Here is a 54528-nt window from a genome sequence, read left to right as displayed (position 1 = left end):
ACACTATTGGGTTTTGTGTGAGACTTTATTACATAACCTAACTTTACGTCTTTTGAGTGGGTTTCTCCCAATAATGAGGTGTGTTCAATCGGTTGTATTCATAAATTAAGAAAAAAAAGGTAAATTCAAGAAATTTGTCGTGTTACTAAATTTGCAATCACATAAAAGGGTAATGACACATGGTGTAATAAACCAATCAAAAGTGAGACCATGACACATATGGTGCCAAGTAAGATGAGATTTATAGTACGCGAACTATGGTGAATGGTCGATTATACTACATTGCCATAGCCATATGGCGTAAACGTATACTTTTTCCTACTTCAGGTGATTCCGTTTTAAAGCTGAAGCAATAGTTCAATTGTTGTTGGTGGTTTAAGGCCAAATCAAACATAATAGGCCCAAATTTGGGTGGGCCTGCATCTTGGTTTGCATACGGGGTCCAGCTTCCACATTCAATTTTCATTTAGAAACCTAAACTCCGTTCATGTCAGTGGGCCCGTTCTGCTTATCTTGGCCCATTTGGGGCAACATTTTATGAAATAATGATATAATATGCTCTACTAGAGGTGATTGGTTTCAAGGCCAGAAATTGGAACCAACCCATAAGTCTTGATTTTGAAAAATTGGAATCATGTACTGAACAAGGCGTTCTTGGAATCGACATAGAATTGATTCAATCAGTTCTCGGTCGGTTTCGGCTTTTGCGCAAAAACTAGGTTAGAGATATCATATACTATTACTTATATGTCATGTTAAGTGAACTCTTGAATGTTGAGTGGCCATGTTGCATATCTCGCGTTTGAGGTCACAAGTTCCAAATCTCTTGGGTACAACTCTCTATAATACATATAAAGCTAGTTCGACACTATGTGGCAATCCAAATGGCACAATATGTATGTAGAACAAATATGAATCCAACATTATGCGAACGCTAATTTCAAATTCTTCAAACATAAATCCAACTTTGAACCCATTTACCTAGTTACTAGATAGGCTCTATGTGTATATACACACATACATACGCACACTATAGAAATGACTCATTTCTTTATGTTTGAATGAGCCAAGAAAATGTTCAATTTTATATTTGTTGGGAGCGCGTAACATAAGTTTGATACTTCACCCGGGCAGATCGCTAAGGGAGAGCCCAAGTCCGAGCCCGTTAACATATCAAGTTGGACCCACCTTTACTTAAAAGTTGCTAATGAGTTATGAACTAACTAAGATATATTAACTACTTCAAACCACACCAATTTTTTGATATTGAACTTCTCTAACACAACTCACACGTGTATTCTAACAGGATTCATCAGTCGGGGAAGCTTGTCGTCATCCAAGTCGATGTCCACCATCACAGATCATCCATCGAGTTCGGTCATCAAAAGTAAATATGATTTTTTGCACGCTTATCTGTTTGAATATTAAGTTGGAGAAAGAGTTGACTTCAGATGACCCGTGGACTGTATTTTGATCAAATCAACAACATTTGTGCTTAGTTTGGTAATACGAAAGTCAATGGCCCATTCAATGGGTTAATTGCCCGAATTTTCAACGAACTTCGATTTGATGGAGCGCTTAATATTCCAAACAAATTGTAATAAAGCGTACCAATCCATTGAAATATTGATATTTATTTCATACGTATCATTTGCACTTGACCGGTCAAGTCTAACATTAAAAACAATCTCAACAAATTCCACAAGCAATTCACTCCACTTGCGTAGTCATCACGGGGAGATGAATTCAATGTTGGAATGTAGAAAATCAAAGCCAATGACTGGGATGACACCCTAAATTCCACAAAGTCATTTTCTCTTTATTGAGGCTGAAGAATCTCGCTACATTATTTATTCAAGTCGTCCAGTCCTTTCACTTTTGGACTTCGCCTATGATCCTTTGGTCATCGTCGATGCTCTTGTAGTGTGATTGCACTGCAATTTCACATGGTCTGAGAGCAATGATGGTGAAGAACGGCGTCGAGAGAAAGTGGCTGGCGATAGCAGCGGCAGCATATCTGCTCATCATGGTGGATCTATTGCCTTCACCAACGAATGCATCTTTGCTTCCAGCTCAACATGTTCCTGATGCCCCTGGTAATACATATCACCATCATCATCATCATCAGCATTCTTCTTCTTCTTCTTCTTCTTGTGGCGAGAAAGTTTGCCTTATTAGATTATGAACATATGATTCTTTCTCTAGTTTGACAGACTCGCTCTAGGTTTTCTCTAAATTGTGTAATCAAGGTGGAAGCGAAGAAGGCAAGACGGGATTGCCAAGACAAGCAATAGGTGGTGGGTTCAAACTCAAAGGGGCAATTAGTCTTGATTCCTATGTTGATTTTGGGAAGAAGAAGAAGAAGAAAGCAGTGGAATCGCGGAGCCTGAGGGAGAGTCCCATCGTGTCTCCGCCCTCGCCGCATCCTAATATTCGACACTCCCACGATGTTCTGGCCCCTCCTGGTGTCCCCATCTAATAACTTAGAAATCCATATCGACCATGTAATTTTCCTTTCTTTTCCCATGAAATGTCTATGCCAAGTCATTATCAACGCTTGTTGATCTCTCTAAGGTATATTGTGTTCCGCTACTTCCAGAAGTAAAGGCTAAACCTTTTTGAAAATTTGTCAATGTAGTCATTCCCAGTAAAATGACTTTTTTTTGGACAATCTATCCCATTTCCTGACATAACAATATAATCTCTTCTACTAGAAGTGATAGTTTCCAAGTCTGGAACTTGGAACCAATCCTGTAAGTCTTAGTTCTAAATAATTGGAACCATGTACTGAAGAGGGTGATCTTGGAATCGACACAAAACCGACTTAGTTGGTTCTAGGCCGGTTCATGATTAAGCGCAAGAGCTATTATATTCTGTTACTTATACCTCATGTTAAGTAAACTCTTTTGAGTTGAATGGTCATGTTGTATCCCTCATTTTTGAGGTCGCAAGTTCCAATCCTCATGGTTACAGCTCTCTATAACACATATAAAACCTGTTTGACACTACATAGCAATCCAAATTGACACGGTATGTATGTAGAACAAATATCAATCCGTATATCTTATCGAATTTTCGACAAACTTCGATTTGATGGGACGCTTGATGTCCCACACACTTCGTTTCGCACGCATCATCTGCACTTTGACCCGTGAAGTTTAACATTGTAAACAATTTCAACACATTCCACAAGTGATGACAATTACAGGGTTATGATCACTGTTGCGATCATGAGACTTTCACAATTACAACGACAATCAGCTTGCGTGGTCATCACGAAGGAGATGAACTCAATGGTGGAATACAGAAAATCAAAGTCCACGAATGGTTGCTCGAATCCAGAGACGACTAGAATTTCGAGGGCAAGGACGAGGAATCCTCCTAAGGTTCGGATGGGCCACAACACGGCGTAGCTATGTGTCAGCGTAGACTCAGAGTCGAGAGGACAACGACAGTGATCCTGCTCTGAATTCCACAAAGTCATCTTTCTCAGCGAGGCTGAAGAATCACGCCATCTTATCTTATTCAAGTCGTCCAGTCCTTTTACTTTCGGAATTTGCCTATAGCCAAAGCTCATCGTCGACGCTCTCGTGGTGTGACTGCATTGCGATTTTGCATGGTCCAAGAGCGATGATGAAGAAGAAGAGCGTTGAGAGAAAGTGGGTGTTGATGGCAGTGGCAGTATATTTGGTCATTGTGGTGGATTTAGTGCCATCCCCAACGAATACCTCTTTGCTTCCTGCTCAACATCTTCCCGATGCCCCTGGTAATACATACTGCCATATACTGCCATACTTCTTCTTCTTCCTCTTCTTCATTCTTCTTCTTCTTCTTCTCTTATGGCAAGAAAGTTCGCCTTCAGTATATAACAAACATAGGAATCTTCCTCCAGCCAAATTCCAAGGAAAGCACTAGGTGGTGGGGTTCAAAGTCAAGGGGGCAATTAGTCTTGATTCCTACATTGATTTTGGGAAGAACGAGAAGAGGAAAGCAGTGGAGTCGCGGAACCTGAGGGCGAGCCCCATCGTGTCTACAGCCTAGCCGCATTGCAATTTTGGCCGCACCCAAGTCGTTCCGCCTCCTCATCCAATGACTTAAGACATCCATATCGACCATATCATTTTCCGTTCTTTGCCCATGAAATGTCTATGCTTGTTGATCTCTCTTAGGTATATTGTGTTCCACTACTTCCATGATTAAGAGGTTGGCCTCGAGAACAAATACGTATAAAACCGGTTTGACACGACGTAGCAATCCAAATTGGCACGATATGTATTTAGAACAAATATGAATTCAACATTATGCGAACACTAATTTCAAATTCTTCAAACATGAATCTAACTTTGAACCCATTTACCTAGATAGGCTCCATATGTATACACACATACATACACACATTATAGAAATGGCTCATTTCTTTAGTTCGAATGAGCCAAAGAAAACGTCTGATTTATGATTCATCAGTCGGGGAAGCTTGTCGTCATCCAAGTCGATGGCCACCATCACATATCATCCACCAAGTTCGGTCATCAAAGGTAAAAATGATTTTTTGCACGCTCGTCTTTTTGAACATTAAGTTGGAGAAAGAGTTGACTTCAGATGACCTGTGGACTATATTTTGATCAAATCGGCAATATTTGTGCTTAGTTTGGTTATATGAAAGTTGATGGCCCATTTTTTAATGGGTTAATTGTCAGAATTTTCGATGAACTTCGGTTTGATGGAACGCTTGATGTTCCAGACCCATTATAATAAAGGGTACCTGTCCATTGAAATATTGATATTCATTTCATATCCGCACTTGACCCGTGAGTCTAACCTTATAAACAAACTCAACACATTCTACAAGCAATTCACTCAACTCGTGTGGTCTTCACGAGGGAGATGGATCACACCATGAATTCCGCAAGGTCTTTTTCTCTTAGTGAGGCTGAAGAATCTCGCTACATTATTTATTCGAGTCGTCTGGTCCTTTCACTTTTGGACTTTGCCTATGATCCTTTTGCTCATTTCATAGTGTCGCGACCTAAATTTCTCAGGCTAATGGATTATTAAGACTAAATCTAACTCAGGCCCTCCCAAGCCCTACCAATTTGCAACTTAGAGTTTAAGTTTTTAACATACAAAAGTTTTCATGCTTAGAGTCGCCACTAATCTATTTGTGGTAGGTCGATTAGAAACCTAAATAAAACATAGGGAGATATGTTTTATTCCTACGAATAAGAGATTCTAAGCTCGAGGACTTGATTACGCTAGATCTAATCTAACGCCCTTTCAGTACCTTTTCTTTTCAAAAAATATTTATGCAGGCAGTCTGGATCCATTTTATTATTTAATCACTAACATGTGAGGTGTTTATGTGGGTGCGCAAACCACCAATTTAACACCAAGAAAGCAATAAATAGATTGCAAGATTAGGAAAATGACGTACCTTAATGTAACGCAAGCATCTGCATTGTTAGTAGAAAATCACACAGACATTCCTAATATGATTTCTAATTAACAAAACAAGGTACTCGAGGTGTTTTTTAGGGTTTGCGCTTTATTAAAATGCAAACTAACCTATATGCAATGACGTGCAAAAAATGACACGCGATTAATGCAACCTAGCATGCGAACTATATGTCATGCGACGACGTGACCTAATTCTAATGACGGACAAATGATTTATTTTTTGTATTTTTCCATTGAAATTCGGAATAAAAAAATGCCTAAAATAACATGCAATTCAACAACTTCTTTTTTTAAAATATTTTTTATTAAAATTCGAAATTAAAAGTTACTCAAGTTAAGAATGCAATCTATCCTCAAGTAACTCATTTTTTTTGGGATTTTCATAGAAATTCGGAATCTTAAAATAACCTAAATAATCTATTAGGATTAGAATAACACCTAATTTAAACTAGGAAATAAATTATCTCAAGCCCTAATTTAAATTAAATAATTATCCTATCTTCTAGATACATTTAGGGTTCCCTAAACATGCAAAACTTCTAATTTAAATCCTAACTAACATATTTTTTAATTTTCTTTATTTAAAAAAAAATAATCAAACAAAAATAACAACCGCATTCAAACAATCCACGCAATCCGCAAGATATTTCTTATCAAATTTGAATTAGGAAAAGAAATCAAATTAACAGTCATATCTATAGGGTTATAGATATCGACGGAAAGCTGATTGTTCGAGTTTGGAAAGCGAATAAAATCTATTATCATATCCGAGTAATTATGGATAAGATAACGATTTTCCGTATCGCCGCGTATCGTACCTTAGGGATAAAGTCGGATAGTCGTCCAGATATGTTGCCAATTAGAAATAATTCCTAGTTTTGAGTATTTTAGAACATTGCGGACAAAGCAAGCATTATCCTAAGGTATCTAGTCAATCACGTAATATTCACGGAATATTCAAACTAAGAATTTAAATATTTTGAAAATATACCGGATAGAGATTTTTACCTGATTTGCGGATTTCTTTCCAAATTTGAATTTGCGGCAGATCGAAATCGCGGATCAGGACGGTGGCCGACGGATCGACGGTGGCGGCGACAGCGATGGCGGGCGTGACGGCGGTCAGGAGTGGCTCGGCTAGGCTCCGGGCTCACGGGGGTATCTTGGAATCGGACTCCCTGACTTTAGTGGTCAGCAAAGCAAAGGAGTGGTGGAACGTGGATAACCTGCAAGAAAGAAAAAAAACAATATTTTTCTTCTGTCTTTTATTGCTTCTTTATGCCCCTCCCTCTCTTCGTATCTTGCATGGACTAATGGCCGGACTACACGCCAAAGGAACTTCAAGGACGCTTGTGGAATTTTGGGCACGTTACAACAAAACAAGCACACCAGGAGGAACGTAGGGATTGGACTGGAAACTCGTTGGCTTGACTAGTGCAGGGCTGGATTGGATACTTGACGACAAAGAAGAGTCCAGCTACAGCGGCACGGGACCGTCAAGGGCAGTAGCTCAGCTACTTCGTCGATGGCATCAAAGGATCCCAGCCTCGGGGGCAGCAGATCGTGTGGAGCTTCGCGGCTTCGTCGTCGATGAGAAGGCGCTGAGTTGGGTCACTGTTTTATGGCAGGAGCAGCAGCAGGGATCGTCGTTGGGCAACGGCGGCAGCAAGCTACTCACAGCCACAGGTCTGGCTATGAGCAGGCGGCGCGGGCGCGACGGTGAGGCGACACGGGCACAACGCAGCTTGGCGATGAGGCGGCGCTTTCTCACTCTTGCTCTTTAGTCTCGCTATTTCCTCACGTGTATTTCGTGCTCTTCGGAATTGTCTTCCGGGAATTATCAGAGCTCCCTTTGACTGAGGGGTATAATCACGTATTTATATCGCAACCCTAAGTTAATTGGCCGGGCTTCCTAGTCCTAATGGGTTTAGGCTTAGGCTTTTATCTTTTAATTTTTATTTAATTCCAAATGGGCCGAATTAATTGGGTTTTTCTCTAATTAAGCTTGATGGGCTGATTTAAGCTCAAATTAAGACAACCAAGGCCTTTTAGACTTGTGATTTTCGGCCCCCGTCTTCTGAGCGAGACGAGCTTTGCTCGGTACTCGAGCTTGATTTATGCAATGGATTTTCAACTTACTCACTGCCGCCGGTCCGATATTGAATGCAATTAAACTATATGATCCTAAATTATATGCTATGCGATTTTGATATTTTTGTTTAGGGGTTAAAATTTAATTCCTAATTTTTTATGCAATTAATCACTAAATGGTTAGTCAAAATTTAGGTGTTAACGCATAGTGTGATTGCATTGTGATTTTGCATGGTCCGAAAGCGATGATGGTGAAGAAGGGCGTCCAGAGAAAGTGGGTGGTGATAGCAGTGGCAGTGTATCTACTCATCATGTGGTGAAGAAGGGCGTCCAGAGAAAGTGGGTGGTGATAGCAGTGGTAGCGTATATGCTCATCATGCCTCTTTGCTTCCTGCTCAACATGTTCCCGATGCCCCTGGTAATACATATCGCCATTCTTCTTCTTCTTCTTCTTTCCTTACGGCGAGAAAGTTCACCTTAACAGATAATAAACATAGGATCATTCACCAGCTGGATAAACTCACTTTAGGCTTTCTCTAAATTGTGCAATCAAGGTGGAAGCGAAGAAGGCAAGATGGGATCCCCAAGAAAAGCGTTAGGTGGTCGTGGTGGGTTCAAACTCAAGGGGACAATTACTCTTGATTCCTACGTTGATTTAGGGAAGAAGAAGAAGAGGAAAACAGTGGAGTCGCGGAGCCTAAGGGCAAGTGCCATCGGGTCTCTACCATCGCCGCTTTGCAATTATGGCTGCAGCCAAGCCATTATGGCCCCTCTTTATCCAATAACTTAGACATCCATATCAATTTCGACCAAAAAAAAAAGGACATCCATATCAATAACTTAGTATCATTTTCCTTTCTTTGCCCATGAAATGTCTATACCAAGTCATTATCAACGCTTGTTGATCTCTCTAATGTATATTGTGTTCCATTACTGCCAGAAGTAATGGAATTGGCCTTGAGAAGCCGATGACCAGTTGGCCCATAATAGATGTATAACAGTTGGGCCTGTGGGTCAATCTTAGTCTAAATGGTATTGATCCAAGGATTTGTGAGAGAGCATAACTTTTTTTTTAATTACTTGAGTGCCACTTTGGTAAAAAAATTATCACTTTAATCGGCGATTTGTATGATTGAAAAATCTGACTTGACAATATTTTAATGTAAACAGTCTGATGTGACTCGCTGGCAAAGCGAAGTCAGCAAAATTATTCCTAAATGATATCGTCTATCATGTCAATTGCCCCATTTGAGCAAAATTTCTTATGTTCTTCAAAAAAACCCCAACCCCAATTCCTCAAATTGGGGTAAAATTACTTTCCAAAATTTGCAATGGAGAGTAAAGATACGATGGCAGAGTGAGCAAGAGACGAAGTTTTCATGGTAAAGCCGTAGTGCTGAAGTTTCCCTCACAAAGTTTTCCTAGTAAAGCAAACGAACTTCCTATTACGCATTCTTGACTCTGATGCCAATGAAACCTATGTGTTTTCTTTCTTTCCTTCTTCCCTTTTGTTGGCCATTGCCTCCTGTATCAATTCATAAAGATATTTGCTAGCAAATCATGCTGAAAATTTGCTTTATTGTGGAAACCTATCGAGTTGCGAAAGTTCTGAGGTTTGCTGAAGATGAGAGAGGATCGCCCTTGTTGTGGAGAGAGAGAGTAAAGGAGAAGACAAAGCAAGAGAGTATCGGTTTTCCACAATGAAATGACGTCGTTTTAGCCACATGAGGAATAACTTGAACGCTAATTTCAAGTTCTTTGAAGGGAGGTCTCGCTGACATATGTTTAGTCTTTTAACCCTTATACTGAGTTGCTACATATACTCTATGAGAGAGAGAGAGAGAGAGAGAGAGAGAGAGAGAGAGAGATGATGCCAACTTGATATATATATACCATAGAAATGACTCGTTTGTGTTATGAAATACATGAATGAATATTCATTATATTCAATGTACCTATTATGGCACATTCGTAACCTACATTCTACGTATGAATGCCCATCTCCCTATTCAATGTATATATTCAATACATTGACATTAATGATATGTGCATCCTTGTTTTCTTATAAATAGGAGCTTAGTTTTGGTCATTGTGTAAGAAATCAGAACAGAAGAAGAGAATGAAAGAGGAAAATATACAGTGAAAATAAAATTTCTCCTCTGACTTTCTCTACCATCTTTGGTGTTTATCTACTTTCTCTACTTAATCTCTCTGTATTCTCTCTATTATATTCTTGCAACACAATATTTTACAACACGTTATCAGCACGAAGATCTACCAATTGAGTAAATAATTTTTGCAAGGTAAGTATTCTCTTTTTTTTATTAATCAACTTATACTTCATCTTCTTCTATCAATTCTTCTTTTTTTTCTTTTTCTTGGCCTGAAGCCAAATTTCCAACCTAAAAGTATCCTTCTACTCCTGAAGTGGCGGTGGATATTTGGAAATCTTTCTAATTAATTTAAGGATTCATTTGTTTTGCAAGAACTATGGCAAATATTGAAAAGCCCAAATTCCACATCCTCGAAGTGAGTGGAAATAATTATCTATCCTGGTGCCTTGACATGGAAATGCACCTCCAAGGGCAAGATCTTGCTAACGCAATTACAGAAGACGGAACCTCAAATGCAAAAGATAAAGCAAATGCACTGATTTTTATTCGTCGTCATTTGCATGAGAGCCTGCAGACTCAATATTTATCCGTTCGAGACCCTCAGACCTTGTGGAAGAGGTTGAAGGATAGGTATGATCATACCAAGACTGTTATCCTTCCTCAAGCACAATATGACTGGCAAAATCTCAGACTACAAGATTTTAAATCAATGTCTGACTATAACTCCGCTTTATTTGATATTGTTTCTCGGCTTGAGTTATGCGGTATCAAGCTCACTGATGCGGAACTGTTAGAGAAAACTTTCTCTACCTTCCATGCTTCGAATATTGTATTGCAACAGCAATACCGGCAGCGTCAATTTGCCACATACTCTGAATTAATTTCGGTGCTCCTCACTGCTGAGCAAACTAATGAATTGCTGCTCAAAAATCATGATCTTAGACCTGCTGGCTCAAAAGCATTGCCTGAAGCACATGCTAACTCTGAGAAAATTACTGGCCATTTTAAGGGCTACAAGCGCATGCAAGAATATAATCCTCGAAGGGGTGGCAGAAAATTTAACCGCCCTAGGAAATCTAACTTTGGCCCGAATCATGACAAAGAAAAGAAGCCAAAGAAGGTGACTAATGAAAGTATTTGCCATCATTGTGGCATGACTGGGCACTGGTCACGTACTTGTCGTACGCCAAAACACTTTGTTGATCTATGCCAGGCATCTTTAAAAAATACGGGCAAACGTGGTGAATCTCACGCCATTGAAATTAATTCTACTGCCATAACCACTGTTGAGGCCAACAATATCTCTGTTGGTGGGACTCATCTTGCTCCTGAAGTAGCAAATGCATCCCTGGATGTCTCTGATTTCTTTGAGGACCTCTGATTACTTTGATGAAGCATCAGACTGGTGGATGACATCTTAGACTTCGAATTTTATGATTCTAATAATTTCTTTTCTAGTTGTTTTTCTTTAAATGTATTACCTTTTATTGTTCTTTAATATGGTTATGCAATGAAATGCTTATGAACTTGATATAATATTTATTATTTTGAAATTTTATTTGACCCTATAACTAATATGAAAATTTTATGATACTTGACACCTGAAGTTGTCAACATTAATGCAAATGGAAAACACCGAGAAAAAGGAAGATGTTTGTTTGCTTGATAGTGCATCAACGCATACCATATTTCGTAGTAGACACTTTTTCTCGAGTATGACATTGCGTAAGACACATGTCCATACAATATCTGGTCCTATTCCGATTATTGATGGTTTCGGGAATGCCACAATTGTTTTACCAAAAGGCGCCATCCTGCATATTGAGAATGCATTTCTAAGCAGTAGATCAAAAAGGAATCTGCTTAGCTTCAAAGATGTACGCCGTAATGGGTACTATGTTGAGACTATTTATGAACAAAATAAAGAATATATTGGCATTACCTCTTATAAGATGGGCCTGAAGACCATCCATGAGAAGCTAGAAGCTTCTTCTATGGGTTTGTATTGTGTCATGATTAAGGCCGTTGAAACCTACTCCACCATATCCTGGAGATTGGTAAACCCTGATCAGTTTGGATTATGGCATGATCGCCTTGGTCACCCTGGCGCTTCAATGATGCGTAGAATAATCCAGAATACAAAAGGGCACCCTTTAAAGAATACAAAAGTATTGTTGTCCAAAGATTATAATTGTGAAGCTTGTTCACAAGGAAAACTCATTATCAAACCTTCTATAACAAAGGTTGATCTTGAATCCCCTTTATTTCTGCAAAGAATTCAGGGTGATATTTATGGACCAATATAACCACCAAGTGGACCATTTCGATATTTTATGGTACTAGTGGACGCATCCTGTAGATGGTCCCATGTTTGCCTATTATCTACGCGCAATGTCACCTTTGCACGTTTACTTGCGCAGATGATAAAGCTCCGGGCACAATTCCCTGATTATCCAATTAAAAGCATAAGGATGGATAATGCTGGTGAATTTACATCAAAGAGTTTTGATACGTATTGTACTTCACTCAGAATCGAGGTCGAGCACCCGGTCGCATATGTTCATATTCAAAATGGATCGGCAGAATCATTGATTAAACATATCCAAATCATTGCCCGCACTCTATTATTGAGAACGAATCTCAACGATACAGCATGGGGTCATGCAGTTTTGCATGCGGCAGCCCTAATAAGATTGCGCCCCACTACTAGTCTCTTACAATCTCCCCTTCAAATGGTTCTTGGTTATGAACATGATATTTCACATTTACGCACCTTTGGTTGTGCAGTGCAGGTGCCTGTAGCACCACCAAAAAGAATGAAAATGGGTCCCCAACACCGTTTGGGCATTTATGTTGGGTTTAATTCACCATCCATCATTAGGTTCTTGGAACCAACTACTGGTGATCTTTTTACTGCCAAATTTGCAGATTGTCATTTCAATGAGACTATGTTTTCATCAATTGGGACACCTAAAACTGACATGGCTGCAAAGCAAAAACCCGGTTAAGGTTTTCTCCTGGAATGAGAAAAATTTATCTCAATTAGACCCAAAAACTCCTGAGTGTGAAAACGAGGTGCAGCGCATAATCCATTTACAGGCTATAGCCAATAGACTTCCTGACGCATTTAATGATGCTACTAAGGTAACGAAGTCTCATATTCCAGCTGCAAATGCTCCAGCTAGGATAGCTGTTCTCGAAGGACAAGCTAAAATGGATCAAAATCCCCCACATTTGAAGCGTGGTAGACCGATAGGATCAAAAGACACTGTTCCTCGAAAACGAAGGGGAAAGAATCAGGAATCCGCTCCAGAAGAGCCTGGTGTTGTGCTTACTCCTAAAGAGCTTAATGCCCCTGAAGAGGCACAAACCCATGAAAAGATCACCAACCCTAGAAATACTAAGAATTCCATTATATATTGTAATGAGATTTGAGATCGGAATGAAATCATCATTGATGATGTTTTTGCATTCTCAGTTGTTCATAAAATTATGGATGATGATTGTGAGCCGCAATCTATTATTGAATGCCGTCAAAGGCAAGATTGGTCTAAGTGGGAGGAAGCAATTAAGGCTGAATTAGCTTCCCTAGCTAAACGAGAGGTTTTTGGACCCATAACTCGCATCCCCGATAATGTAAAGCCCGTTGGATATAAATGGGTATTTGTCCGGAAACGAAATGAGAAAAACGAGGTTGACAGGTATAAAGCCCGACTCGTTGCCCAAGGATTCTCTCAAAGACCTGGGATTGATTATGATGAGACATATTCACCTGTGATGGATATGATTACATTTCGTTTTCTCATTAGTCTGGTACTCTCTGAAAGATTGGAAATGCGTCTTATGGACGTTGTGACGGCATATATATATGGCTCATTAGACTCGGATATTTATATGAAAATTCTCGAGGGATTCAAAATGCCTGATGCATGCACTCCCCGCAACTTATTCTCAATAAAATTGCAAAGATCTTTGTACGGGTTAAAGCAATCTGGTCGCATGTGATATCAACGCCTAAGTGAGTACCTAATTAAGGAAAGGTACAAGAATGATCCTATCTGCTCATGCGTGTTTATTAAGAAATCAGAAATCGGATTTGCTATTGTAGCAGTTTATGTCGACGATATAAATTTAATTGGAACTCCAGAAGAGTTAACTAAAACTGCTGAGTATTTGAAAAAGGAATTTGAAGTTAAAGATTTGGGTAAAACCAAACTTTGTCTTGGTCTAGAGCTTGAGCATAAAGCAAATGGAATAATCGTCCATCAATCAGCATACATTGAAAGATTACTTAAACGCTTCAACATGGACAAGGCTCACCCATTGAGCACCCCTATGGTTGTAAGATCTCTAGATCCCCAAAAAGGATCAGTTTCGTCCTAGAGAATCTGATGAAGAGATACTTGGTCATGAAGTATCATATCTCAATGCAATTGGGGCTTTGATGTACTTGGCACAATGTACGAGACCAGACATCGCTTTTGCGGTAAATTTATTGGCACGTTTTAGTTCTGAGCCAACTCGGAGACACTGGAATGGAATTAAACATATTTTTCGTTATCTCCGAGGAACCATAGATTTGGGATTATATTATTCCAAGGATTCCACTACCTCTAGTTTAGTTGGATATTCTGATGCTGGATAGAGATCTGATCCACATAAAGCTCGCTCTCAAACTGGTTATTTATTTTGTTATAATGGCACCGCCATTTTTTGGTGTTCTACGAAACAATCGCTAGTAGCTACATCTTCCAACCACTCTGAGATTATTGCTTTATATGAAGCTGGAAGAGAGTGTGTTTGGTTAAGATCCGTTATAACACATATTCACAATTCTTGTTGCTTAACATCGGTTACAAATTCTCCCACTATAATTTACGAAGATAATGCTGCTTGTGTTGCACAAGTTAGGGGAGGATATATCAAAGGTGATAGGACCAAGCATCTCGCCGAAATTTTTCTATACTCACGAACTCCAAGAAAGTCGACAAATTGATGTTAAGCAGATTCAATCCATAAATAATCTTGTAGATCTTTTTACCAAATCATTGCCAGCGTCAACTTTTGAGAAATTAGTATATGGCATTGGTATGCAGCGAGTTCATAAGATGCAAGATTAACTAGCCCCAGCAGTGGCTATATAGCTCAAATTGAGGGGGAGATATTGTGAACTATGCATTGCACTCTTTTTCCCTTTTGTCCGGTTTTTGTCCCACTGGGTTTTTCCGGCTTAAGGTTTTTAATGAGACAGTATCATTCAATGCACATTCATGAATACAATGAATATTCAAGGGGGAGTGTTATGAAATACATAAATGAATATTCATTATATTCAATGTACCTATTATGGCACATTCGTAACCTACATACATGAATGAATATTCAATGTACCTATTATGGCACATTCGTAACCTACATTCTACGTATGAATGCCCATCTCCCTATTCAATGTATATATTCAATACATTGACATTAATGATATGTGCATCCTTGTTTTCTTATAAATAGGAGCTTAGTTTTGGTCATTGTGTAAGAAATCAGAACAGAAGAAGAGAATGAAAGAGGAAAATATACAGTGAAAATAAAATTTCTCCTCTGACTTTCTCTACCATCTTTGGTGTTTATCTACTTTCTCTACTTAATCTCTCTCTATTCTCTCTATTATATTCTTGCAACGCAATATTTTACAACAATTTGTTTATTTTCGAATGGGCCAAAATATGTATTACCAGGCGAAGCTCGTTGTTATCCAAGTTGACATGGCCATGATCACAGATCCTTCACCGAGTTCGGTCCTCAAAAGTCGAAATGATCTTTCGCACGCTTGTCTGGGAGTCATCATTCGCAACAAACCTTTGAACATCAATTTGGAGAAAGAGTTGACTTCATAGGGACACAGCCAGGCTGCCACACACACAATTTTCTTTGCCCTTTGTTTTTTCAAGAGTTTCAGTGAATCTCTCTCGGGGTAGACTCAGAAGAGTAGGCAGTTCATTCAAGAAGTTATCGCTCGTGAGTCTCCTTAAACGTTACAGATGATGCCTGCAGGCTGTATTATAAGGTACGTTCACGATCATGGTCACGTCAATCTAGGCAAGATAGCGATGACTTCACAGCTACACTTGCACTCAGCTTGGGCGGTCATCACGAGGGAGATGAATTCTACGATGGGATGGAGAGTCATAGTCCACGAAAGGTTGGTCGACTCCAGAAACAGAATGTAGTTTCGAGGGCAAGTACGAGGAAACCTCCCAGAGTTCACATGGGCTTCAATACATTATAATTCTGTCTGCGTGTAGATGCAAAGTCGAGAGGTCAACGACTGTGACCACGCCATGCATTCCCACAAAACTATATCTCTTGTGCGGGGCTGCAGAATCTCGCTATAAAAGACTATTCAAGTCGTCCAGTCCTTTCACTTCCGAACTTTACTCTTCGTTGGCACTGTCGTTGTGTGATTGGTCCGGGAGCGACGATGATGATGAAGAAGAGCTTTGGGCGAAAGTGGGTGGTGATAGTAGTGGCGGCATATCTGCTCATCATAATGGATCTATTGCCTTCACCAACTATTGCCTCCTCGCTTCCTGCTCAACAGCTTCCTGAAGCGGCCACTGGTGATTCATCTGACCATGATTCTTTCTCCTCTCTGTCTTGTTTTCCTTGTATAGATAATGAAGATAGGATTGTTTCTCCAGCTTGATTGACTCACTCTAGGCTCTCTCTACATCGTGCAATCAAGGTGGAAGCGAAGAAGGCAAGACCGGATCCCCAAGAAAAGCATTAGGTGGTGGGTTCAAACTCAAGGGGGCCATTAGTCTTGATTCCTATGCTGGTTTTGGGAAGAAGAAATGGAGGAAAGCACTGGAGTCACGGAGCCTGAGGGCGAGTCCCACCGTATCTCTGCCCTCGCCGCATCCCAGTGACTCACACTCGCAGTTTGTTCCCCTGCCGACCCCGTGGAGGACCCCTCCTCCTCCGCAGGGTCAAGGATCAGTTGGCCCATAATAAATGTTTTAACAGTTGGCCTTTACGTCAATCATACTCTAAATAAATATTGATCTAAGGATTTTCTGAGAGTGGCGCTCACTTAGCACCATGAATTTTTTTTCGTGTACTTGAGTGTTACTTTGATAAAAAGAAAATCGATCACTTTAATCGGTAATTTGCGAGGTTAGAAAATTCGGCGTGACAATATTTAACATAAACTGTCCAATGTGCCTCGTCGGCAAGTTAAAGTCAGCAAAATTGCTTTTAAATGACATTGTCTATCAGAATGTTTGTCCCAATTTAACAAAATTGAGCAAAATTGCTCATGTTCTTTAAAAACAAAATCCCAACCCAAATTCCTTAAATGGGGCAAAATTACTTTCCGAAATTTGCAATGGAGAGTAAGATAAGATGACATAGAGTAAGCGAGAGATCATAAAGACCAGCCCACAAGATCGTGAAGAAAACACCTGCAATATGCAAGAATACGGAATCGGTATTTAAAGACTTGTCGCCTGAATTTGTTCCATATGTAAGACTCTTATTGAATGCCGAGCATGACCCTACTAGTCTAGTCCTCGTTTAATGAAAGGAAATTCTGAAAATGTACCGCTGGGTTAGTTGCTTGTTATCGGATCTTACCCAACTTGCACATCAACTGCCAAGCTAAGTGACTAGAGGCATTAAGCAATATACATGGCCTGCTAATCAATCAGCTCGTAAGTCAGACAATTTGAATCTGCAACGAAAATAAATTTGGCTTATTGCGACCCGCAAAAGTTTCGTCAAAGTTTTCGTTAAACTTCAGCTTTGATGTTAAGAGTAGCCGGCCTAGTTAGCAATTTGTGACAATAAATTAGGCTGAGAAAGTCCCATTTTGCCCATAAACTTCCATGAACATCAAGACACGGCCAGCTTCCACACTGCTAGAAGACAGCAATGAAGACACAGATGCTCGAATCTTTTATGTCAATACATAAATTATCATCGCAAAAATGTGACGTGCATGAGAGAGATGTTCATGGAATGGAGCGCTTGCCGCTACCTCAGATTGTGCTGACTAACGTAGAGACATGATGCTAGGACCTAGCAGAATTAGACCTCCATCTCCGATTCTGCATCACCTGATCACATTCCATATTATCAAATCACTGCCAATCCTGACTAATTAGTATCCAGAACCTGGACTTTTGTGCTCAAACTCACTCCTTGACATCCTTGGCCTTCCACAGTATGCCTGAACAGAACTTAAACTAAAGGGCATGTCCCTTTCTTCAGTACTTTCTTTAAACACATGTAAGAGTTTGTTCGATTGCTAAGAGAGAGCATGCCCTTGTCACATACAGATTTAATAAGATCAGAAAGATACTGACCTGGCGGAAAAGACAAGGACCCGGCTAAAGGCACAGCTGAATATTCTTTTATGGATATTTCAACAGGTTTAAAAGGATTGGTCATAATTACAGCACCCTATGTTCTCGTTGGTCATCGCCAAAGCAACAAGGTGCAAAGCAAAAGACAGCTCTAGGCTCAAAGGCGCGTTTTGTTTATTTGCCGACCGGATGCTCATCAAAGAATGGCTCGTTTGATCAGTAAATTCTTCCTGTCTCTCATCTCGCTGGTTTTTATCTCCAGATCTGCCCTCTCCCTAAGTGTGTTCAGCAAGACAAGCCTCATGCAGCCTTTCCCATGTTCAGAAGCGCCGCAATCGTGCAATTCTTGCTTGTACCATATCTCTAGAGGACTTCACGTAGAAAAGATAGCATCCCTCTACTCGGTCAACGTGTCAGAAATTAAACCGATAATCCACGGCGCTCAGCTAGATTATCTGGTATCTGTGCCTTGCACTTGTAGATACCTGAATGGCACCAATAGATACTCCTATGATACTTCTTACAAAGTACAGCCAGACGATTCATTTGCCAGAGTCAACAATGAGTGGTACAGTGGACAAGCTTATAGTGTCACTGGTGAGGAGGTATTTAATGCTGGAAATACGGTAACTATGCATCTCTTGTGTGGTTGTGTGGAAGAAGGATATCAAGAAATCGTGACTTACACGGTTCAAGAACACGACACTCTATCACAGATTGCACATCTGCTATCCTCAAATTTGAGTGAGGTCGAGAAACTAAACCCAAAGTTGACTTGGGATCCAAGTTATATAGATGTCGGGTGGGTGCTGTATATACCCATGGAAAATAGAGCAACTCGAGGTCACAAGCAACGTAAGCTGATCTTTCTCTTTATGTTTAAGAGTGATCTTCTGTTATCATTTTAAGATAGCAAGGCATAAAATTTTCATTCACAGAGTGAACGATTATAGGTATTTTAAGACCCAAGTAAAGCGGGATCAAGTCAGGGACATTATACAGTAGACATATATGGAATCATGAGCGGTGTCAAACATTTTTTTCATTCAAAGATCTTATATCCACTTACGGTTTGTTATCACGTGTCAGGGAAAATGAAGAAGTGGATTGAGATAGCGGTGATCCTGATCCTGTCAGGGGTAACTTTAGCGTCGATGAGCATACTGTTTTGGTTATATCAAAGGAGAAACAGAAGGGGCAAAGGGGGACAAGTAGATCGTGGGGCAACAACTAAGAGCACAGATGCCCAGAGGACTATCCCACTGAAGCAACTCTTCCACGAAAAGGACTTTGAAGGTCAGTTAGGTGACTGAAAAATCGGAAATTTCTCATGATAGCCTGAGTTCAAGTGAGATTTACTGGACATGATAAGGCATTAGAGATAAAATTTTGATTTAAACAGAAAAGGACGAGGCTCGTGTGCAAGCTGAAGATACTGAAAGGCTTGTCTTTCCTCAGAGGGCCACTTTGAATTTTATTTCTCTGACAAGTGAAGAAAGATGCTTTCATGAGTTTAAGGCAAGTAGAGGCATGCATAGTATCTGATATACTAACATGAAGCTATTATTCTTCTCCCAGATGTGAAATTTGATTCAGATAAACCAGTTATGTACAGCTTGGAGGATATGCATGAGGCTACAAAAGACTTTGATGATGCTCGAAAAATTGGAGAGGGAGGGTATGGGAGTGTGTATTTTGGCATATTAGGAGACCGGGTATGATACACATGTCGGGCTTTTACTTTTTCTCCACCTGTTTTCTTTGAGCTCGATCCAGAACAATGATCTGCTTTCCTTTCCTAAGACCAAACATGTGTTATCTCAATTTCAGGAAGTTGCTATTAAGAAGATGAAATCCAGCAGTTCAAAGGAGTTCTTTGCAGAGCTTAAAGTTTTGTGCAAAATACATCACATTAATGTGGTAAGCATCTACTGGCTAAACAAGAAGAAAAGTTTGGTAATGATTTAAATCTCTCATGCAAAATGGTGATCAAGAAAGAGCGAAGGTTCATGCTACTATCTCACTGATCTCTCTAGCTCTGTAGGTGGATCTTCTTGGATATTCAAGCAGTGACAACCATTTATACTTGGTATATGAGTATGTTCCAAGTGGCTCACTGAACGACCACCTTCACGATCCTTTCCTGAAAGGTCACAATAGTAATGGATCCACCTCCTTTTTCAGCTTGGAGTAAAAAAATTGTTAAAGGTACTCAATTGCTAGTTCTTGCAGGTTTCCAACCTCTCTCCTGGATGGCCAGAGCAAATATAGCACTTGATGCTGCAAGTGGAATCGAGTACATTCATGATCATACCAAGGCGCGCTACGTGCATCGTGACATCAAGACGAGTAACATTTTACTCGACCAGGGGCTCAGAGCAAAGGTAAAGGTTAACTGGTTTAAGCAAACACTTCTTAGTGATGCGAGTACGATGGAAGTTTCATATGAAGTTTCCTTCCAGGCTTTCTGCCTTCGCCTTTAGCTACTAGGATAAATAACTCCCAATCTGATGTTGATTTAATAGCTAAAGGCTGTGTCGGCAGGTAGCTGATTTTGGACTCGCAAGACTGGTGGAACGATCAAATGAACAAGAAGTATTTGCAACACGTGTAGTCGGCACACCTGGTTATATTCCTCCTGAGTAGGTGCTTTGCTCTTTTTCTATGACCAGGGAAACAGAGAAAACATGCCCACCGATGGTGCAAAGTTCTTTGGACATCATGCATTTCATTTCAGATTAAATTGATGGGGGTTTATGCTTTTTGGATTACTGCTTCCTGCAGGTCTGTCCGCGAGCTGCAAATGACATCGAAAGGAGATGTTTATGCTTTTGGAGTGGTTTTAGCAGAAATAGTAACTGGTCAGCGCGCTCTAGCTCGTGATGACAGGGACCCAAATAAGCTTAAGACCCTAATATCAACTGTAAGTCAGCATTTTGTGATCGTAACTGGTTTTGTGTGCAGCTTACACGCAAGAGTGCTAGCTACATGCACTTTCCAATTTCCATACATGACATACGACATACTGTCATTGAATCTCCCAATTACTGTAAACTGTAAGGACACAAAATGCTATTAGCGTGTGAATTGAAACATAAGGCGCATATATCCTTAGTCAGAATCGGTTGCCATACAAGGAAATTATTTGCATGAAATTGTTGCGAACATCCCATCTCGGGATTCAGCAATTACTTTACCTTTCTCAGATGACAACGATTTTCGAAGGCCAACAACCACAAAATGCTTTGGAAGCAATCATAGATTGTAACTTGAGAGGGAGTTACCCCTTTGAGGAGGTTTTTAAGGTCAGTGGAATTGCATCAGCATGCTTGATTTATTATGTTCCATATCCATGTGATGAGTTCTACAGTGATTAGCATGTCTGCCATATCAGGACAGGTCCATCCATATGTACGTACTGATTGCTCTGTATCTCAGAACACCAAATGAGTAACATTTCTTCGATACGAAACTACTCTATGCGAAACTTTATCCGTACAAAAAGCTTACAATTGATAAAGTCACAGGACATGAACTGAAGAGTCAATCTAGTGTTCCCGCCACCGAGCCCAAAAAAAAAAATGAACAATAAACTGATGTTCCTGCTATTTTTGTGTTTGCCTGGCAGATGGCGGATTTAGCGTGGCGATGTCTGAATGATGATGCTATCAACAGACCGGAAATGAGAGAAATTGTTCATGAACTCTCTCACATTTTAACGTCCTCAATGGAGTGGGAAGCATCACTTGGAGGGAATGACCGAGTCTTCAGCGGGTTGTTGAACGGAAGATGAACGAGAGCACTCGAGGCAACGGCCAGGAATCGACTCTAAATGCCTTTGTCGCCCCTCGCTCAGTGCCAATTTCAGCGAGTTTCTTTGGTGTTCATCTTGACTTATCCAAATTGGAAACAAAGGAGATGCACTTATCCAGTTTGATCCTCGCACGAGTTATGATTTCGTTGTTTGAAGTGGAAGGAGACTATGAGCTCTCACACACAGCTCGACTGTCATGATTTCTGTGAAGGCGAATGGTTACAACCGACGGATTGTGAATATTTATAACGTCTCTTTTTGTCCCTTTGATACTTGGCATGAAACTGCAAATTAGAACACGTGATGCTGGACTGGTATAAGATTCAATGTGCAATGATCATTTCCCTCGTTCTGCCTCCCTTCGTCATCAAGTAGCAAGCGAGACTTTCTCGTGGTATTGCAGATTATATAGAATGTCACTCCTTTAAAATACATTAACAGTTCTTGAACCCAGCAAGCTAGAGAATGTCAGATCTTGTTGAGAGGAGCTAGCTGTAAAATATGCACAAGTCAGAGTACACTTGACTGTGAATGGCCCACTGATGCCACCATCCACAACATAGAGTTCATCAGTTAACTTAATTGAACCAAAGATACTTCAGGAAGAAATATGCTTACATGTACAACGGATTTGATTACAGAGTATAGAATCCTCGCCGTTTCTTCACAATACAGATGGATCTACCGATCTAGTGTACACGAGTAGTTGCCCATACTCATGACTAGCACAGATGGATCTTGGTACAGATGGTATCACATGCCTAGGATGGATTAGAGGGATAAATCAAATAAAATCACTTCCCTCTCGTGCTTGGTGTGAGTGGATCTAAATAAAATTGGAATAAATGGGACAAGAATCCTAGCTGCAGACGTGGGGGGAGGCATTTGATGTACAAAAGATTTTGCTCCTACTAATAATTATCACAGACGGATCTGCGATAACCTTTTCACGAAACAGCCAAAAGTTCTATCACGGTCCAACATGCTTACTCGGACATATGAAGGGCTAACCCCAAAATGCCTCCCGCTCCTCGTCCAGATGTTATGGCTTTTAAGAAAGCTTTCACAATCTTCTATACCGTCTTCACATTTCAACCATGCAAAAGCTGCACAGGGGGCATAAGATATCAAGCCACAAGAAAATATACCAAGAATTCATTATAAATGGCATGGTGCCTCTCATTACAGCTTCAAAGTTCTATGTACCTGGTAGAGGCTCGAAGAGACACTGGAAAAAGTTGCAGAATCCTGGTTCAAATTCAGGCAGACTGAAGATTCCGCTTTGTTTCACTGCCTCTCTCAGTAGCTTCCACCTCTCTGCCATGAGTTGGTGGCAATACCCAAAGAAGTTTTCTCTGGGTCTGGCTGCTGTTCCACAACTGTCAGAAACAACTTTCAACACCTTTGCTGCCCGAAGCTGTGAATCCTTGGACACGCCTATGGTGCTGAGCTCTATGTATTTGACCATCTTCTCGGCAATTGACGGATCCTTGACAAGGGCCCAACTGCAAAATGTTGAAATGGGCATAATTAGAGACACGAAAATGCCTAGACATCTTGTTCAGTGTTCGCCTACATGCATTTTCCACTTCCTCAGATGTTGAAAGTTTGGTAAATGGAACTAGACACAAACTATGGCAGCTCCGGGTAAATAATAAACTTCATGTGTTTGAAGTATGACCAAGTACCTTAGCGTTAAACCATTGGTCTAGCTTCAATCCGTTAGATTACTTTCTGTTATATGTAGAGTGAATAACTACTCCCCAATTGCAAAAGCAGCTTTTATCGGAGAATCTTTCTGATAATTTGAGAACATGGAATTCCACTAATTGTCACAGCTATGATGTTATGGGATGATTAAGTACTGTATAGCTGCAGTTGTACTGGACCAAAGAGGAACTCGACATGATGATACCGATGGTGAATAATCATGCCCAGTGTACAATAATGACTATATAAAATTAATTTTGAAGTTGAACAATAGATTGCTTGAAGACACTGTGAACCCCTTGTGGTTTGGTGCATCATAAAGTGCTTGTGCCTTCCGTCTAATGAAGCAAGAGGTTTTGAGTTTGATTCCACATCAAAGCAATTCCTTGAGGCCAACCAGAGGAACCCCACGGTTGTGTGACTCTAATTACCAGTGTAGACAAGATTGGGGATTGCCACACTCGGGGGAGTACTCTTGAGTTTACAACCAATAAGAAATCATTTGAAAATATTGTCGCACTTACTGATTATCTTACCCGATGCGCATCCCAGCATGGCCTGTTGATTTTGAGACAGTGAACAACATCAGCTCATAATCAGCAGCCGATGTTATGGGAGTATACTGTGGCCAGTAGTAAGCAAGGTCATGCACCAATATTCCCCCACTTCGATTGACTACTGACTGCCTGACAAAGCCATCTGGATTATTCGGAGAAGTGACCAGTTCAATGTAGGGGCCTGTCTTGGTGAAGTTGTGTGCATCCCCGCCCCATTTATACAGGCCTGACTTCAGGCAGTCAGTTGCGGCTGGGTATGACTGCAAGTATTGTCATTTGAATAGTAAGCAACACAGTATATTTCCAAAAGTATAATTGCATACTTTGAAAACTAACACACTAAAAGACTTAAGTTTTATGAACTTATAGGCATTAATCAGAAATCAAGCTTCTACGGCCAACAAGTATGTCAAGAGCATCACTTTTACTATCACGATTACTCACGTATCAAATAAAATCTACTCACATCGTACAATAGTTTTGCAAAGAACATATTGTACATAAAAATGGCTTCAATTTCTATCTTTGGCTAAATGATTCTATATCATCAACTACTGACGTGACACTTACTGAGTAATATGGAGCCGCGGACACCACACTAAAGGGCTCAGATGCATTATTTGCTGTGAAAGCATATAAAGCAGCTTGAAACAGCTGTGAAGAACCCGTTCCAACCACAATGTAACGACCCTCTGTTATAGCATTACCAACCACTTTATGGAGACGAGCAATCTCCTTGGCAAGCTCAGGCTCCAAAAACCAGCAGAGGTTCCCAGCGTCTGAGAAGTAACTGGTGAACTGCCAGCCTGGTATCACCACTGTGGTTTTGTCACCCATTTCTTGCCAATATCTCTCATACATTGTAGGATCACCGCTGCATGAAGGAATATTGAACATAGAACCATGAGACCTGTGGCATGTACTTTTATATAATATGTCCACAAAAAATGGCTTGCCTTTTTAACTTACGAGGACATAGAACAAACACAACTAGAAGAGGAGTGATGCAAGAAGAAAAAGCTCTATAGCGAAGGCTATCAATTTGTGACAAGCAGTAAATTTATTGGTCCATAATATTATTAGACCTCCTTGCAGAGGTATTTATTAAGCATTGAGGGATCTTATGACTAGCACATCTCAGTATGTCAAGAAAAAGAACAGTTTAGGCTTACTGGTCAAGATTGATCACATTTCTCCCGTCATCTGCATCTTCCCCATTTACAGCCATTGGTGAAGGTGTTGGGTGCATGTTTTGAATGGAACTGGCTTCAATTTGGGACTCTTCAGCAATCTGAGCATCTTTTGGCTTCTCCACATAAATTCCACTTACTTTCTCTCTTCTATTCTTTCTCTGTTGAATAATTTTGAGCACTAAGCTCACATTAAGTGCAACAGAAAGCACTAACATGTGTCTTGGTGAAAACAGAGACCGAAGATTCGCCATTTCGCTTGAGAAACGAGATCTAAAACCAAGAACATGGAAATGAGAGTATTACTAACTGAACTAAGCAGAAAATGCAGTATCAAGTGCTCATAGACAGAAGGAAATGAAGTAAGAAAGAAACAGTAAATAGATGCTGGGAAAAGGAAAAAGGTTTATGGATGCGATCTTCATCAAATTATGCAAAAAGTTACAGAGGCTGGCAGTTCATAGGCTGCTCGACAGATAGTGGATGCTGGCAAAGAATAAAAGAAACAGTTAACGGATGCAATCTTCTCAGATGAAGCGAAGAGCAAGGGCATGATTCATAGTCCGTCTTTAGAAGTTCAAAGGAGTCAAAAAGCTTTATGCTTATAAAATGATTCTACATTACCATTTCCAAACATACTGGGATATAAATATGCACTGCTTAAAAGTATCTTACAGGTGTACTCCAAAAACTAGTTTGGCACTCAACACCATGATAAAAAGGGCCAGTGATTAGCAAAAAAATACATTCTCGAGGTGAGGCACTTTGAGTTAGCAAAGTTCTATTATGGAACCGAGCCCCAAGCACATAAATGCTGAGCCAAGGATGCTCCGCTTCCGCCTTATCCATAGAACCAGTGAAGTGCGCTTCAGATGAGATAGCCCGTCGGCAATGACTTGACTATAGACAAAAAAGTTCAGGAGTAATCTCAACAAAAGGTCTTGGCACTTTATGTATGGAGAGAGGTGGGCCTTAGCATACGACTGAAGAGTGGTAGAACAGATTTGGAAAGAACAGGCCACATATAAATGCGTGGCGTCTTGTACTTCAGTGAACTTGTGTATCTTTGTTGGTTATGAGGGCCATAAAACAAAGTACCGCCAGTACAATGAAACTTGAAAATTAGAGCATACATTCCTACCGTATTATAGAAAAATCTACTGTAGAACTAGGAACCAGCACCTTAACTGCATGATGACAGATGACTCCTCCAAAAGTTCGCATAAACTTCCATTTACCAAACAGAGAATCAATAATCAAACTACGCAAGCCAGCTTCTTTGTCACAAACAGTACAATTGAGGGAGAAAAGGAGAGACGGAAAGAGATTATCCATGTTTAGTACCAAAAGTTAACTATTGTGCAAATATTATCCTTTTGACTGCCAAAGTGAATCCATTTTCTAACACTTAAAACTCCTGCGGAGACCGTTAAGTTACTTAACATCATCTGAGAGCTCGGGGGTGCAAGTTCAACTCCCAAAATTTCTCCTTTTCCTAACGGGCATGTTTCTCCTATCACTACGCTCCTGCTCTCCAATTGCTCAGTCGATGCGGTTCCAAACATTAGAGGAAAGCTACTTCGTCTCCCGACAATTCGAACTTTTGAGAACATCGTTCGGGAACAGTGAGTATGCAAAAGCCTTTTCCATAAAGGCACCTCCAAAGAACCCACACAGGCAAAGGCAACTCATCCACACCCAGTCATCGTCATGCTTTACTCATATCAGCACCAGCGTCTCTATCGCTACAAATTCCTTCTACCACCAACCAACCATACATGAAAACGACACGAAGAGAGACAAAAAAATACACCACCAGCAGTCACTCACTCCATCATCCTTGCATGTAGTGTTCTACCGCCGCAAAAAAAAAAAATCAAGGCAAAAAGCAAAAGCACTCGTCTGCCGAAGTAAACACCTCGACAGTCCAACAGAGAAAAAACACACCCACACACACACCCACAAGCCGCCCATTCAAACGAGAACAACTCACCCTCCAGCGGCACGCGAGAGCAGAGATACCCCTCGAAGCTGAGAAGGGAATGCGCGACGAGAAACGCTAAGACGACGAGAGGAGCTGTTCGCTCATGGAGAGCTTACGAAAACCAAGAAAGGGAAAGGGAAAAAGCTCAGCTCAGCTCAGCCCAGCTTCGTCGAGGGCCCCCTTCACCGTTCGCGCGGCGCGGCCACCGCGCCGGTTCCGACCCGGAAAAAACTCGCCCCGCGAGGACGGAAGGAAACAGATTTCGCCGCCGGCGCGCTTCAAAGAATCAAGCGACCCAACACACCCTTCGAGGAGGGGGACCCGCGGCGGCGCCGGCGGAGGAGCGACGGAGCGGGGGAGGGGAATGCGACGGGAGCAGCCATTGTTGTACGGACGCGAGGGGAGGATCAAAGGTGGTCGTGTGCGGAGGAAGAAGGAAGAAAGTTTCCGCCTTTCGTAATTGCCTGCTATAAAGGTGAGACCTTTCGTCTTCTCTCTCTCTCTCTCCGTCTTTAAAGGAAAAATTTATTGCGAGTCGCTGCCACTCCCCCCGCTAGTGGGTTTCCATCGCTTTTTCCCCAATCACTCTCCCATTTTTTTTTTCTTTCCTTTTCTCTCTCTCTTTTTTTTTTTTTTGGCAATTATGCAAAATGTATATATGAATGGAGATAATCACGATGGCAAAATTTCAAACCTTTCTCACGATGCTCAATTTAATGTCGTGGCTATCCGGTAGTGCGACGTTATTCTAACGATGGTATTGCTCCGACGACGTTGACTCTTTCTACATACTGTCAGATCGGCCTTTTTCCGAACAAGTGAGTGATCGATGCGACTTGAAACGGACAAAATGTGAAAATTTAGAACTCCTGTTATAACATAGAAATGAATGTCGAAAAGTATGCAATGAAAAGGCTGATTGTGCTGACGAAGATTTTCTCACGTGAATATTTTTTCCAGGCCAAAAACAGGTAAAATACCAAAAAGCACGGTTCCTAGGAAATTGCCGAAAGGTTTCCTAATTTTCTCAACATTTAAGACAATGGAAGTTATCGAGTAAAACGATCGTGAGCACAACCAAAACCTTCCTCGTCGGATATTCCCTAAAACGATCGTGAGCACAATCCACGTGTGTTAAGGACGACCGGCGACACGTTTAGGTATTGGAGCATCAAGAATTCGATTAGATTAATGGGTTGACTTGGTGAGTGGCGAAAACGAATAGGAACCCGGGGGTATCAATGATTACTTTGCGACAACTAAACTATGATCAGCTTGCCTTAATTAACAATTATTAGTGCATGAGAGCACAATACAATGTGCCCCCACTGTTGACTAAACCCTAATTTTCTCCTTACTCGGACCCCACCTTGACCGAAGTCTCATTCCATTCCACGGTTTCCACCTTTGTGGTTGGGGGGGTCCACGTGACATGCACGTGTCATGGTGGGGGGGTGGAATATAAAAAAAGATGTTGGGGAATTAATTCCAATTGTCCCATTACAAGGGAAGGTGACTAGACAATAGCCTCAATCAGAGGAGGAGGAGGAGGAGCAGAGGAGAGGGTGGGGTGAGTGGGTGGTCGTGACTGGTCCACAAAATCTGCACTCTGAAAAAGGCTCTGCTGAGCTCAGGCCACACTGCCAAAGTTCCGGGGACCATCATTTGACAGTTCGGTCATCATCATCATCGTCTCCAGAACGAGAGAGAAAAAAAAAAACAAAACATTCAAAAACCAACATCATGCGGTCAATGACATAGTTGATTCAAGCCATCATCCTTAACAATGACATGGTTGATTCGGCTAATTCGAACTCGACTTGGCTCGCCCGAAAGTTCAAAGACTCGGGGTACTCAGACAGCTAATTCGAACATCATGCGGCTATCTCGACTCGGGGATGAATTTGGCTTTTCTTTTCTTCTTTTTTTCGCGGCTGAACTTGACTACTGCCATAGTCAATCGACAGGAGTATAGGTATCAGGTCTTCGAGTTAGAGTCGGATGAGCTTTGCTTGATGGGAATTCACAAAGGGGCAGCTGCAGTTAAGGCGGGTCGACGTCGTGGCCGCCGTCATCATCGTCGGAGCTAGAATGGTCCTTGTGTATAGAAGTCTAGGAACAAAATAGTTATGGTGGCGTGGGTCGAAATCCACATCCCAATAATGAACATGGTCCTTTCCCAGTTATCATCGGTTCAAGTTGGTGGTGAAATGGTGAGATAGTGGACCTTTCAATGGCAGTAGGGGGTCCCCTACCAGGCCAAAAGTCACATGATTTGTGGCCATCATGGTCCCGTGTATTCCAACATCCGAACGCCCATAAAAGTCAAGAGTTTCGGCTTGAGCAGTCAAGAGTCTAGTGTTGCCGACCGGCGTATCCTTGACCGCATAATAGTCCGTGCAGCGCCTGACAAGTCGAGTAGATCCCAAGCCAGCCTTTTTTATATAATTGTTCCTAAAAACGGTACAGCGAATAGCATTCTCGTATTAGATCGTATCGCGTCCAGTTTAGCTTGGGCATCCAGTCTTTCGAGCGAGACACGCGGTACACTCTAAACACAACAACTGATTTCGGCCTATCATAACCTTATCAGGAGTTTAGCATCAGCTCCCAACCAGTTTATGTACAAGAGGCCAACTCCACCTTCAAAGTTCCTAGGCTACGTTTGGAAGTCGGAATAAAATTCAGGATAAGATAAGTTTTATCCTATTACGTGTTTGGTGCCTGCATAATATAGGATAAAATTAGATCTATGAGGGATATAAGCCGGATAAAATTATCCTATGAGAGAAGTGGGATAAATGTGGATGGGATTTCTAATATCCATAATAAAAAAGTTATTTTTCTCAAATAACAAACTTGTTAAATTCACAAAATTAAAAGAATATTTGAAAATAAATAAAATTTCAATTTTAATATATAAAATTCAAAATAACAAATAAATAACAATAATTTCATTTTTATTTATTCTTATATTTATTTATATATTCCAATTTTTTTTATATCTTATGATATAAATTTCATATATATAAATAAATACATTTAGTATGTGTATTTTTATTACATATTTTAGGTACATTAGTATATTTTAAATTTTAATAAAATTTTATTAGAGAATTATGGAAGGAGAAAAAAGAATTAAAAAAGAGAGGGAAAATAACAATAAAAAATAAGCAAAAAAAATGAAGTAAGTAAGAGTGTCCGGAGAGATTTTATCATCTCCATTTGTGCAAACTTTAAGTTCATTTACATTGATATGATGTTCATAGCAAATAATGGACATGGTAAGATGTGAAAAAATTCGGCTTTATTACTGTGATTCACCAAACAATAGATGGGATATAGCAAATCCCTTGGATTTCATATCTTATCCAATCCAGTCATATCCCGACTAAAAATCCAGACGATCAAACGCAGCCTAAGGGTATATTCATCTAACCTAGAACTCCTAACACAAACCACCCTGACGCTACTCTCACAAATCAATTGTATCCTCCCCTCTCCATCACCCACTCTTCACCCAACGTCACCGAGTTCTACTCACAAGGGTACAAGTACGGGAGAATCACGGTCCGTAACACTAGTTTACTACTACTAAGAGTGGATCTTCACGTTGGAAGTAGGCTCACGAAGCACGTATTGCTGTCGAAGCATGCTAGGACATTCATTTCGACCCAAGAAATAAACACTGCCAAGAATGCAATTTGCTCCTGTTTTGACAAGGTTGTTTACTGATGAACTAAAACCTCTGTTTTGACCCTATGAATTCCACCCAACTATCATTCCACCATGTTTTTCCATCCTTTCTCAAACTTGGCATCTTTTTTTCCTTTTTGGCCAGGAAAAGGAAGGGGACATCAAGGACAGTAAAGGACCCAAATTTCTTCACCCCCATCAATTGCTAAACGATATTTAGGTAAAGATCGAGGCGGGAGTGGACCATGGCCCTCCCTCTGAAGTCAAATGAGTACTCAATCATGGAAGAACCAGGCTTGAATGGAGGGGAGGCCATTGTGTCTGCTAATCCAATAGCCAAACGAGTCATTTAAACAGTACACAAATCAATCTTGCAGGCCTTTTTTCGGCCTCTCTCTGATGCAAAACCCCATCATCTCTCCACAGTCCCTCTCATTCCAACTCTCTCCAAACTCTCTTCCTTTGTCAAACTCCAAATGACAGATAGGTCCACCTATGTTGAACTTGTCCACCAATCAAATGGCTGGAGCGTGATGTTCTAGCTTCCCTAAGGGCATTAGGAGTCCAGCCTCTTTTGTTGGAACAAGAACACGGCTAGAAACATCCACACCAATGCTTGTGTTCGCTTGGGGCGCGCGTGTGAGAATGAAAAGCGAAAAGACATTAGTGGAATTCTGCATATGGGGTAGATCCGTCGATAATATTTAACTAATGTTTTTGAATGAATGGGGGTCTTGTTAGATATGTTAATGAGTTTTGACTTAGAATCTCTCTATATTCGCCTCAATGACATGCTGGAGAAAAGCATGCTTATACTTGAAAGAAGAAAATAAAACCACAATCGCACGCAGCTTGTACTGCAAGAAGCTAAGCTAGATTATGACCAGTTGAAAGGTTATATGAAATATAGGTTCACATTTCACCAAGTTTTTCATACAGCTTACTTCTGCACACAAGGGGCCCAGAATTTCTTCACCTTCATTGACTAAATAAACCGATTAGGTAAAGAAAAGTTAGGGGGACTAGAAAATCACTGGGGAGTCAAAATGAGTACTCAATCACAGTCAATTTGGACGAACCAGGCCATGGGACTTGAATGGAGACCATCATGTCTGGTCCATAGCCAAACTTTGCATCCACACCATCCATCTTGCAAGCCTTTGGCCTCTCTGATGGAAACACCCTCATCTCTCCGCACCCTCTCACCCCAACTCTCACCATGCTCTCTTCTTTGTGAAACTCCAATGACTGAACAGCCCCGCCAGTGTTGAGCATGTCCACCAGCCCAATGGGTGCAAACTGGACTGGTTTTGTTGGGAGGACGGTCACCGTAGACACCGTGTGGAGCTCATAGTCGAATGGCTGGAGAGTAAAATCTAGCTTCCTCGAGGGCTCTAGGAGCCCAAGCCTCTTTTGCTGGAACAAGAACAAGGTGAAGACATCCGCGTCTTTGACAGACATTGGCGGATTTGCATTCTTCCATTCTACATCCTTGGGACTCGCGGTGCAAGTTATCTTCCTTGAGAACTAGGAATGAGACTTATTGGTCCGTGCTCGGCCGCACCATCCCCCTCCTTGACAGTTGAAGAGTCCTACAACACCTGGATACTATTCACAGCAGAAGAGAATTTCATTCAGTTTGGTTGAAACACTTCACATGATTCATCGTTATCTCAGCTGGTAAAACAGGATAAGATTCGGGGATCGGCTACACAACTAACTTACTTTGTTAACATTCCAAACCTTGAGCATGGTCTTCCCATCATGCACCGGGTCATCGAAGAGGCGGTCTCGGGTTGGAAGCGCATGGTACTGGCATCTCAAGATGGACCCATCAGGCAAAACCAGGCTTCTCAGCAATTTGAAGTTGTGCTGTCCCACCTGATCACTCACATACACAGGTCCTCCAGAGATGGCCCGAGAAGCGGCGTGGAAATCGGCACAAGGGTGAGTGGATTGGAACATGTCCCAGTCAGGGCGCATGAAGTTCCCTATCCACAGGCTATTGTAGGGACAATGCACCATATGGCACCCTTGGAGCCAAAAGGATGCCATCAGATCGCCGGATGGGTCGGTGCACCAGAAATCGTCGCCCGTAATAAACGAACAACTTCCTGAAATTAATCGCAGAACAGAGCAAATATCACAAACTTTGAATCAAAACCACTCCAAAATTTTCCAGCACGAGGATATTCAGAATCTGGTTGAGTTCAATGTGAGCGACGTACCGACATGTCCAAGAGAGATGGTCTCTGTCCCCAAGAACATGAAGTCATTGCAATGCTCCATGCTCGCAATGACGCCCTTCCCCTTGAAATTCTTCCTCACGGAAGCGGTCAGCGCTTTGTAATAAGCTTTCCCGAGCTCCACCCGACCACCAAAGTCCTCAGCTAACATCTCAAGTAACTGCACACACGGATAATCCTCTTGTTTACTGCTCAGATATGTCCATGACGAATCGGTCACATGATGAAATCCTAGACTAGGATTCTTCACATTCACAATGCAAGTTGATGCTCAAAACAGCTACAATTATAATGGAGAATACTCGCCTAAGTAATGTCCTCTATCAATATTCAATTCATATACTTCAATCTTTCCCGTATAAACGTTTGGCACTGTCCTTTTCGAGTCTCAAAAATGTCGTAGAACTGAAACAAACATGACGTAGTAAGGAATAGTACCTTCGAAGTTCTAAACATGTCATATTCATAACCCAGAACGAAGGGAAAAACCAATTTGAATGTGTTAGGGCTATCACCTAGAGGGGGTGAATAGGTGATTTTACCAAATTGTATGATTTAAACGTGCGGAATGAATATAGTCGAGGTCAACAACTCGTATGATTAATATCAGATAGATGCTTATGACAAACTTATAAATTGTCGTCAGATGATTGCGTCTAATAACTAAGACGATGTTCTGATGAATTTGTTTGACAGATATGTATGCAGTATAATGTCAGTAACAATAAATAAAAGTTTAGGGATAGAGAATACTGTACACAGATCTTTATAGTGGTTCGGCTTTATCAAGCCTACGTCCACTCTCTACGCTGACAGCCTGTTGGCTGTGTTTCACTATTAAATCACCAGAAGATTACAATAATAGTGTTTCTCAGATGATAGACCACACTATCACGTACACTCTTTACTCAAGTAATTTTCTTTCTACAACGTGAAAAACAGTAATTACAAGTGTGTAAGATCGAAGCTCTATTCAGACTTTGAAATTCTCGATTCTGGTTCTTCTTCTTTTTCTTGTACAACGTTTGCACTCCTTTTATACTTCTCTACCTCCAATCTATGCGTTGGACAGTCTTCAGAGGATTGATCTCCAAATCAACCCGTTGGAGATTCTTCCCAAAATAGGATGTATAACCGTTAGAAGAATAACCATCATCTCCGAGTGATTTGATCGCCCATATAATCAAATCAAAGTTTCCATAAGTATAGTTCTTCGTATTTGAGGAACGATCTTGTGATTACTAATTAGGATATCTTAAAATATCAATTTAATTATCCTGCATAAACTTGCCATAAATAACACTCATTGAGTATGACGAGTAATTTTGAGTCTAATGACAAAGTCCTTTGATGATTTAGTATTTACCTGCATCAAATAACTTAAGTGTAATTCTGGTCAGTAATAGATTGTTTTGTCATTCCTCAAAACTCATTAGGGATTTTGCTCAACATTCTCCCCTTTTTTGATGATGACAAAACTATCTATATGTGATGTAAACACAAAATATAGTCTATTTAGATGATATAACTTTCGAAACATATACTCTGAAATATAGTAGTTCATATTCATATTCTGCCGCTCCCATACTTCATATTCACATAACTTGCATTCACATCACATCCATCCTTTATAATACTTCTCCCCCTTTTTGACATCAGCAAAAAGGATAAACATCAATAAAAATGCAATAAGAGATCAGTATTCAAAGTTGATAGACAAAGTTCACATCATAAACAAAAATCAGACAGCCAATGTAGAATCATAAGTCAATATTCAGAGTTCACACCAAGTCAAACACATAACAAAAATAATTTAGGAATGATAAGGAAGAAAGATATGTAATCAATTTTGCGGATTTTCTAAAGGGACTAAGGGTCATGCGGGTTCAAATGAAGAAGTTCCAAATGGTGCAGATAGGAAATGCATTTGGACAAGATGGAAACTAGAAATTTAGTTTAATCGTTGCTCAATATGTTATGAGAGTTGATGAATCCAGCCTGTAGTGTTAATTTCTGCAATTTGTACGTCAGTTCTAACTTGAGCCTTCAAATTGTTGAATTTGGCTGCCATCAAGTCCTTGATCTCCTGAATTCCTTCTTTGAGTTCATTGCGGAGTTCTCGAACTTCATTCTAAACTGCAGCTTATCTCCATCTTAGATCTGTAATGGCTGCATGGTCTGACATGGATGGGGAGATGTTGTATCCAGAAGGAGTATGAGTGTGCTGAATGTCAACAGATGCTGCTTCCTTCCCTTTGCCTCTTGGTTGAGCTTTAGATGGACTGTTTTCACAGTTATTGCCTTCAAGAGGAAAGTCTGCAGAAGTTGCTGCTGAAGGAGCTGCTTCTTGTGCATTCTGATTGTGGTCATTGTCCGCAACATCTGGAGCATAGTCGTCTTCAAACTCCGCCTGCATTTCTTCTAGATTAATGTTATTTTCCTCATCATTCTGAGCATTTTCTTGCTCAAATTCCTTATGCATTTCTTCTTCATGTTCAAACTCCCCCTGTCTTCTAGAGGGTTCTTTATCAGTCTCTTTCTCAGCAGTGGCCATTTTCTCTTGCTGATTTTCCATGACTACTTTGTTGATAATGTCACTAAGTGAATTCATCAAATATTCGTCCTCTTCTCACAGTCTCTAAATTTCAAGCTGAGTGACAGCATGTCTGTCTGCACGGGCTTTGTACTTGGCATTTTGAATGGTTAGCCATTGCATAAGCCTTGACTCCTCAAGGCTTCGTTCATCAGCTTGAGACTGTTCAGCAGATTTGTCATTGGATATCTGCATCTCATTAGAATCACTGACCACGGCTTGAGTTCTTTTGGCTGGTTTGTCAGTTCTGGAGGCTGTCGGCTGCACTTTTCTCTTTCTTACTAAGGGTTCAATTGATTCCTCCTCATCAGAATCATGAAAAATGTTAATAGAGCCCTTGTTTTGTGCATTCATCACTTCTGCAAGAATGATCTTACCCTTCTTATCCTTCCAATTTTCACCATCAAATCTGTATCCCATCTTAGTCATCATTAGTTCTCCAACTGTCATAATTTGAAGAGGTTTACCTTTGAGTTTTGCTGGTATGGAGATTTTCAAATACTCAAAGATGGCGGTGATCAAAGCTCCATAAGGGAGTTGACATTTACTCTTCTTAACAGTTCTATACATTTGAAGGAGAATCATATGTGACAGAGAAATAGGAAAGGAGGTTTGAATTGCCCAAATCAACTTGGCCTCATAGCGAGAGACATCAGTTTTGGAAGAACCTTTGGGTCTGAGAAAATTGATGATGATTTTGTACAGGACAATTTAATTTAGAGGAAAAAGAGAGTGAGATACATGAGATGTGGAGCCTCTGATGAAAGAAGAGTCACCAGACAATCATCGATATGCCAAATTTGAAGTGATAGGAATAAGAGAGAATTCTGTATGTTTTACTCCTAGAATGGCAGCGAGATCAAAGGCTGACAACTTGTAATCTTGTTGAAAAACAGAGAACTCAATTTCAGAAGGAGAAATGAAAGACAGATTTGAATAAAAGTAAGCCATAAGCTTTGGGTAGACTTTGTGAGGGAGAGAGCACATTCTTTGAAAATTAAGATTTTCAATCAGACACTGAATTTTGATATTGAAATTTTCAAAGAAGCTGAAGTCTACAACTCTGTTATTCATTATTCTTCTTGCTAGAAGAGAGTTGTAAGCAACTTGATGAGTTTTGTTTCTAAACAAGCTATCACTTTTCTTGTCATTAGCAGGAATTCCAAAAATGGGTAAAAACTCAGCAAATAGTTTTTCATCATTATCCTCCTTCCTACTATCAATGTTTTTGCTTTTCTGCCGTTCCTCTTCACCGACGAATTCTTCTCTTTCAACATTCGAAAGTTCTCCTACTTTCTCTTTTCCTTTTCGAGAAACTCCTTTCTTTATGGTCATAGGGGTTTCCTGAACATTAGAGGATTCTCTAAGAACTATCCCCTTTTCAGCAATAGGCAATCTTCCAAGCCTTATACCCTTCTCATATTCTTCCATAACTTCACGTTCAGATAGAAAACCTAAAGTTTTACATACAGCATTTACCGTACTCTGGTCACTCCGATTTTCTCGAAGTACTCTAAGGGTTTTTACTAGTCGTCTTGCCATAACAAAACTATCACGTTCTTGAACAGGGATACATGGAGATTTATTACCTGCAGATGATTCCTGCTCAGAGCCCAAGTCAGATATATCGATTTTCTCTGCTTCTCCACCTTTATCTACTCTGGTGAACATTCCCGCGATTCTGTTCGGTTGTCTGGAACCCTTGATTCCTTTCTTTGATTCAGTGGTAGATTTCGGTGTCATTGAAGAGATTTTTGAGTTTCCGAAGTGACAGATGAGATCTTTTAGGGTAAATCGTGTGTTTAGAGATCTTTAGGGTTTCAGAAAGTATAATGTGTGTTCGGAAAGAGTGTGAGAGTGAGAGAGAAGATGAAAAAGGTTTTAAACTGAGAAGTACAATATATCGGTTTTTATAAAACCCTTTTTGGAAACTGTCAATTGACAGTTATGGGAAATTTCGGAAATTATATTCCGAAAATTTTGGGATTATAATTCTCAAACGGTATCAATCAAAGCAACTAATTTCAAACAATCACGATATTTAAAATATATGAGATATACATACCTTTTATAAGATGAGTTGCGCGCCAAAATCAGACACTTCAAATATATGCTTGATCAAATAAGTCATCAGATGCAATGAAAGTTTATTCTGCATATCTCAATAAAGTGGGTTAATGATGTTTAATTTATCTCTAACAAGCTCAAAGCTTTTCTTCTCTAAAGGTTTTGTAAAAATGTGAGCTAATTGCTATTTAGTGTCTATAAATTGAACAATTATATCTCCTTTTAAAATATGATCACGGATAAAATGATGCCTAATATCAATATGCTTAGCTCTGGAGTGCAGAATAGGATTTTTGGTCAGATTGATGGCGCTGGTATTATCACACTTGATCTCCACAGTTGAGTCTTTGATGTTGAAATCTCTCAATTGTTGTTTCATCCAAAGAATTTGAGCACAAAAACTACCAAGTGAGACATATTCTGCTTCTACTGTTGAAAGAGCTACTGTTTGTTGCTTCTTTGAATACCATGAAACAAGCATGTGTCCTAATAATTGACACGTTCCTGAGGTGCTTTTCCTGTCTATTTTGCAACCAGCATAATCAGCATCAGAATATCCAATAAGAGTAAAGTTTGATCCTTTAGGATACCACAACCCAAGTGTAGGATTGGTGCTAACATATTTGATAATTCTTTTGACTGCAGTAAGATGAGAGTCTTTTGGTTCTGATTGAAATCTTGCACACAAACAAACACTGAATAGAATATCTGGTCGTGAAGCAGTTAAATATAAGAGAGAATCAATCATGCTTCTATATAATTTTTTATCTACTGATTTTCCTTTTTCATCCTTGTCTAATTTAATGGAATATGACATTTGAGTATCAGTCTTTTTGCAATTTATCAAACCAAACTTTTTCGTAATTTCCCTGGCATACTTTTCTTGACAAAGAAATGTGCCATTTTTAGTTTGTTTAATCTGTAATCCAAGGAAGAAAGTTAATTCTCCCATCATGCTCATTTCAAATTCACTTTGCATCATTTTAGAGAAATTTTTACACAATCTTTCATCTGTAGAACCAAAAATGATATCGTCTACATAGATTTGAACAATTAAAATATCTTTACCTTTTCTTTTGATGAATAGGGTAGTGTCTACATTACCTTTTGTGAAACCATTTTGTTCCAGAAAGCTGCTCAGTCTTTCGTACCAAGCACGTGGTGCTTGTTTGAGACCATATAATGCTTTCTTGAGAGTATATACCTGATCAGGCTTGTGAGGATCTTCAAAACCTAGAGGTTGTTCAAGATATACTTCCTCTTTGATGTAGCCATTAAAAAATGCACTTTTTACGTCCATCTGAAACAGTTTAAAATCACAGAAATAAGCATAAGCTAGTAAAATTCTTATTGCTTTTAACCTGGCCACTGGAGCATAGGTTTCATCATAATCTATTCCTTCCTCTTATGAATATCCTTTGGCCACAAGTCTTGCTTTGTTTCTGACGACTTTTCCTTGATCATCCAGTTTATTACGAAATACCCATTTTGTTTCAATAACTAAATGATTTTTGGGTCTAGGAATAAGTTCCCATACTTGATTGATCTGGAATTGTAAAAGTTCCTCTTGCATAGCTTCAATCCAGCTTTCATCTTTCAATGCATCTTCAACATTCTTTGGCTCAACTTCAGAGATGAGAGCCATTGTATTTATGACTTCTTTTGCTTTTGCTCTGGTTTTGATTCCATCATCTAAATTTCCAATGATAAGGTCCTTGGGATGACTGGATTTTTACTTCCAGTTTCTATTGAGTCTTTCATCGTTTTCATCATTGAGATTTGATAATTCTTCATTGCCTTTTTGGTTTGTTGATTCCTGAGCTTCATCATATCTTTGATTCTGATCATTTTCACTTACCGTTAATTCATCAGATGCTATGTCCGGTTCCTCAGATGCTGGGTTTTCAGTGTCAGAATCATCTTGTTGAGTCTGAATTGTGTCTTCAAACTTGACATTTAACGATTCTTTCACTGTTTGAGTATTTTTATTATATACTCTGAAGGCCTTGCTTGTTTGTTGAGTATCCAAGAAATATTCCTTCATCTGACTTTTCATCAAATTCTATTTGAAATATAGCAAGCTGTTGAAACAGCTTCAGCCCAAAAATGTGCTGGAGTTTTGTTTTCAAATAGAAGAGTTCTAGCCATTTCTTGCAAAGTTTTATTCTTTCTTTCAACTACTCCATTTTGTTTTTTTTTTTTTTGGTAAGTTAAGTATTGTATAAACTTTTCAAAGCCATGCTTACAAGGATGGTAACCGAACACAAAAACCCCGCACATATAGCGACACCTAAATGTGTCCCAATAGGTGCAAAAGTGTTACGGCTAAACAAGGTATGAAAGCAGAACAAGAAGGCTTAAACATCAGCCAACTAACTATAGAAGTTACAATGAATGAACGCAAAAACAAGTTACGCGAAAATGGACGATGAAATGCCCCAATTAGTTTGGATCTTCCCGTTGCGGCGAGTGTCTTGAACAGGTTTCATGGATAACCCTCTATCCCGAACAACCTTTACAAGATGATTGCGCATAGCCTGTAGAAACAAGGGATGGTTCCGAAAAAGGATATGATTCCGTTCGGACCAAATAATATGACATAAGGCGCCAAGAGAGAACCGAGCTATCCGATGATGGAAATTGTCACCATTAATGTATTTACTAGCTCATCTTAGATTATCTATCCATGGTTTATTCCGCCAGGAGAGATTGCAAGTGCTTGCCCAAAACAAAGCGAGGGAACCCGTGCATTGGCACCCAAAGAACAAATGGTCTATTGAATCCGGTCTACATTTACAGAATGCACATAGTCCTTCCGGGATTCTCGTTGTAGTTGAGTAAAACAACCTGAGTTGGGAGTCTATTTTTCGAGATGAGCCATAGCAAAAAGGCATACCTTGGTGCAATGCTACGGTCCCAAACAAGGGAGCTCCAAAACACTTTTGGACGCTTGATTCTGATCAACTCCCAAGCTGTTGCTGTGAAGAATGTCCCAGAAGAATGGCCTTGCCAAACGAATATATCAGGAATATCGACAATCGTGGGGAGCGGGTCTGTCCACGAATTGAAAATTTCCATAAAAGAGGAATCATCCCATGTAGAGGATAGGAAATCATGGACAGATGCGTTTCTTGGGATGCCAAAGGAGTAGATTTCTCTATTAGAGAAAAGGTCAGAGAGAGGGCCCATTGGGTGCCAATTATCAAACCAAAAAGATACAGATGAGCCATTGCCTATACGCCAACGAAAATGTATCCGAAATTGCAGCCGGATATCCAGTAATTTCTTCCAAGCCCATGAGTTCAGGAGTATAAGGTGAAGAAAAAATATGTTGAATACCATTTTCATTACAGAAATAAGAAAAATTTTGATTTTCAAATTCTCTTCCATGATCAGATTTAATGCTCGAAATAGTGTAACCCTTTTCATTTTGTACCTTTTTGACAAATTTTGAGAAATATTCAAATGTTTCATTTTTATGAGTCAAACAGAATACCCAAGTATATCTTAAATAATCGTCTATAATAACTAAACAGTATTTCTTACCTCCAAGACTTAGAGTTTGAGTAGGTCCGAAAATGTCCATATGAAGTAATTGCAAAGCTCGGTTAGTGCTTACATAATTTATTGATTTAAATGAACTTCTTACTTGCTTACCTTTAGAGCAAGCTGAACATAATTATGTTCTTTTAAAATTTCGTTCTGGCAATCCTTTGACAAGTTTCTTGAAAGCTATTTTAGAAATTAACTTGACACTGACGTGTCCGAGCTTCATGTGCCACTGATCAGATTCTTCTTTTATGGAAACGAGACATTGCAAGTCATCAGACTTTGTGTCTAGTAGGTAGATGTTTCCATGTCTTCGACCTGTAAATGATTGATCGTTGTCTTTACTTATCCCAGAGCATTTGTTTTCTTGGAAAGTAATTCTGTAACCAATATCACATAATTGACTAATGCTAATTAAATTGAAATTCAAACCTTTAACAAGTGATACTTCATTGATGATGAGATTGTCGATTCTGACAGTTCCTTTGCCAATTATTTTTCCTTTGTTGTTGCCTCCAAAGGATACACTTCCTCCTTTAATTCTTTCTAACTTAATGAATTTTAGAGGATCTCTGGTCATGTGTCTTGAGCAACCACTGTCAATGTACCATTTGTTCTTTCTTTTCTTTGCTACCTGCAAAAGATAAGTAAGTCACTTTTTATTTGGTACCCATATTTTCTTGGGTCCATTTTGGTTAGGATCAGTTATTCTCAGAATATCTCTCTGAATAGGTCTCCAAACCTTTGGACAGTCACTCTTAAAGTGATTTGAATCACCGCAATTTATACATTTTTGTGAAGTTTGACCATTGAATTTTACAAACTGCTTTTAAAAGTGATTTCTGTAATTAAATTTAGAAGGTCTTTTCTTTAGTCTTTCTTTGACATTCGGAAAAGAATTTTTCAATTCAGTATTTTTATCAAAACCTAGACCTGATTTATTATAATAAGGAATTTGAATTGATAAAATATGATGAAGATTTTTAGAACCTATTGAGAATTTCTTAGTTATATTAGAAATGTCATTTTTCAAAAGTTCTTTTTCATTAGAGATGTGATCAAAACTTTCCTTAGAAATATTTTTCATATCAGAAAATTCCTTTTTCAATGAATCATTTTCCTTTTCAAGAAAATCTTTATTCTTCTTGATAAGATTAAATTCTTTTTGCAAGAAATCAATCTTATCCTTTTGCGAAATATCTTGCCGTTTTAAAAGATTGTTTTCCTTTTTTAAACATTCAATTGATTCATCAATTTCCAAGTTTTGAGTCGTACTTCTTAGAGACACAATTTCCTTCTTCAATATAGAAATCTTTTTTAAGACAGTTTTATTAACAGAGATTAATTCATCAATATAATTTGCAACTGCTTCAGGAATATTTGAATTACTTACCTCATCTTCTTCATCAGAACTTGATTTAGAGTCTGATTTTGCCATCAAACAAATATTGGCAAACTCTTGTTCGCTTTCTTCATCCTCTGAATCACTCGATGTTTCAGCTTTGAAAGCCTTCTTATATCGTTCATATTTTCCTTTGTTCTTCTTGAGAAAGGGACATTTGGGCTTTATGTGTCCATTCTTTTTGCAGTGGAAACATATCACATCTTTGTTTTCTTCGTTTTCGGCACTGGATTTCTTCTGAAAGTTTAGTTTCTTGGCTTTTGATGGCTCAAAATTCTTGAATTGCTTCTTTGACTTATTCATCTTCACCTTCTTTGCCATCTTTCTCAATTTCTTGACCATTAGAGCCAACTCTTCATCTTCATCTTCATTTTAATCTATATCTGTGTCATCAGAATCAATATTAGTTTTTAAAGCAATGGACTTTTTACCTTTGGGTTCTTCAATTTCTAAGAACTTTTTAGTTTCATAGGATTGAAGAGTTCTGATAAGTTCGTCCACCGTGAGTGGTCTAATCCCCTGAGTTTCTCGAATAGAAACTTTAATGTTGTTCTATTCTTTTGAAAGAGCTCTCAGCAACTTGTTCACCTTCACAAGTTCTGAGATGGGATTGTTTTGGAATTCGAGCCCATTTACTATTTCAGTGAATCTGCTCTGCATCTCAGAGATTGTTTCTTTTGGTTTCTGAGTGAAGGACTCGTACTGCCCAAGGAGGATGTTGAGATTTGTCTCCTTGACTCTTTCTGTTCCTTCATGGACAAGCTTGAGACGATCCCAAATTTCTTTCGCAATTTTGAGATTTGCAATTCATTTGTATTCAACACTTGTCAGACCTTATATATGGCCGTTCTGATCTTTGCATCCAGATGGATTCTTCTGGAAATTTCCTTGGCCGAGAGAGGTAAAGTTTGAGGTCTGATTTGCTCTCTAACTCCATCATAAGAAGGTGTCTCATTTTGCCCTTTTGAAGTTTCTAGGGATTTTGTTTCGTTTGGGATGATTCCATGTTCAACAATGTCCCATATGTCTTGATCTATTCCCAAGATGAATGTCTTCATCTTGTTTTTCCAGACACTGTACTCAGTTCCATTGAAATAGGGTGGTCTGTTGTTATGACCTGACTCAGCATTACTAGCCATCAAGAATCGTTAACTCAGAAGTAAAATAACATTTCAAAGAAAAATGAGCACTAGGCTCTAATACCAATTGTTAGGGCTAGTGTTATCACCTAGAGGGGGTGAATAGGTGATTTTACCAAATTATATGATTTAAACGTGCAGAATGAATATAGTCGAGGTCAACAACTCGTATGATTAATATCAGATGGATGCTTATGACAAACTTATAAATTGTCGTCAGATGATTGCGTCTGATGACTAAGACGATGTTCTGATGAACTTGTTTGACAGATATGTATGCAGTATAATGTCAGTAACAATAAATAAAAATTTAGGGATAGAGAATACTGCACACAGATCTTTATAGTGGTTCGGCTTTATCAAGCCTACGTCCACTCTCCACGCTGGCAGCCTGTTGGCTGTGTTTCACTATTAAATCACCAGAAGATTACAAGAGTAGTGTTTCTCAGATGATAGACCACACTATCACGTATACTCTTCACTCAAGTAATTTTCTTTCTATAACGTGGAAAACAGTAATCACAAGTGTGTAAGATCGAAGCTCTATTCAGACTTTGAAATTCTCGATTCTGGTTCTTCTTCTTTTTCTTGTACGACGTTTGCACTCCTTTTATACTCATCTACTTCCAATCTATGCGTTGGACAGTCTTCAGAGGATTGATCTCCAAATCAACCCGTTGGAGATTCTTCCCAAAATAGGATGCATAGCCGTTAGAAGAATAACCATTATCTCCGAGTAATTTGATCGTCCATACAATCAAATCAAGGTTTCCATAAGTGTAGTTCCTCGTATTTGAGGAACGATCTTGTGATTACTAATTAGGATATCTTAAAATATCAATTTGATTATCCTGCATAAACTTGCCATAAATAACACTCATTGAGTATGACGAGTAATTTTGAGTCTGATGACAAAGTCCTTTGATGACTCAGTATTTACCTGCATCAAATAACTTAAGTGTAATTCTGGTTAGTAATAGATTGTTTTGTCATTCATCAAAACTCATTAGGGATTTTGCTCAACAGAATGCAATAAACTAATCAATCATAAAAGTAAAAACAAATTTATACTTTTTAACATACATGAATCACATCAATCTTGACTCCATCTATCCCCGCCAATCGAAGGTGCGAATGGAGTCCATCGTACATCTCGTGCACCATCTCAGGCGGCACCAATCCAATCCCGTTATTCAATTGACAGCCAAATCCTCCATCGTCATCTCCAAGCCCAGCGACAACACCGGAGTCAAGACCTGTGATTCAGGCATACCCGGGGTATCTGGTCGGACCCCGCCCCAACACCCGCACAACACTTGCCACACATACACATGCTCTACAGTCTCAAACTCCTCCTTAAGGTCCCTAACAAAAGCACCCATGCCCTTCTCATGCGACGCCTTAGGGCTCTGGTAGTCTCTGAACTTGTAATTTTCCTCAAACCTTATAAGCCTACACGGCATTTGCTCGCCGGCAGCCGTCCTATTCATGTCTTCTCGATCTGTGATCGGGTCATCATCAGGACATATCGATTGCCAGCCATCGTCTATGAGGACCAGGCCCGGCGGGCACCCGCCCTCCACGAGGGACTTGACCCCTTCACGCACGCCACTTGGGTGGACCTTGAGATAGAACCCATCCCAAGTGCACCAACCAAACTTGTCCACAATGCCCGGTGGGGTTTTCTCTTCAAGGAGCTTGAAGGTCCCCAGGTGGGTCCTTAGTTCTCTCATTGCTTCCTTGATTAGAACATAAGGGTCATCCCCAACATGCATGTACAAGCACCTCCTAAAGCTTGAACTACACACCTGCAAGGACACAGAAAGTATCAGGCTTCATAACTTGAACAGTTAAGGAATAATCTCTAGCTAGAGTTGTCAAATGCCGAGTCTAATGAACGTATATACATTCTTTTTGGTGATGGGTGCATGAAAAGCCTAAAGAAAATGGTATAAATTGTCACCTTGGAGGAGCCACTTTCCACGCAAACATCCACGTAGTCGTCAACCCCAGGTCGGAGAGAGGCCCGGAAAGGGCCATCGATGAGCGGAAGTAGCAAAACGTAGGGACTACCGGCGTCGTTCCTGTCCAGCACCATCATCTGCATCTCGTGCTCCACGTCTCCCCCGTTCGTCCCGACCCAGTGGGTGGTCCACCACACCTTGAACCTGAAGACGCTCATGAAACTTATGCCCCTCAGCCTCCCCAACGGAGCCACGTGGCGGCTCCTCACCTCGGCATCGAACCCCACGAAGCACGCTGCTGCGGCGGCTGCTGCCTTCTCGGCCCTGGTGACCACGACATTGCGGGGGATCGGGTGGCTGTTCACGACGAAGTTCGAGCCTTCAAGCGCAATCCACAGTTTTGTTTCGGAATCAGCAAGGCCCGTTGCCTCCACGGCGATCTTGGTCAGGCTTGGAGGAGCCATGAAAATCCGAGCTGTTTCCTACGAAGAAGGGCGGGATATAGCGAGAAGGTAATGTTTTGCAGCTACGTAGAGACCGGAGAAGCAGGGAGAAGATTTGTGACTTCTCCTTTATGTGCAGAACAGTGATTGTTATATCCGGGTACTATGGTTTGGACTTTTTCTGAAAGTCGAATGAAGAAAACCCGAGGTCCAAGGTCATATATATACACACACACAATACATGTGCATTAGAACAAATTTCGATTAAACGAACTGCTGTGAAAACGGGGTTCTTCATAAAATTCTAGCTTATGGATTTCAGTGAAAGTCATTCACAATCTTAACGACGGCCAAGCCAATTCTATTGTTTTTGGCCAACAAAGCATTTTCTGTAGATCAACTAGTGTTCTGTCGTTCGAACGCTAGAAAGTCGGAACCCGACGACACAGTCGGACCGAGGATGCCGTGGCGGAAGCAAGCAGACCCGTCTTGAGTGAGGTGGCTCGGCTTGACTTTTGACAAATCAAGCCTGCACTTTCCGCTCAGCAATCCGCCGATCGTGCCACCTAGACTTGGTCGAGACGCTCCACGTTGAGCTTTTTTGCATGGGCCTCTCTCAGATGCTACCAACCCAGTGACGTGAACATGCAGCCAATTATACTTCCCAATTTCTTTTTTTGCTTTTAGAGCGCAAAGAAAGGCTTGAGGATAAAAAATAAATCTAACGTACAAGAAAAAACAAGACTTGAGGATAAACCCTCCAAAGAAATATGACGGTCCAATAAATAAAATTCATGTTTTAATCAACTCTCTACCATCATCGCTTCTTGTTTCCCCTCAATAGCAGAAACTCTATCGCTCATGGCATCAGGTATAGTTCTCTGCTGCTGCTGCTGCTGCTCGTTTCTTAATCTTCTCAGCTCCTGGTCCTTCTCTTCCAACTTCTCTTGCAGGATGAGCATCTGCAGTGAAGAAAGAGCAAGGCTGTGTCAATCTCTCTCTCTACCTTGGCTTACAACTATGCACGCACAGAGAGAGGGGGAGAGGGAAAGAGACCATTTCATTCGACTTCTCAACGTCATTTGTGAGCCCTTCCATGTGTTTATACAGTCCTGCATGCAACAACCACGGCGTACTTTGCAAGTTAGTGGCAAATACAAGAGCCTTGCAGGAACATGAACAAAGAAACCATTGTATATTTAAATACTATTATATACACGCTTGACCTCAAACTCCTTAATTTCCTTCAAAGTAAAAAAGTGAAATTGTTCATGCAAACACCAGTCTCTCGGATCATTCAGCATCCAAGCATCCAAAACAGAAAAATAAAGTTACAAGACTAAAAAGTAACAAACAAATTGCTCATGACATTAGACACGTAAAGTTCTCTTGAGCTAATAGCTACAAAAAGAGCCGTACAAACTCGGAAGACAAGGACGAGCACGTATGGAGTAAAATGCATATTCAGACCTTCGAATTGACTCCGCAGCTCTGCGTTCTGCGACTTTTGTAGAGCCAGTTTCATCGATAATTCGTGTATCTGCAAGCCGGAAACAGGGGACAAACAAGTAAAGGCTTATTCTCAAAGTAGTTAGACAGAACCCAGACCCAGCATAGCTTTTCACAGAGGAGTGCTGTTTTCAACTATATTCATAAGACTATAGATAGTAATGGAAAGGGTGTTGTAAAGGCATACGAATTAAGAAACTTGTGCCCAAGTAGTCATGGCCACGGTTCGGAACCGGCCGGTTCCCGCCGGTTCCGGTTATCTTTTTATTTTTTTATTTTTTTATTTTTGCCCGTTGCCAAGGCAGCCTGCAAAGGCTGCCCTGGCAACGGGCCGCAGCAGGGCCTGCAGACGTGCAGGCCCTGCTGCAGGTTTTTTTTTTTTTTTTTTAATTTTTTTTTTGGAACCGGTTCCGGGCCAGCTCCAAAATTGCTGGAACCGGGCCCGTAGGCCACGGGCCGGTTCCGGTTCCGAACCGCGGGCCCGGTCAACAGGCTGGGCCCGGGTTTGACCGGGCCGGTTCCGAGCCGAAACCGGCCCGTGGCCATTACTATGCCCAAGGATCCTCTCTCTGTTTGTTACAACTCGTGAATCTTTAACATGGTTTATATCACATCCAAGCTCAAATGCTTTGGTTGTTCCACAATGTGATATCACAAAGCAAACCTTGTCAAGACTCGATTATGCGATTCAGATCAGGACAAGATGCATAGGAGCTTAAACAAGCTTTCTGAAAACACTGAGCCTCAGTTTTCTCCATAACCGTTACTATAGACTTTGACTCAAGCGAGAAAATACATTACTCAGTAATTCAAATTTGCAGCATATCAAGATAAAGATACAGAACCTTTCCCTCAGCTGCTTGATTCCCAATCTCCTCGTTTTCCTCTTGCAGGGTCCTGCATTTAGCCATGAGCATCTTACCCATCTTGCTCTGTGGAGTGAAAGTAACAGCAGCAATATGATCCTGCAACTCCTTCAACTTCTTGTCCTTCTCCTCTACCAAGTTCTAGCGATAGAACAAACATTCAAATTTAAGAAGCAATAGCAATGAATAGGTTTCTTTTCCGAGATCCACACCCAAGGTCAGAATTATCCAAGTCATATGTGGGGTCAAAAAGGATATTCATATAGCATATGGGGGAATGCAGTAAAAGTAGGGCTACAAAAGCAGAAGACCTTAATGTCGTGAAATCAGCTAGTCCGAGACCATGAAAACTGAGTTTTGATTACAGCAATGCACATTCTGTTATTTTGACATATTAAAAAGAAAAGACAAGAAGCCACTAAGAACTTGCACATGAAATCATTAATTTTACTTGTGGCTTTACAGAGAAGGTAGATCCTACTCTGAGGAAATCCTAAAACCAAGGAAACCAAATGTCAGGTAAAATTTTTAGGAGAGTCAGAAGAGTTTTAGCAAATATTTTAGCAGGAAACACATATACATTATAAAAAACAGCTGGACCCATCTCCCATTATTGAAAAAATTCTTGTCAAAGGACTTCAAAAAATTTCTAAACAAAGTCTTAACTTTAGTCGACATTGCACCTAACAAAAGGATTCTTTTACTAAGAAAAATGATGAGAAGCGTCTTCAAGCAAATGTGCCATGGAGATGTAAACTCCCCCATGCAGAGTATATGATTTTTCTTGTGATGTGTACTTTTCCAATTAAATACATCGCCCAACTTTCTCAACTAGTGTCTTTTGCCCCAAGACACTTGTTAACAAGACACTTTGACTAAAACAATGTCCATATAGCAAAGAAAATGAAAACCTAAGTCCAATATCCAATCAAATTTCAATTCAAAAGTTCAACAACGGACCTTTAGACGGGTGAACTCTTCATGAATTGCCGGATCTAGTAACAAGCGCCTTGTCTGTCAACAACACAAATATGAATAAGCCAAAAATAAGATGCCAACACCAAAGCGATAACTTGCACACAAATTAGTGGCTCAAAAGTTGGCCATTCCTAAGAATTACCCAACTGAAATAGACTTACGTTACCAAAAGTTCCCTACGAGCCATAAGAAAATCTTTTGCATAGCAACAGCCAGCCAATCCTAATTCTTTTTAACCAAAATATAGGTCTCATCCCCATCATCACCCAGGAAATCCTAGGGAAAAACACACTTAGGTAATCTACCGTGGCGTGTAAAAGCAAGAGGATTAACTGGCCAAGATACACGGTTAAATGAGATTTCACATGCATTCAGTTGTTACCATACAATAGAAACATATTTCAAGAAGCAAGATATATCCTGCTTTACCTGCATAGATGGTGGCTTGAGTTGTGCTTTTAAATCTCGAACAGCAGACTGAAATAAAAGGGAAATCTTGAGTTGGACAAAATGCATTATTAATATTACATATGGGAAGCAATTTTAAACAGCTACCAGGTGACAAGCAAACATCAAAAGATCCCAGATAACTATTGTGAAGGTGGCCATTATATACTACCCCTGAAGTGATTATCATTTCTCTTCTATCAAAGCTATTGTTCTTGTTTATTCTTCCTATTCCTTTTGTGGAAAAACTCTCTTCTTTTGTTGCCAAAAGTCTAGTACCTGTTGCTTTTCCACAAAGTACCTTAACAGAAATTACAAGAATTATCTTTTGATAGATTAGAATTCTTACTACAGAATCCACACTCAGTACAACCAAGGAGGCAAAAGATAATAAAAATAATCAATCTTCGTAACTGGAGTATCAATGCAGTCAGAATCATATGCATTTTGTTTTCCATCTGCTTGTTAACTAAAAACGCCTATATAGTTTAGGAGAATAAACATTTATGTAAAACAACGCGATATAGGATAAAACAGTATCACACGTACAAACTATTCTAACAATCTCCAAATCCACAATAAAAGATTCACCTTTAACTCTGCTATCTCCTGCTCCCGTTTTGCAAAGGTTACTATGAAAGCAGCTTCCTTTTTCTTTGCCTTTTCCAGCTAATAAAGGAAAATTGAATCAATAAATAACAAACCACTTTTGAGTGTAAAATCGAAAAAGGGAAAAGAAACATACTGAGAACCAACCTGCTCTCTCAATCCCTCTTCTGAAGATCTAAGCGTCTGAAGACAGTTGATTATCATCTTGGGATCTGCAAGGAAGAAGTCAGTCTATCAGAATATATACAGGAATAAGTGTGAACAAACCCTCTCATGCTCCTGTCATACATCCAAATCCAAAGATTAATACCCAGATTAACACGAAACTAACCAGCAGATGTCCCAGAGGGTATGAAGGACTCATTTTGGAATGAAGAATGCCACTTCTCAACCTCAGATTTTGCAGCTTCAAGTTCTGTCTGGAAGCCCAACGGTATCAACAATCCAAACAGTTTCAGATACGAACAAACAAACAAATAAATAGGTCATAGATCGAATCGCATGCAACATTCGCATTCTGCCAAGTAAGACCAGATCTCTATTGACATCAAACATTAAGCCATAATGGGAACTTATGATACAAGAAGAGCAGCATAAGTCAGCCGTCAGCCAAATGAATTGTGCACTTCAATTTGAAAAAGAAAATGCCATAACTACTTTAAAATACCATCACAACAACACAAACACGTGCCTTCAAGCTATGAAAGAGGTCAAACCAGGAAAAAGAGAGCATCTAAATTATCATCAACCAAGATGATGCCTTGATGATGGGGATTATTCGCGAAAAATATGTCACACATGGATGTGTAGCAAGTTTGAACATTTTGAAACCTATAATCGTAAAGAAACAATCCTCAATTTATTTTAGCATCTCTAGCACGGCCCTCATCAATGTTAAAGCTTCACAATAAACATGATTCTTGCACCAAGAAACGTACCACAAGCAATTAAACCAACAATTACACCTGCAGATGGTTAGAATAAAGATGCAGCAACGGATAAGATGACAAAGACCTAATGCAGAATACATACTTGGCATGTCGTAAGAGTTTCCTTGCAGTTCTGAAGACTGAAAAAAGAAAATATAAAATGTAAGAGATTCTCAAGCTGGATAGGTTGAGATACTTGTTGGAAGCATGCCAAAAGTACAAACCACAAAACAAAACAAAAAAAATTAAAAGTGCTTAATTACCTCTCACGAAGTGACAAGATCATTCCTGTAGCCGCACCAGGAGCATTTTCTTCTGCTTTTGTATTACCCTGTAACAAGAAAAAGAAATTACACTTTTACGCAGAAAAGTGATAATTAAAAAGAGGGGGGCACTTTGAAAATCGAAGGCCTGAGTGAAAATGAAACTCAAAAAATATATGTATGTAAGAAACAGGGGAAATGTGAACTTCCACAAATTACATCAAATAGCTTAAGATGCTGGGAATCAACTGTTCGATGATAAGCATAACACGCAATAAAACCATAACACAGCCTTTAAGTTAACTATTCAAGTGAGGGAACAATGGGAAAAGTCTCAATGGTCGCTGTATCCCAGAACAGAACCAAGAAACCAGAGAGCTAAAAAACTGCAAAGACGAACATTCTGCAAGGAGCACCGGTCGACAAACAACACACGACCGAATGATCGTGCTCGTGCTCGTGCGCGCTTTTCATCGTATCGATAGAATCAAATTGGACCAGAGCAAACTTAAAGCACTTTTATCTGGCCAACAACTGAAGTGTGAAAAACTGTATGACCACCAGCAGACACGCACGGGCCACCAAGAACACTGCAATTCATGCCCAGCACTCTCTGCCACCCGAATTTACGAGCACGCATTTCCACAACCAGCCCAAAATTGAAACGAAATGGGACGCCTGCTCGACGCCCCGACACACTAAAAAACACACAGCAGGTACCTTCTTGGATCCGAAAAAGACATCGTCTTCATCGTCCTCAATGTCTCCGAAACCCCTCTTACTGCCTGAACCAGCAGCACCGCCAAGGTAAATCGCCACCGAAAGCCGCACGAGACATCAGAGAAAGATACATCAAATCAAAATGCGAGGTGGAAGAACCTGAGCGCCTGGCATCGTGAGCCCCGGGAAGATCTCCTCCGAAATCGTCGTCCTACAGCGGGGAAACGAAGCATTAGGATGCTGCAAACCGGTGAAACGAAGCATTCACGGCGGAACGGGACCGCGCCAGGAACGGAAGCGACTCACCTCGTCGAGATGGGTGGAAGCCATGGGAATTGGGGAGAGAGGAAACCCTAGAAATTGTCTTCAATTCTCAATTTCGAAGGTGGTGGTGGTTTTAGCCCCAAAAATCCTAAATTCCATGCCACTGCATAAATCTAATCTACTTTTCATCCTACCGATGTACCAAACTTGTATCAGTAACTCAAAAGTATGTTCCGTGGACTTGGTATGACCCAAAAGTATACTCCATTAGTTTATAATGGCAATTGAAAATCTAACGTGGCGAATTTTAAACCGCTGTTTATGGACGGAACTGTAACGGAAAGTATTTTTGGGTAACCAGTATAAATTTGGAGAACGTTTCACGACGAAAAGTTAAAGAATTTTGTTGAGATTTTCGTCATGTGCCGACCTATTTACAGTAGGTGAAAAGCTGGAGAGACGCACTGATCGGTGATAGCAACGTAGGTTGTGTCGGAGGACATCGGCCCTTGAGTTGGACGGTGATTGAAATTTACAGGCTTGCTTTTGGATTAGTATGGATGTAATGGCGCTAGTTAATCCAACTTTCTTCTCATGACTTATGTAATGTGTTGTGTTTTGTTTGGGCATATGTATCAAAACAATAGTTACTAATATTAATATAAAGATGTACGTGTATATTAATTAAACTTGTTGGATTTCTTGTATGAAATTATGTGAATATTTCATTATGCTTTCCAACCAAAAGCAAGCCTGTACATTATTCAACCACCGTTCAACTCATGGGATGATGATCTCCGGCATCATTAAGTCCCCTCCATCGTCATTTTGACGCCTCATAACGTCAACATGGATTCTTTCCAATTACTCATCTTTGTAATTACACATGCGAAATCACAACAAATATTTCACAACATCCCTGAAGAAAATCACATGAGTTTCATACTATGCATATCTTCAACTTTATACAAATACCAGTAGTTATTATCACAACAAAATAAATATTCCTAGGAAGAAGGTCGGGTTTACTTGCACCACTACTCCCATACTACATAAAAAACGAGTCTAAACATCGACCACACTACCATCCATCTCAGGAGCTAACAATCTCCAATATCATTTCATCTGCTCCATTGCTATGCCCGGGGAACCATCCTACACATTTGAAAAATAAGGGATGAGCCGAAACTCAATAAATGAAATATTTAGGTTTAAGGTAGGAGATCACTTTACTACTCATCCTAGCACCGATCAAACAACATGAGTTTAAGGCAATACAAAGTAACCATGTAAAATCATAAGCAAATGTCCCATCTTTATTATCATGATATGCAAAGGGATCCATTAAAACATTATAAATTCATTCACTCAATTGGAAGCAAATGGCATGATGCATCAGTATCACCTAGTGGCTCACCATTATACACAGGACATATCAATTTTGTACTTTTCGTGAAGCTCACGAACACACACAAGTGAATTCATACTTGTCACTGGTCAAGTCTCATCTTGACTCACAAGGCATTCAAAAGATTCTCAGAGCAACCCAAACATGTTCTCCCACTTTTTG

General features: G+C 40.1%; 8 protein-coding genes across 11 annotated transcripts; 4 read left to right on the top strand and 4 right to left on the bottom strand.

Moving 5' to 3' along the window:
* Positions 1-1742: 1742 nt before the first annotated feature.
* LOC115678782 (uncharacterized) lies at positions 1743-2714 on the top strand. The gene is made up of 2 exons (XM_030602216.2): positions 1743-2096; positions 2250-2714. Exons 1-2 carry the CDS (start codon positions 1961-1963, stop codon positions 2477-2479), a joined length of 366 nt encoding a protein of 121 aa, XP_030458076.1. The 5' UTR covers positions 1743-1960; the 3' UTR covers positions 2480-2714.
* A 5076-nt stretch (positions 2715-7790) lies between these two features.
* On the top strand, positions 7791-8589 carry LOC115678968 (uncharacterized). The gene is made up of 3 exons (XM_030602479.2): positions 7791-7861; positions 7899-7963; positions 8100-8589. The coding sequence occupies exons 1-3, from the start codon at positions 7791-7793 to the stop codon at positions 8333-8335; spliced, it is 372 nt and encodes a 123-aa protein (XP_030458339.2). The 3' UTR covers positions 8336-8589.
* A 1446-nt stretch (positions 8590-10035) lies between these two features.
* LOC115678967 (uncharacterized) lies at positions 10036-11040 on the top strand. The gene has a single exon (XM_030602477.2). The coding sequence runs from the start codon at positions 10036-10038 to the stop codon at positions 11038-11040; it is 1005 nt and encodes a 334-aa protein (XP_030458337.1).
* Positions 11041-18129: 7089 nt separating this feature from the next.
* Positions 18130-22178, top strand: LOC115678966 (lysM domain receptor-like kinase 3). Its single transcript, XM_056319477.1, has 10 exons — positions 18130-18874; positions 19109-19315; positions 19598-19734; positions 19850-19939; positions 20064-20169; positions 20252-20403; positions 20564-20661; positions 20804-20942; positions 21226-21324; positions 21648-22178. Exons 1-10 carry the CDS (start codon positions 18223-18225, stop codon positions 21810-21812), a joined length of 1845 nt encoding a protein of 614 aa, XP_056175452.1. The 5' UTR covers positions 18130-18222; the 3' UTR covers positions 21813-22178.
* A 224-nt stretch (positions 22179-22402) lies between these two features.
* Positions 22403-27514, bottom strand: LOC115678920 (tryptophan aminotransferase-related protein 2). Of its 4 annotated transcripts, XM_056319479.1 has the most exons (7): positions 26870-27074; positions 25273-25563; positions 24671-24974; positions 24080-24360; positions 23040-23338; positions 22824-22939; positions 22403-22594 (listed from the first exon to the last, which is right to left on the bottom strand). In XM_056319479.1, the coding sequence occupies exons 1-7, from the start codon at positions 26980-26982 to the stop codon at positions 22556-22558; spliced, it is 1443 nt and encodes a 480-aa protein (XP_056175454.1). In that variant the 5' UTR covers positions 26983-27074; the 3' UTR covers positions 22403-22555. The 4 variants fall into 4 exon arrangements, with proteins under 4 accessions (XP_056175454.1, XP_030458288.1, XP_056175453.1 ...); XM_030602428.2 differs by lacking the exon at positions 26870-27074 and adding an exon at positions 27284-27514 and having other exon boundaries at positions 22403-22939; XM_056319478.1 differs by having other exon boundaries at positions 22403-22939; positions 26870-27069.
* Positions 27515-31865: 4351 nt separating this feature from the next.
* LOC130134588 (galactinol--sucrose galactosyltransferase-like) lies at positions 31866-45665 on the bottom strand. The gene is made up of 4 exons (XM_056319356.1): positions 45050-45665; positions 33199-33621; positions 32696-33084; positions 31866-32578 (listed from the first exon to the last, which is right to left on the bottom strand). Exons 2-4 carry the CDS (start codon positions 33365-33367, stop codon positions 32498-32500), a joined length of 639 nt encoding a protein of 212 aa, XP_056175331.1. The 5' UTR covers positions 33368-33621; positions 45050-45665; the 3' UTR covers positions 31866-32497.
* On the bottom strand, positions 45160-46862 carry LOC115678965 (galactinol--sucrose galactosyltransferase-like). The gene is made up of 2 exons (XM_056319067.1): positions 45930-46862; positions 45160-45774 (listed from the first exon to the last, which is right to left on the bottom strand). Exons 1-2 carry the CDS (start codon positions 46392-46394, stop codon positions 45160-45162), a joined length of 1080 nt encoding a protein of 359 aa, XP_056175042.1. The 5' UTR covers positions 46395-46862.
* Positions 46863-47008: 146 nt separating this feature from the next.
* On the bottom strand, positions 47009-53117 carry LOC115678925 (FKBP12-interacting protein of 37 kDa-like). Its single transcript, XM_030602436.2, has 14 exons — positions 53001-53117; positions 52854-52905; positions 52695-52759; positions 51975-52042; positions 51815-51851; positions 51114-51201; positions 50930-50994; positions 50765-50842; positions 50156-50203; positions 49709-49762; positions 48728-48889; positions 47844-47913; positions 47430-47485; positions 47009-47335 (listed from the first exon to the last, which is right to left on the bottom strand). The coding sequence occupies exons 1-14, from the start codon at positions 53022-53024 to the stop codon at positions 47177-47179; spliced, it is 1026 nt and encodes a 341-aa protein (XP_030458296.2). The 5' UTR covers positions 53025-53117; the 3' UTR covers positions 47009-47176.
* Positions 53118-54528: the final 1411 nt, after the last annotated feature.

The sequence above is a fragment of the Syzygium oleosum genome, unplaced genomic scaffold, assembly GCF_021117445.2.
Source record: "Syzygium oleosum isolate NSW1041296 unplaced genomic scaffold, Sole_v2.1 Sole_v2.17, whole genome shotgun sequence".
NCBI classification, from domain to species: Eukaryota; Viridiplantae; Streptophyta; class Magnoliopsida; order Myrtales; family Myrtaceae; genus Syzygium; species Syzygium oleosum.
This window is presented reverse-complemented; position numbering and strand designations above follow the sequence as displayed.

What these genes read in the sequence shown, in the direction of transcription:
- LOC115678782 (XM_030602216.2), top strand. Translation starts at nt 1,961, where the DNA reads ATGATGGTGAAGAACGGCGTCGAGAGAAAGTGGCTGGCGATAGCAGCG. An exon ending in ACATGTTCCTGATGCCCCTG is followed by an intron (nt 2,097 to 2,249) that starts GTAATACATATC and finishes TGTGTAATCAAG; the next exon opens with GTGGAAGCGAAGAAGGCAAG.
- LOC115678968 (XM_030602479.2), top strand. Translation starts at nt 7,791, where the DNA reads ATGATGGTGAAGAAGGGCGTCCAGAGAAAGTGGGTGGTGATAGCAGTG. An exon ending in GTGTATCTACTCATCATGTG is followed by an intron (nt 7,862 to 7,898) that starts GTGAAGAAGGGC and finishes GGGTGGTGATAG; the next exon opens with CAGTGGTAGCGTATATGCTC. An exon ending in ACATGTTCCCGATGCCCCTG is followed by an intron (nt 7,964 to 8,099) that starts GTAATACATATC and finishes TGTGCAATCAAG; the next exon opens with GTGGAAGCGAAGAAGGCAAG.
- LOC115678967 (XM_030602477.2), top strand. Translation starts at nt 10,036, where the DNA reads ATGGCAAATATTGAAAAGCCCAAATTCCACATCCTCGAAGTGAGTGGA.
- LOC115678966 (XM_056319477.1), top strand. Translation starts at nt 18,223, where the DNA reads ATGGCTCGTTTGATCAGTAAATTCTTCCTGTCTCTCATCTCGCTGGTT. An exon ending in AACTCGAGGTCACAAGCAAC is followed by an intron (nt 18,875 to 19,108) that starts GTAAGCTGATCT and finishes ATCACGTGTCAG; the next exon opens with GGAAAATGAAGAAGTGGATT. An exon ending in TCACGATCCTTTCCTGAAAG is followed by an intron (nt 20,170 to 20,251) that starts GTCACAATAGTA and finishes TAGTTCTTGCAG; the next exon opens with GTTTCCAACCTCTCTCCTGG.
- LOC115678920 (XM_056319478.1), bottom strand. Translation starts at nt 26,982, where the DNA reads ATGAGTTGCCTTTGCCTGTGTGGGTTCTTTGGAGGTGCCTTTATGGAA. An exon ending in TCGAATTGTCGGGAGACGAA is followed by an intron (nt 25,564 to 26,869) that starts GTAGCTTTCCTC and finishes TCTTGGTTTTAG; the next exon opens with ATCTCGTTTCTCAAGCGAAA. An exon ending in CCGCGGCTCCATATTACTCA is followed by an intron (nt 24,361 to 24,670) that starts GTAAGTGTCACG and finishes CAATACTTGCAG; the next exon opens with TCATACCCAGCCGCAACTGA.
- LOC130134588 (XM_056319356.1), bottom strand. Translation starts at nt 33,367, where the DNA reads ATGTTAGCTGAGGACTTTGGTGGTCGGGTGGAGCTCGGGAAAGCTTAT. An exon ending in CATCTCTCTTGGACATGTCG is followed by an intron (nt 33,085 to 33,198) that starts GTACGTCGCTCA and finishes GATTAATTTCAG; the next exon opens with GAAGTTGTTCGTTTATTACG. An exon ending in AGGTTTGGAATGTTAACAAA is followed by an intron (nt 32,579 to 32,695) that starts GTAAGTTAGTTG and finishes TGCTGTGAATAG; the next exon opens with TATCCAGGTGTTGTAGGACT.
- LOC115678965 (XM_056319067.1), bottom strand. Translation starts at nt 46,394, where the DNA reads ATGGCTCCTCCAAGCCTGACCAAGATCGCCGTGGAGGCAACGGGCCTT. An exon ending in TGGAAAGTGGCTCCTCCAAG is followed by an intron (nt 45,775 to 45,929) that starts GTGACAATTTAT and finishes GTGTCCTTGCAG; the next exon opens with GTGTGTAGTTCAAGCTTTAG.
- LOC115678925 (XM_030602436.2), bottom strand. Translation starts at nt 53,024, where the DNA reads ATGGCTTCCACCCATCTCGACGAG. An exon ending in TCACGATGCCAGGCGCTCAG is followed by an intron (nt 52,760 to 52,853) that starts GTTCTTCCACCT and finishes CTGCTGGTTCAG; the next exon opens with GCAGTAAGAGGGGTTTCGGA. An exon ending in ATCTTGTCACTTCGTGAGAG is followed by an intron (nt 51,852 to 51,974) that starts GTAATTAAGCAC and finishes TTCTTTTTTCAG; the next exon opens with TCTTCAGAACTGCAAGGAAA.